Source organism: Gracilinanus agilis, chromosome 1 (genome assembly GCF_016433145.1).
Source record: "Gracilinanus agilis isolate LMUSP501 chromosome 1, AgileGrace, whole genome shotgun sequence".
Lineage (NCBI taxonomy): Eukaryota > Metazoa > Chordata > Mammalia > Didelphimorphia > Didelphidae > Gracilinanus > Gracilinanus agilis.
This window is the reverse complement of record NC_058130.1, coordinates 779840726-779901966: the sequence shown is the minus strand read 5'-3', so window position 1 is coordinate 779901966 and position 61241 is coordinate 779840726. Positions and strand designations below refer to the sequence as shown.

The 61241-nt window shown below is 43.0% G+C and overlaps 1 protein-coding gene across 2 annotated transcripts; it reads right to left on the bottom strand.

Moving 5' to 3' along the window:
* Nucleotides 1-17648: 17648 nt before the first annotated feature.
* LOC123232449 (solute carrier family 5 member 4-like) lies at nt 17649-57858 on the bottom strand. Of its 2 annotated transcripts, XM_044658898.1 has the most exons (16): nt 57808-57858; nt 57207-57368; nt 49694-49765; nt 48870-48974; nt 46209-46268; nt 45421-45525; nt 38965-39070; nt 36791-36871; nt 31365-31585; nt 27538-27673; nt 23706-23813; nt 21463-21613; nt 19759-19927; nt 19110-19325; nt 18574-18676; nt 17649-17866 (listed from the first exon to the last, which is right to left on the bottom strand). In XM_044658898.1, the coding sequence occupies exons 2-16, from the start codon at nt 57339-57341 to the stop codon at nt 17649-17651; spliced, it is 1986 nt and encodes a 661-aa protein (XP_044514833.1). In that variant the 5' UTR covers nt 57342-57368; nt 57808-57858. The 2 variants fall into 2 exon arrangements, with proteins under 2 accessions (XP_044514833.1, XP_044514832.1); XM_044658897.1 differs by lacking the exon at nt 57808-57858 and having other exon boundaries at nt 18562-18676; nt 57207-57341.
* Between the last annotated feature and the right edge of the window lie 3383 nt (nt 57859-61241).

The window sequence follows — 61241 nt, the reverse complement described above, 5'->3', positions numbered from 1 at the left end:
TTTTCTGGAAGACCAATTATTCTCAAATTGTCTCTTCTAGACCGGTTTTCTTGGTCTGTCACTCTCTCATTGAGATATTTCATGTTTCCTTCTATTTTTTCAGTCTTTTGGCTTTGTTTTATTTGTTCTTGTTGTCTTGAGAGATCATTAGTTTCTACTTGCTCAATTCTAGCCTTTAGGGATTGATTTTCGGCTATAATCTTTTGGTTGTCGGCCATAATCTTCTGGTAATCGGCCAAAATCTTTTGGTTTTCGGCCATAATCTTCTTGTTTTCGGCCATAATCTTCTGGTATTCCTTTTCAATCTGGTCATTTCTTGTGTTCAATTTGCTTATCAGTTCATTTGGTTTCTGAGCCTCGCTTTCCAGTTGCAAGATTCTACCTTTTAAGCTGTTATTTTCTTGCCAGATCTCTTCCATTTTCCTCAAAATCTCAGATTTGAACTCTTCCATAGCTTGTGAGGAGTTTTCCTTATTTGGGGAGGGTCTGGATGGTTGTTTGTTCTCCTCCTCTGTTTGCTCGGTTGTCTGGATTTTCTCTGTGTAGAAGCTGTCGAGTGTTAAAGACTTCTTTTTTTTGTTATTATTCTTTCTCTTCTGAATTTCCTGTAACTGATTAGCCATCATTAGCCCAGCAGCTTCTCAGGTTTATCCTCGCGCTCAGTCCTGAGGTCTGAGTTCTAGTTTTTTCCAAGGTCAAGCCCCCTGGTGGATTCCCTTGCTTGATCCTTTGCAGGAGGTTTCTTTACAAGTCTCAGGGCGCTGCTTCCACAGTCGTATACCCGTCTGCACTGGTTCCCCACTTAGGCTTTAGTTCCTGGCTGTGTCTGCCTCCACCCACGCCCACGCCTCTGCTCAGCAGGCACCCACGCCTCTGCTCAGCCTGCTCTCTGCTCCCAGCGTCCACTCTCTGAGCCCGTGCTCAGATTTCGCGTGCGTTCTTGACTTAATGGGGTCCTAAGTCTTGCTGCTCTCAGGAACAGGTCCCGGAGCTGCCGATGACTCGATGGGTGCCCCAAACTTGCTCTATTTCTTTTTAGCTGGGTTCGGAGCTATAGGTGAGTGTGGAGGGGGTGGGGGTGGGGCGGTTGCTCAGCCTGCGATTTAGTGAGAGCCCTTTATAGCCTGGAAATGTCTCGATTCCACGTACCTTCCACGCTGTGCCCTGTTGTGGGGTTCCTCCGTTCGTCTGGACTTGTTTTTATGTCCCCTTGAGGAGTTTTGTGTGTTTCGGTCAGGAGAGGTTAAGAGCTGCTTCTTACTCTGCCGCCATCTTAACCCGGAAGCCCCAGTTTGTGTTCCTTTCTGACCATTCTGCTCTCTTTTTTGTATTTCAGAAACATTTGATACTCCTTTCCCCCCTTCCCTTTAAAGTATTGATATCGCTTCATTCTCAGCTACCCTCAGTCTAAAAAACAAATGCCATCCCTTGTAACATAATTAAAGCAGACCAAATCAATACATCGACTGTATCTGAAAACTCATCTCATTCTGCACCATCAATTCTCTCCCCAAAGGTGGGCAGCATGCATCATTGTCTAATGGAGTCATAATTGGTCATTACATTGATCTTAGTTGTTCAGTTCTTTCCACTTGTTTTCCATTTTCCCCAGAATGGTTGGACCAATTCAGAGCTCCAGCAACAGCACATTAGTACATCTGTCATCTTAAGCACCTCCAAAAATTCTCATTTTCCTTTTTTGCTCATCTTTGTCAATGGGATGGGTATGAGGTAGAGCCTCAGAACTGTTTCATTTATTTTATTTTATTTTATTTCATTTCTCTAATTTTTAGTTTCATAGATTTTTAAAAAACCCCTTGATTTCCATCTTAGAATCAATACTGAGTATTAGTTGCAAGGAAGAAGAGTGGTAAGGGCTAGACAATGGGGGTTACATGACTTGCCTGGAGTTTCACTACTAGGAAGTGTCTGAGGTCAGATTTGAACCCAGGACCTGCCATCTCCAGGCCTGGCTCTCTTTCCACTGAGCCACCTAGCTATCCCTAGTTTAAGCAATTTAAAAAATATACTTACTGAAAAAAATTATCTATTGACTTCTTTTTTGAGAACTGCTTATTCATATCTTTTGACCATTTGTTGGGAGAATGCCTCATTTTCCTATATTTGAATCAATACTCTATGTTTCTTAGGTATTAGATCTTATTTTTATCATAGCAATTTGCTGCAGGTTTTCCCCCAGTTAACTATTTCCTTTCTGGTTTGAACTACATTGATTTTGTTTATATAAACACTTATTGTTTTTATATTGTTGAAGTTTTTTACCCTGTCTTCAGTGATCCTTTCTATCCCTAGTTTGGTAGACATATTCTTTCTTGCAAAGATATTTTCTTCCTGGCTTTATAAACTTGTTTATGATATGATCTAGGAATCTGGGTCATCCATCCATTTGGATATAGTTGAAGCCTTGTTGTGGTATATGGAGTGAGAAGTTGTTCTGGAGCTAATTTCTACCAGATCACTTAGCTTTCCCAGCAGTTTTTGTCAAATAATGAATTCTTAACTTAGTAATTACAGTACTTGGGTTTCTAAAGTGCTTCTAGTAGCAGGATACTACATTCATTTCTTTTGGATCTCATGTATCTAATCTATTCTTCTATTTAAAAAAAAACACTCAGTACCAAGTGGTTTTTATGATTATTGCTTTGTAGTATGCTTTGAGATCTGGTACGGCTAGCCTCATTTTCTTCCCATTTATTTCATTATTTCTTTGAGATTCTCGACCTTTAATATCCTCAGATGAATTTTTTGTAGCTATATGATGCAATCATTCAGTGATTTGACTAGTATGTCCCTAAATAAATAAATTCACTTAGGTAGTACTGTCATTTTTATAATATTGATCTAGTCCTTTCATGAACAATTAATATATCTGATTATACAGATCTGTATTTCCACGTTGAGTATATTCATAAGTTCTTGTATGGTAGATAGATTCCCAAGTATTTTAAACATTCTGCAGTTGTTTTGAATGAAATTTCTAGATCTCTTTTGGGTGTATTTTGTGGAAAACAACCAACAGAAAAGTTGATGATTTTTGTGGACTTATTTATATATCCTGAAACCTTACTGAAATTCCAAATGCTTTTGATTAATTTTAGTAGACTCTATAAGGTTTTCTAAGTAGAAAGCATATCATCTGCTAAAAGTAAAAATTTTGTTTCCTTTGTGGCTGTACATATTCCTTCAATTTATTTATTTTTCATCTTATTCCTATAGCTGGTACTTCTAGTACAACATTAAATAATAGTGTTTACAGCAGGCACCTTTACTTCATCCTTGATCATACTGGAAAAACAGTGAGTGTGTCCCCTTTATATATAATATGGGCTCTTGGGTTTTAGAATGAAACTATTTACAATATTAGGAAAGGTCCACTTATTCCCATACATTTTAGTGTTGTTCTTATTCTTGTTGTTGATTTAAACAGAAATGAGTGTTGGGTTTTATCACATATTTTCTGGCCCACCATTTGACAAAGGAGGCTGTAGTTTTCATCTTGAGAGGGTCAGGAGAAGGACCATGGCTAGGTGCTTGTTCCTTTCCTCACCTGTCTTCAAGAGAGAGATCTTGGGTTTGAATAATATCAATCTGCTCCCTTAAACATTGCTAGTCTAGGGTTACAATAATTCCAGAATGATGGCCGCTTCACAGGTCATGAGCCCTTGGGGGAAGAATTGCCCCAAGTTGCTAGTTACACAGAATATTATCACAAATAATGAAAAGGAAGTAAACCCATTTAACCAAGTAAAACAATTTAGGATATGCCAGAAAATACACAAGAGCCTGAACTCTTTAAATGAGAGAGATACGCTATCAGCTCAACCAGGAGAGAAATTTCATCCAAGGGGAAATACTCTCTTTAAAGGCTCTAGGAAGGCAAGTTAGAGAGCAAGGACATGTTGTGAAATCAGCTTCCAGTCTTTCTCTCCATGCCATCTCACCTGGACCATGCCTGTCTCTATCAAAAATCTTTTATACTAATTATGCCCTTCACATAGGTATACAGCATCATGTTAGTATTCAGCCCACCAATTAGGAGTCATGTAAATGGCACACAAAATGCCCCAGGCTGGGTTAGAAGCCATGCTACATAAGAATTGATATGTTTGCTTATTTTTTTGTGGTATGTGAAAACATGCCTTTAAACCTTGGTTTATCTCTTTTAATTGTCTGCTTTTTACTGTTGCCCTTTCTGAAATCATGCTTTTTACCCTTAGTCTTTTGAATGTACCTGATATGCAACACAGTTAGCTAGAGCTCCTTGTTTTTAACATTATGCAAATATTTTTATTTCACATATTTTTCTTGAAACATATTGTTGAATTGTGCTCTCTGTTCCATTTTGCCCTCTTCTGTTTTATGAGTGAGTTCATTCCTTTTACTTTCATAGTTATGATTATTTACTGTGTATTTCTCTCTAGCCTTTCCTTTTAAATGTTTTCCTTTCTTTGCTCCCATTCCACTCTTTACAAAGAAGAAGATGGTAAGAGAGGAGAATGCTCAGCACTCATGATCTATACTTAATGCCATTGGCTTTTTTCTACCTCTTTCCCTCTTCTCTTCACCTTGTCTAGCTCCAGATAATACATTTTTACCCTTTTTTTCTCTTTTATTTTAATACTTTCCTCATGATTCACTTTATGAGGTTGTTTATGAGAAATACCTCACTACACCTATTTTCCCTCTTATTCTTCCCCCTTCCATTTATCAGTTACCCCTTTTTTCTAAACACATCTGTAGGTACTAAACTCTTCCTGTGTGTTTTCTACTCTCTTTTGCCCAGTTCATATGAAAGTGAGGTCCATAGCACAAGACTCCGGGGGAGAATAAATGGGAGGAAGAAGATTGAAATCCTAGGCTTGGAGATCCAACTTTGGATTCCAAGGTGGGGCTCAGGCAAAGAAACCACAGAAGAAGAAACCATCAGCCATGATTAGGATGACTAGGGATTGGCATTCACCACATTTCTCCACAAGGTATTTTCAGTTATGTCCATCAGCCTCTTCTGAGGGCAACCTACATTTCCTTGGTCAGCTTGGGGCCTACCTTTGTCTCCAGCTCACAGAATGCATTTCAGGCCCTCTTGAAACAGTTCCCTGGCAATTCCTCGGGGCCATCTGGAAGAAAGGGGAGATAGGCAAGCAGTCAGGAAACATGCTCATGATGGACATTTCTACAGGGCATGTAAAGTTGGCAAAGGGATTAAACAGTCATGAAAGGGAACCTCAAGTGCTCCTCAGGACAGATCTGTCTCATTGGATTCCAAATATCCCAGCTGTTTTGTCAAAAAGTCAACTCAGTGCTAGACTGAGAGCCAAAAGGAGCTAGACTTTTTTTCTTTAATTAATGAGCAATTAGCCAGAGATCACCTCCTTCTATCTAATCACTAGCACCTCCTTGTTGGCACCATTAAGGATTGAGGTTAACATGCTTCTCTTGACTGTCACGGAGAGCCCTGTATAGGTGGTATAGCTATCCAGAAAATAGAGGCAACAGTTAGCCATTTGACTATACCAATATGCCCTTGGAGTGTTAAAATCACAGTGAGCTCTAGACCAAGTGCCTTCTCCAGGAAGCCTGCCCTGAATTCTCTTAGGTCTGCCATACTATATCTTAAATCCCTTCCAACTGTTGATTGTGTCCCAAGTCTCCTCTTGGCTTTGCTGTTTTCCATTCAAAGAACCCTCTCAGCTCTGACATTCTGGGTTCTGTATTCTATGTTCTAAGATTTTCTCTGGCTTTGACATTTTAACAATTGTTTGGCAGACAAACAGGAGGGGTTATGCTGAAGACCTCACAGGAAGAGGTTGTTAAGACTTCAGCTAACACATTCAGAGGAAGAACTGTGGGAGCGGAAATGCAGAAGAAAAACAACTGCTTGAACACATGCGTTGAAGGGGATATTATTGGGGATGAAGACACTAAACGATAACTCTAGTCCAACTATTAATAATATGGAATTAGGCCTTGATCAATGATACATATAAAACCCAATGGAATTGTGTGTCAGCTAAGGGGAGTTAGGGGGGGTGTTGGGGAGAGGGAAAGAACATGAAATATGTAACTAGGGGAAATATTCAAAATGAAAATTTAAAAAAAGGCTTCAGCTAAGCAGGCAGTATTTGGGGCTCCTTTGCCTACCCAAGAAGTCCCATGTAGTAAAGGGGAGAGAGGATGGTGGTGGTTGGGGTGAATCTTGGCTCTGAGTTGCAATGGCTGAGGAGATGGCATTGTGGGCTGCTTTGGCCCCCTCAGATGCCAGAGGAGGCTGGAAACAGTTAAGGGGAGTGGGGCAGGGATGCAATTTCTAGTCCTAGGTCACCAGGAAAGGAAAGCAAACCAAGGGAGGCAGCTAGAGAGGCTTAGAGTGCTCTGATGGTGCTGAATGAAACTGAACTATCTTTTTTTCACTACCTCCCTTGGCTTGGGTGGGGCTGGCTCTGCTTTCTAAGCATGCTCCTTTATCTTGGTGTAAAGGTTGTTTTACTGAACTCTTTTCACTTTTCATAGACCTCCATGACCAACCCAGATCATCCATCCAATTGCTTAGGAACTCCCCTGATCAACTTGCCCTCCTATATGATTCTAAGTAAAAAGGCTTCCCTTCTCTAAGGCTACCATTTCTTTTTCTCCCTTGCCCCGCTCTATTAAACAACATTGTTGATTCAGAAGTTAGGGCTGAGGGGGAGGGAGAAAAAAACAAGGCATAAAGATGCTCAGCTCAGTGTTGGTGAATGCTGATCACTCATCTTGAAATTCTTGGAATCACAGGATTCATAGAGGGAAAGCTGGAAGGAAGCTTAGAGATCAAGACCAATCCCCTCTTTGTACTAAGTCGGAAACTCAGGACCAGCAAGGGAAGGTGACTTTCCCAAGGTCATATAGGCTATACATGGAGGAATTGGGATTCGAATCCAGGTTTCCTGATTCCAAATTTCCACTCTTCGCTTTCCACTATGCCAACAATTCCAAGGCATCTAGCTAGTGGCTTTCTTTGCACTCTAATAATTAGGACCACTACCTTCAAAAACTTTGGAGCAGAAAAGAAATCTGGATTCAAAGGCAGGGAAGGGAAATGAAGAAATAAATTTATAGGGACCCAAAGGGATTTAGCTGAAGATATAAATAGGTTAGAGAAGATTTTAGATGAATTAACATGTGGTTGATGCATACTCTGTCACTGAAACAAGCTGTGAGTGCTTGAGGGCATGATCTTAATCTCATTAGAATAACATCCTGAAGGATAACCACAAAAACCTGCCAAACCAGCGCTTGCTGCCCCTAATCAGAGACAGATTCCCAGGCTGAATGGATCTGATATAGTGGGGAATTAGAGCGAGGCTGCTGTGATGGTTTTGTTGTTGTCGTTGTTTGTTCATTGTTGTGTGACTTTGGGCAAGTCCTTTTCCCTCTGGATCTCAATTTCTTCCTTTTTTAAAATGAAAGAACCTGATCAAAGTATTTCAGATTTCCGATTCTATGAAATCTAAACTATGTCTGAAAATGCAAGTGGAGAAATGAGTTTGTGTGTGGGGGGAAGAGGGAGAGAAAAGAAAAGAAAGAAGAGGAAGGTTAGGAGGAGAAAGGAAAAGGGAAAGTGAAAGGAAAGGAAGGAGAGGGAGGAAGGAAAGAGACAGATACGGAGAGAGAAGAACCAAGGAAAGCAGAGAAATCGATGATGGAAAACTGGAATTCTGTGGCTGTTGATGAGTGGTCTAATTGTTTCCAAGAAATTAGAGCTTTTCCAAAAAAGGAGCAGGCTATTGAAAAGTAGGGGAGTTCCTGTGACTCACTGTAGGTCTTGAAGGAAAGGCTAGAGGATGCTCTACAAGTAATTGAACCTCATTGGGTCCAAGTTCCCTCTCCTGTCCAATGGAGCTATTCCTGTTTGCTCTGTTTCCCTTATAAGATCCTGGGGACATTTGAAAGAGAATGCATGAGAGACACAGTTCCTCTCTACATGCTATATGACAGTTTCCTGAACAAGGAACTTGCCTTTCCACCTGTACCTCCCAAGCTTTTATTTAAGAAGGGGACTCCACACAGAGATCTCATTTGCCCACTGACTGCCCTATTTTGGAACTTTGGGGAGATATTTATTTCTCCACCAAGTCGGGTCAGGTAGTTCCCTACTCCTTCAGTTTCTTTATGTGCATCTATCCTCCATTAGATCGTAAGCTCCTTGTGCAGGGACTGTCTTTGTATCATCAGTGCCCGGTACAGTGGTGGGCACACAGTAGGCACTTAATAGATGCTTCTCAATTGATCTCTGAGTCTCTGTGGACCCAAAGTTCATTACCCTGTGGTCCATTTGGCTTGGCTCAGCCGGTGAGTAGACCATCTTTCCATTGGACTCATACGTGAAGCCTTTCCAGCTAGGCAAGAGTTTGTTTGCTCCTGGAGAGCCTTCAGGAACCCAGGTCCAACCTCCACGTAGTCATGAAGCATCAGAAGAGGAACCTCACATGCTAGAGCTGCAGAGGTGGGATCTTACAGGTATTAGAGTCTTTCTACATTGCACCACAAAAGCAGTCTTGGCTCATAGCTAATAATGCACTGGATAAAGCCAGTAAAATGAGACCATGTAAGTGGCTATGATAACCAGAGACATATGGCAGCCATCTGCCAGCTCTTCTAATCCCTGCCCTGAGACTGAACTTGAATGGGCAGCCATTCTTTCCTGAGCTGGAGCCATGGTGCCAACGGCTTTAACTTCAGGGCATTTGTGGGCATTATATGCCACCTCCTGGTTAGTTTCTGCTCTATTCCCTCCAGGCAGCTGCAAGAGGGAGGGCAATCATGTCTTGTAGGGTGTGCACGTGGCGCTGTTGACCATTCTCGCTTCACTATGGCAGGGAAGTGTCTGATCAACTAGGGAATGGTTTCCACTGAAATGGTTGAAATAAAAATTTCAAAGATGGCAAAAAGGGTACATTTTGGTTGCCTGGGAAAAATTTTCCAATTTGCCTCATCCCTCAACAATGGTAGAGAAACGAGGTGCTTCTGTATATTGAAATGATTGAAAAACTTCCATCCAAATGCCCCTAGTTTTGGTCCAAAATCAGTCTGGAAGTTGATCTATATCTCTGGTGGCTGATGCAGGGAGATTGGCATCATCAACTTAAGGAAAGAAGGATTTCACAGGTCATCTAGCCCAACTCCCTCATTTTTGAGAGGAAGAAACAGATCCAGAAAAATGAAGTGACTTGGCCAAGGCCACCCAAGCAGTAAGGAGCAGATTTGAACTTAAGTTCCATGACTCAAAATCCAGCCAGTCCATCTTCCACTCCATCTTGGTGGCAAGCTGGATAATAAGTCCAGAGTGGGAAGAGAAGGGCAGGAGGTCTCCCTAAATGGCCTCAGAGTGTCATTTATAACATTTAGTGCTCATTTCCATAGGTCTTTCCTCATAAAACTCTTGAGACACAAGGGGTGTAAAAATTAACATACCCATAATGCAGATGAGGAAATTGAGGCTCTGAGGTAATGGGATCATAAATCCAGAGCTGGAAGGAACGTTAGAAGTCAGCTGGTCCAAGCCCTTCATTTTATAGAGAAGGTTGAGGCAAAGGGAGTGGAAGTGACTTGGCCAAGAACAAAGAGTTAACAGCCAAAGCTGGGCGTAGAATCCAGGTCATCTTGAATGCACACTGTGTCCCATGATGAAGTGGCCTCTTCCTCTGCTTCCAAGGATCCTTCATAGCTAAAATCACCGCTTTCTAGAAACCCCAGAAGAAATGGACAGACAAACAGATCCAGGAATAATCTCCCTGGCTCCTGGATCTCATCCCACCCTTCTCACCATCTCAGGCCCACCCTCCATCCCCCAGGGAGGTCTCTGGCTTGGCCTGTCTATACCTACCATAGCCAGTGAGGATGAAGGAGCTGACCAGCATAATGACCATCTGTAGGTTGTCAGGGTAAGTCACAGAGGCCAGGCCACCTGCCAAGGACAAGGAGGGAAATGAGGATGTTTGGATTCCAGGAGAAGGAGTACAGCACAGTGATGCTAGAAACTATTGCTGCTTGATGCTTTATCTGCCTCTGTCCTCCCTGGGGATCCTTGGACTCCTGGCTCCTTGCCATGGTTTTGGGCCCCACACCTGGAGAGTCCTTTGGTCCTTGTGCCTCCCTGGTTTTTCTCTGTTAACCCATCCACCTCCTCACCCAATACTCTGCTATAGTGGCCTGTAATCATGTATGATCTGGTATAGTAGATGTATCAGTGACCCTGGCATCTAGTAAGATCTGAATTCAAATCCTACCTCTGGCTTTCATCAACTATGATCCTACACAATTCCCTTATCATCTGCCTCAGTTTCCTCAGCTATAAAGTGGGCATGATAATAGCATCTACCTCTTAGGGTTGTGAAAATTAAATGAGACACATGTAAAGCTCAGTAGAATTATGTGTCAGCAATGGGAGAGGGGGAGAGGGAGGGGAGGAGAAGAACGGGAATCTTGTAACCATGGGAAAATGCTCTAAATTAATTAATTAAATAAAAATCAAATTACTGAAAAAAAAATGAGACAATATTTGTAAAGTGTGAAACCCTGTGTGATGGTCAGTTATTGTTTTCCATGGAATTTAGAGCTTTAAGGGACCATCTGGTCCAACCCTCTAATTTTACATAGAAAGAAACTGAGGTCTAGAAGAGGGCAATGACCCACCCAAGACCACCCAGGCATCAGAGTTAGGTTTCAGCGCTTTTTTTTCAGAGCCTTTTAAGTCTAATCACATGCTCTTTGCCTGCTTCATTTGCTGAGTTGGGTTGACCCTGGTATTCAGTATGTGTCTGTAGGAGGAGGTTTTTGAGTTCCCTTGCTCATTATTCACTTGCTGCCTTGGACTACCTTCTCTTTTCCAGGCTAAATAGGTTCAGTGCTTTCAACAAAGCCTCCAATGACATGGCCTCAAGACCCTTCCCCATCTTGGCTGCCCTGTCTCTACCCTCTCTAGCTTATCAATGCCCTTCAGGCAGGTCATCCTTCCAAGAGCACTTTGCTCCACTGTAACATATTTATCAGGCAATATGGAATATTATTCTTATCTGTGGACTCATGTATTTCCCCTCTACTAGATGATGAGTTTCATTAAAGAAAAGATAACATGAAGGCCTTTGCAAACTGAGCAGCATTACAGAAATGTTGACTTAATAATACTTAAAACAAATATTTATAATTATAATGGGCAACACACATAGAAACCTGGATCTGGCATGAGAAAGACAAGGGTTCACGTTCCACCTCTGACAAATTGGCTGGGTGACCCTGGACAAATCACTTATTGCCTTCAATACTACTCCAACACTCTCCTTCATCCATTTTAGCTCAAAACTCCTCCTTTCTCTCCTTCCTCTCAACTGTGGCATCTCCCTGGGCATAACCTGGAGCCTCCTGGGGCTGGATTCTCTACCAGGCTACCTTCCCCACATTTTAATCTTGTACAATTGACCAAGGACCCCTGACCACAACACCTCAAGTGACCCATTCAGACTTTGCTTGAAGACCCCTGCAATGAGGGATAGCTCGCTGACTCCCTTGGGGTTGGCCATTCTACTTTGAGATGGCACTAATGGTTAGGATGGTTATCTTGACATCAGGCACCATTGCTTCTTGTTCTGCCCCCCAAGGCTTGGCAGAATAATAATATTTGGATGTAAAGTACTTTGCAAAGTTATCCTCCTCCTCCTCCTCATCATCATCATCCTCATCATCATCATCATGGTTATCCTGACATCAGGCACCATTGCTTCTCGTTCTGCCCCCTAAGGCTTGGCAGAACAATAATATTTGGATGTAAAGTACTTTGCAAAGCTATACTTTTCTTCTTCTTCCTCCTCCTCCTCCTCCAAACAGTGTGGCTAAGGAGCAAGAGAAACCTGGGTTCAAGTTCTGCTTTTGACTTTGGCCAAGTCTTGGCCATGCGACCCTGGATGAGCTAGTTAATATTTTGGTACCCAAGGGCAGAGGTCTTCAAAGTGCTCGATGTGACCCAACCCCCTGATTATTTAAGCAATTAGAGGATGGAAAGATCAGGCACATCCCATCTCCCCATGAGAATCAAATGTGAGTTTATTTTCAATACAATTACAACAGCCCCTTCACTCATTAAAGCTCAAACACACTGTCTCTCTCTGCTCCCTCCCAGATAGAGCCTCCCCCAACTGGGTCCCCAAGAACTTAATAAACGTAACTGAATCCAGACATCTGCAGAAGATGTTTAGACAAAATGTTCTTCCTGCCCCCATCCCATAATCTCTCAATCTGCTCATCCAGGTCACCTGGTATCTCCTCAGATCTTCCTTAGGACCAGAGCTCTGCTCTCTGGTACAGTAGCTACTGTCACCCCCTACTCAGTAAGCTCCAATCATATCCTGTTATCTCCCAGACTGAGTACAAAGAGTTGCTTATTAAAGCTCTTAATAACCTTTGCCCTTCCTAAATATTGTCTTCTTACAGATAATATTTTATTATAGATAATATCTATAAAGTGCTATAAACCTTAAAATGCAATATAAATGCTAGTTATTATGATTAATATTAATAGTATTATTTCACACATGCTACACTGCCTTATTTGGCTTTTCTCACAAAATACATTCCATGTCCCATCTCCATGTGTTTGAAAAAACTGTTCCCCATATAGGTAACCCTTTGCTCCATCATCTCAACTTTTTAGTTAAGATTCAGCTCAACTTCCACCTTCACGAAACCTTTCCTGGTCCTTCCTGTAAAACCTTCCTTCAAAGATTACTTTCCTTTCTATAAACATATATATAAAATGAACACATCCAGTTTTGTTATGATTATTTCTTCCACTAGGATGGAAGTTTCTTGAGGCCAAGGACTATTTTTGCCTTCCTTTGTAGCCATCAGCACTTAGTACAGTGCCTGGCACCTTACTGGCTCATCACCCTAAGACAGGCATAAAAGATAAACTCTTATAGGCCAGCAAGAAAGAAGAAGACTGATAGTTTGCACAGAGCATAAAAGGAGCAAGTAAAAAATTTTCCAATAAGCAGGCATCATCTCAGCAAACAATAGGGAATACATGCTGCTGACAGGTAGATGCACTGGGATTGGTGAATGTTAACAGAAATGGATGTCTTCCATATGGAAACTATTAAAGGACAAATACCTGAGAATGGAATCCAAAGGTGCTCCAAGGCCAAAACTGGCATGAACTTGATCAATAAGGAATCTACAAAAGGCTATCTTACATACTGATATAGTGTAATAATTTAATTTTTAAAAATTCTGAACATGACAAATAGCCTCAAAATAAACATGTCCATATACAAAGGGTTATGAAACCATGAATCTCTTCTATGTAAATTATTTTTTAAAAAGCACACAAGGAATTCCACAAATGACCCAAAAGAGAAAATAAAAGCTATTGGAGGAACTGTGGTACACTAATGCATTATTGGTATAGGTGGGAGTTAGGACTTCAGAGTTGTTTTAATTTGCCTAATTACTAGCAACTTAGAACTTTTTTCAAATGAGTTGTTAATTACCTGGGTTTCTTCCTTTGATATTTGTTGCTTACATTATATTCTTTGATCATTTAACTTTTGGGGAATTCTGTTATTCTTTCTTATGGTTTTGGATATCATGTCTTTATAAAAAGAAAAAAAATACTTATTGCAGAAATTCCCTCCACCCCATTTAGCTGTTTCCTTTTCTCATTTTAATTGCATTAATTTTGTCTGTGCAAAACTTTTCCAATTATGTGACTAGAATTGCCCATTTAACTTCTATGATCATCTTTTATCATTTATTAACTCTTTCTTGATCCATAGCAACAAAAGTAATTTTCTCTCTTGTCATTCTAATTACTGTATGATGCGACTTTTTATATTTAGGTCATATATCCATTTGGAACTTACTCTAGTATATGGTATAAGATGTTGCTCTAAACTTAATTTCTGCCAGTCTGCTTTCCAATTTTCCTAGATTTTTTTCAAATAAAGAGTTCTTACACTAGCGATTGTGGTTTTTAGGTTTATCAAACAGTATGCCATTGTACTTGTTTGCTCCTGTATGTTGTAGAATTAATCTGTTCCATTGACTGACCTTTCTGTTTTTTAACCAGTAAAAATAATTTTGAAAACTATTGTTTGAGAGTATATTTTGAGATCTGGTACTGCTAGCCTCCTTTTGCCCTCACTTTTATTTATTTTTTCTTTGAGAATCCTGCCCCCTTATTATTCTAGAAGAATTTTTCGTTATTGTTTTCCCTAGCTCTTTAAAGTAATCTTTTGGTAGTTTACTTGGCCTGACTCTAAACAAGTGAATAATGTCATTTTCCCCGTGTTTATTATATTGTTATGGCCTATCCTTGAGCAATTATCTCTACTTATTTAGTTGTCCTTACTTCTATAAAGAATGTTTCATAGTTGTAGTCATATGATTTTTGAACATGTCTTGGTAGTTAGACTCTTACAAGTTTGATGAATTCTATCATTATTTTGAATCAAATTTCTCTTCCAAACATTTTCAAAGCCTGGTTTTCTTTAAGACTTAGTTCATGGAAGGCCTTCCCTGGTTTCTTCACCTTCCCAGCCCCAGTTTGCTACCCCTAAGTTACTTTCCATCTAGTCTGTATTTATTGTGTATGTTGTACAAAGTTGCTGATGAGCCAAAGGACAACAGAAGGACACACTATGGGTGTGAGATTACAGCTTGAAATTCAAGATTAATTATGTTAAAAAGAAATGAGTGGTTGATAGAATATCTGTATCTCTATCTCTGTATGTCTCCTGGATCTTCTTGAGGATAGGTTGTATATATGGATCTCAGACATAGTATGAATGGAGGAGGGATTATGTGCCCAGCCCTAGGCGGGCTATAGATGGTGAGGGAGAAACACACGCTTCTCTTACAATTGCTATTGATGTAATTTATGCCTCTCCTCCCTGACAGGCTTGATTGACTTAGCCTGTCAGTTGATCCCTTCTAACTGTTTGCCCAGGCAGGGAACCCCCGAGAGTTTGGGTGGATGGCTAAGAGGTCCCAACCTGAGGTTGAATTAGTTGTTGATAAGGCTATTGATTGGCTATTGGAAATGTTGTTATCTGATCTCCCCTTCCCAAGGGGTTTTGGTATAATAACCACTCATGAAAGGTACTTGTTGGTAAAACACTATATTGAATCTATTGATGGGGTAAGGAAAACAAAGTAACAGGATTGAGGATCTAGGAAACCTATTGCTAATTGATTAGCTATTAATCTAATTGTTGATCAAGTCTGGAGATTATTAGGCTTGTAGAAACTGGAGGTTCTTCACCCTCTCACTAACTGTGACCTGACTTGGCCACAGCCAAGCCAGAGATTGGGGAAGGCTATTGATGATGTTGATAAATGAATCAGTAAACTCTCTCAGCTCTAACAATAATGTTGATTGATCACTAGCTCTCTCAGTAGGATAACAGGTCACAGGTTTCAGGCCTACCCTTCACCCATTCACCTCCCACTTTCCCAAGTTCCTGCTCCAAAATGAACCCACTTGACTTGTCACTTGGGGGTATTTATAGGCCTGGGGTCAACTGCTTTTTGCCCTTGGTTTATGGAACCTGGGAATATTCCAAGATTCTCAACTGCCAGCCCTGTCATTCAAAGTGGCATCCATCTTGTCCCAGATAATGATTTTAACAATTATGTGCAGAATGTCATCAATGATATGAATGACTGGAAAAGGATAAGGGTGGGTTATGTATACAGGTCAAGGCATGATGCCAAGGGCTCCTGTGGAATGGTAAAAGTTCCCATAGGAGGGAAGCTATCTAGCATGCTGGATTGCTAGATCTGCCATGGAGGATTTACAGGAAAATATGGACAAGAACTGCACGACCATTAGATGTTCAATAAATATTTATTCCTTAATGGATAAGGAGACCTGAATAAGCTGTGATCAACTTCAGTGGAGAGAGGGTATGCACTTGCAGAAAGTCTACCTAAGTATCAAAAAGTATCCTAGGATTTGCTGGATGTTCAATTTATTTGAGACAGTTCTTATAATATCACAGATCTTGTATTTCCAATATGGGGTGAGAGTTCTCCCACCTTAACATGAAGAGCAATTTTTCATAGAACTTCATAATTGGATGTTTCTTTTTCTTTCTTTTTTTTTTGATGGATGTTTCTTATTGGTTCTGAAACATTCTTTCTGAGTCTCAGAGGACAGAACTTGGTTCAATAGGTGGGAGTTTTCCCAAGAAGTAGATTTAGACTTGATGTGAGATAAAAAAAAAATTTTCGTCACTGTTAGAGTAATCTCAAAGGTTGCTCTGGTCAGTAGTGAGTTTCTCATCATTGGAATCTCATGAAGTAGAGGCTGGATGAGCACTTGTCAGGGAAGGTATAAAAGGGATTCTGGATCAGGTATGAGCTGGGCCAGATGTCTCGGGGATCTTCTCTAACCCTGAGATTCCATGAAACCTTTTTTATACTCACTCTCTGTCTCTGACTCTGTGTCTCCCTCTCCCTCCCTGCTTCCCTTCCTTTATTTCCTTCATTTCCTCCTTCCTTTCTCCCTCCCTGCTTTCCTTCTTTTATTTCCTCCCTCCCTCCCTCCCTCCTTCCTTATTTCCTTCCTCTTTTCCTTCCTTCCTTCCTTCCTTCCTTCTCGCCTTCTCTCCTTCCTTCCTCCCTCCCTCTCTTTCTCTCTTCCTCCCCCATACATACACACACATACATATGTATATACATACACACACATCCACATACCTATATGAGATTAGGAAGAGATAGAGCATTTAGGAATAGGCATGACTGTTAGAACTACAGGTGTTTGATAAGAGTGATTGGAACAGACAAGCATAGGAAATGTTCGAGAAAACAAGATGGAATTTCTAGTTTAGGACTGGCCAGAATATTGAACCCAGTGGAGCTGGTGACCAGTGAGATGAGTCTTGAGTGTAGTTCTGGTCTTGTGATCTCTTGTCCCCTAGATTACCATGATAAGGGGGATGAATGCCAAGGAAGTGATTGTTGTTACAGTGTGAGATGTTGAGACTCATCAATTATAAAGACACTCTTGTAGGAGAGAGACTGTCGGACCCCACAGTTTGGTGGCCGGCTCTTCCTTTCCTCATATGGAGATCTGTGAGGGTCCATTCTTGTCTCTGGCCCGAGGGTGGCAGGTCTCCTCTTCCTTTGTGCCCAGGAAAGCAAGATTCCCTCTCAAAGCTCTGATGGCCTGTGTGTACTAGGCTGGGCTGGAGTTCATGCAGATTTGCATCTTAGACTATAAGACACTGGAAAGTGGCCTGGGATGATTTCATGTTCAGTTCAGTCTCTCCCTAAAACATCCCACAGTCCCACTTTTACCCACAAATAGAGGTAGCAGAAGAAAGAAACCAGCCACTGCCCAGCTATAAATGATTATCTAAGGATTTAAGAACAATGGGTCCTTCTCAAGAATTCGGGACCCCAGGTTGGCACATATGCCCATCTGTCTCACCAGCTTTCAATTTTACCTATTATGAGAATTACAGCCTCCAGAGAATTTTAATCCTAACACTATTTACTGCCCTTCCAAAGCCCAGAAAGGGGCTAAGAGGGAAGAGTTTAAACTGGTGTTCCAGGCTTGGTTGATCCTACTCTAGAGCCCCAGGCAGGATTCAGGCAAAATAGCCGTGGTAGAAGACGCCCACCGTCATGACCAGGATGGCGTTGACATTGACCACGTTCCTCCAGAAGGGTTTTTCGGATGTGTCTGTCAGCTTCTTCTGCAGGGCAGCTTCCTCTTCCTTGGTCAGCTTGGGGCCTTTCTTCGACTCCAGCCCACAGAATGCATTCCAGGCCCTCTTGAAACATCCTGGTGATTCCGCAGGGATATCTGGAGGAAAGAGGAAAGACAAGCAGTCAGGAAATGTACTCATAATGGGCATTTCTACAGAACAGCTAAAGTTTCCAGAGTGTTTTACCAGGACCTCAGTTGAACCTCACAAAAATGCTAGGAGGCGAGAAATATAGCTCTTATCATGCCCATTTTGCAGATGAGGAGTCTGAGACTCAGAGAAATAAAGTGACTCATCTGTGGGCACACAGTAGCAGGATTCAAACCCAGTTCTTTCTGATTCCAAGAATAACATGGTAGCCAATGTATCATGCTGTTGTGAGCCCTAAGGGTGACTGAGAGGGAGCTGCTTTTCTGGGGAACTGATCATACCTCAGTAAAAATGAGGACTGTTTACTGACATTCTTAAAGGCAGTCACTGGAGGAAATGAGACTGAAGGGAAAGAGACCTTGAGAGCAATGGTGTAGAGCTCAGGAAGCACAGAGTCCTGGTTGAAGTTTGTGCCACTAGAGAAGAGGTTTCCACCTTAATGCCAGAAGTAAAAAGGAGCTTCCATGTTCAAGATGGCCTTGAACAGAGGCCAAGAGGGGCCCTGAGTTTTTCTATGAACAGATTTCTCTTTGTAAATGGGAGCTGTCTTGACCAATTTGTTAAAAAGAACCTCTTGCTGGAAGACTGGGCTACTGAGAGCCCAGGGGAGCTGGGCACACAAAGGATCACAAAGACATTGAGCCAGATATATCACCTTCTTCCACCTTGTCTTCAGCTTCCTCTTGTCCATACTGAACAGGATTCAGGTCGATGCGCTCTTCCTTGCTATTACGGAGAGCCCAGCAAAGGCGATGCAGCTGTCCAGAGAGCACAGCAAGAGTTAGCCATGTTTTGAAATGCCCCTTCTCTCTGTGGGTCTGGGGTTCTATGACTCAGCCTTGCTTTCTTAACCAGGATTTATAGCTGAGGTAAAAGTAAGGAAAAGGACATGATTCCATGATGACTCAAGGCAAATTTGAGGGCAACTATGGGACATAATGGAAAGAGTGCTGGGCCTGGAGCCAAAATGACCAGATTTCAAATTTGGCCTCAGACACTTATTAGCTGTGTGATCCTGGGCAAGTCACTTAACCCTGTTTGCCTCAGTTTCTTCATGTGTAAAAAATGAGCTGGAAAAAGAGATGGCAAGGCACTCCAGGATCTTTTCCAAGAAAGCCCCCAATGGGGTTACAAAGAGTTGGACACAAGTAAAAATAACTCAGAGTTTGATTCAAATGTACTTATACTTACATGTACATCAGGAATCGGCTTTGTCACCAGAGAGATGCCAAGTACAACCAAGGCTGTCAGGGCGAAAAGGACGATGGCAAAATAGGAGAAATGCCATCCACAGATGATGTTGGGACACTTGCTGGGCTCCATGCAGGTGCCTGTCCCATAGACAAACTCAGCAATCATGCGAGTCATGCCGACCACAAGTCCAAACATCAGTCCCCAGAAGGCCCCCTGCCAAAGAGAGCCACAGAGGGTGTCTTTAGAGTGCTTTCAGGGTAAGGGAGCACAAAATACACAAAATGCAGCTTGGGGAGTGGAAGAAGACCAGAATGACAATGCCAACAAAAAACAATGCAAAGCTTTCATATGCAAGTCTAAATGGCAAAAGTAGAAGGGAAACTGAGTCCCATCCTTCTTTATTTTTCACATGAGAATATCAAATCCCAAATAACTTAAATGATTGCCCCAAGAAGCCTAACTCCTAATTCAGAGATCTTTCTACTATGCGTTTTTAATTGACAATTAGTATGTCTAATTGCTGCTGAAAACCTGGGTTTTGGGGACATGCATGGGCATGGAAGGAAGTGACATTTTGGGACCTCCATGCAATTAGTCAGAGTCCTTCCCACCTCTCCATGCTGAACTCTTCCCCATTCTGACTCACCTGTTCATTAACTCTCTTGCAGAAGATGGCAAGAAGGAACACGGCTGCAATGGGGGACCCAAGGTAGCTTGATATTGATTCTACATACTGGACAAGTTCACCGTTTTGACCTTCCTGGACTAATGGGACCCAAGCAATGCTGAGGGCAATCATGATGATGATGAACAACCTAGAAGCATATTTATATCAATAGGCCAGAGAATTAGAACCAGGATGGACAAACTGGGGCTCTTCCCATGGTGTGTGTGGTGTGTGAAGGATCCCCAAGAGGACTCTTCTTCTTTCCCATGAGATCACAAGCCTCGAGTTGCAAAGTACTGGAACAGCCTCTGACACCATTAGGAATGGAGAAGGGAAAGGAAGCTCCAGGAGAGTGTAAGGTGGTGGAGATTAAAGGAAGAAGGGGAAGGGATAAAGCTATGTTTCATCTTCTCCACACAGTCAGATTATTTTTCCAGGTCTTCCTCCCAGGTCCCTAAGAGGACTCAGCCTGGATTCTGTGGATAATGTCAATAAAGACACCCTCATCATCATAGTACAGCAAAGTCATTCTTGAGTCTCTCCTCATTTCCTGCATTTAATCCATTACCAAGTCCCAACAATTCTATTTCCCTATAGTTCTTGCATCTGACTCATCATGGGCTTAGACAGTATAGAGCTAGAAGAGATCTTGGAAGCCATCTCTACTCAACAATATGTCTTCGTATTAGTGGTTGGCCAAATACACTCACTTTTCACCCTTCATTTTATAGAATCTCTAGGTTCCTTCAAAGCCCAGCTCTGATGCCACTTCCTACATGAAGGGTTGGTTGATTCTCTATCACCCAAGGCATTAGGATATTCTTCCTCTCTTCATTGAAATTACCTTTTTTATATTTTGTATTTAATTATCTTGGTACAGAGTGTATATCACTCTAGAAGAGTGGAAGATCCAGGAGGGCAAGGACTCTTTTTTTCTGCTTCTGTTTCCTATCTGTTAGAGCAGTGGCTCCCAAACTTTTTTGGCCTACTGCCCCCTTTCCAGAAAAAAATATTACTTAGCCCCCTGAAAATTAAATTTTTAAAAATTTTAATCGCAATTAATAGGAAAGATAAATGCACCTGTGGCCATCACCGCTCCCTGGATCATTGCAGCACCCACCAGGGGGCGGTAGCACCCACTTTGGGAATCACTGTGTTAGAATCTAGAAGAGTATTTTAAATATACTAGTAAGTATGCATTAAATTGACTCAAATCTATAACTCCTTGAGTTCATGGAGCTAATAAATCTTATGCTAATTCTCTGTAATTCAGTACATCATAAACATGGCTTCCTAGGTCTTGCTAGCCTACTTCTACCCAGAAAGCCATCTAATCCCATTTACTTCCATACCTTTTGTAAGCTACATAAGAGTTTAGGGAAGAGAATCCCAGCACGCCCTGGCCAAGTGTCCACAGGGCAGCTAGTTGGGACATAACTACAGTGCTAGACTTAGATTCAGGAAGACATCAGTTCAAATCCTTCCTCAGACACTCCCTGGTTATGTGACCCTTGGCAAATCACATATCCTTTCTCAGCCTCCATTTCCTACTCTATAAAAATGAGAATATTAATGGCACCTACTTCACTGGGTTGTTATGAATATCAAATGAGATAACATGTATAGTACCATTTACAAACTTTAAAATGCTATATAAATGCCAGCTACTATTAGCTCTATTACCTTCCTGCTATCAGGAGCTCTCTCTCCGATGCTTGCTTTCGGATTTTGGTATAGATGTCAATGGTGAACAACGTGCTGGAACTATTGAAGATGGAGGTGAGGGAGCTCATGAGTGATGCCAACATGGCAGACATCATCAGTCCTCGAAGTCCTTGAATGACAACAAAAAGAGGAAATAATTTCTTTTGGAGTTTAGGATCCAGAGCCCAAGGCTTTAAGCTGTCTTTCTACAGTTCCTAAACCTTTGAAAATAATACAAACTATGCCCAAAGGGCTTTAAAAAATTGCCTACCTTGGGGGCAGCTGGGTAGCTCAGTGGATTGAGAGCCAGGCCTAGAGAAAGGAGGTCCTGGGTTCAAATCTGGCCTTAGACATTTCCCAGCTGTGTGGCCCTGGGCAAGTCACTTGACCTCCATTGCCAACCCTTACCACTCTTCTGCCTTGGGGCCAATACACAGTATTGGCTCCAAGACAGAAGGTAAGGGTTTAAAAAAAAAGTCTGCCTGCCTTTTGATCTAGCCATACCATTGCTGGGTTTGTACCCCAAAAAGATCAGGAAAAAGACTTGTACAAAAATATTTAGAGCCACCCTCTTTGTGGTGACAAAACATTGGAAAATGAGGGGATGCCCTTCAATTGGGGAATGGCTGAACAAATTGTGGTATCTGTTGGTGATGGAATACTATTGTGCTCAAAGGAATAATGAACTCAAGGAATTTCATGTGAACTGGAAAGACCTCCAGGAACTGATGCAGAGTGAAAAGAGCAGAACCAGGAGAACATTGTATACAGAGACTGATACACTGTGGTACAATCAAATGTAATGGACCTCTCTACCAGCAGTAATGCAATGATTCAGGACAATTCTGAGGGACTTATGAGAAAGAATCTATCCCTATCCAGAGAAAGAACTGTGGGAGTGGAAACACAGAAGAAAAACAACTGCTTGAGCAGATGGGTTGATGGGGATATTGATCGGGGATGTAGACTCTAAGCAATCACCCTAGTGCAAATATTAATAATATGGAAATAAGTCTGGATCAATGACACATGTAAAACCCAGTAGAATTGCTCATTGGCTATGGGAGGGGGATGGAAGGAGGGGAGGGAAAGAACATGAATCATGTAACCATGGAAAAATATTCTGAATTATTAATTAAAGATTTTCAAATTAAAAAAAGAAAATAATCCAAACAGAATGTTAGAGCTCATTGGATCTTAGAACAGAGAGTGATCATGCTAAGACAGACCTTAGAAAAAGAATGTCAGAACTGGAACAGACCCTAGAATATAAAATATAATCACTGGAGGGAATCATAGTAAATAGAATGTCACAATGTTAGAACTGGCAAAATAAGGAATGAGTCTAGAGCAGGGGTCGGCAACATTGGCTCTCCAGCCATATCTGGCTCCACCTCCCGATGGGCCAGTCCAGGCAGAGCCCCAGGATGTGCCCCAGAAGGCCCTTCAGCCCTCGCCCCATATTCCAGCACCTTCTGCCTCCATTCTCCTCCTTCCGCATGCGTTTATGGCTCTCACGGCCAAAAAGGTTGCCGACCGTTGGTCTAGAGGATACCAAGAAGGCTAGTGAGTGGTAGTGGTGAGGTGGGGTGGAAAGGACATACATGATAGCTCTGCTAAGATACTAGAAGGCCTATCAAGAGAGAGAGAGAGAGAGAGAGAGAGAGAGAGAGAGAGAGAGAGAAAGAGAGAGAGAGAGAGACAGAGACAGAGACAGAGAGACAGAGACAGAGAGACAGAGAGACAGAGACAGAGAGACAGAGAGAAAGAGAGAGACAGAGAGAGACAGAGACAGAGAGAGAGAGAGAGAGAGACAGAGAGAAAGAGAGAGGCAGAAAGAAAGAGAGAGACAGAGAGAGAGAGAGAGAGAGAGAGAGAGAGAGAGATTAGTCTTGTTCAGCTTGGCCCCATAGTGCAGAACCAGGAGCCATTGGTAGAAGTTACAAGAAACCAGAAGTAGACCTGATGTCAGGGGAAAAAAATGTCCTAAAAATTGGTGTTATCCCAAAGTCAAATGGGCTACCATTGGAGATCTTTAAGTGGAGACTGGGTGATGTAGAGAGATTATTAGTCAAGGTCAGATTGGAATAGGTAGCCACTGAGGTCCCTCTTAACTCTGAGACTCAGTAGGAAAGGGCTCCAGTTCTTGCCAGAGACCACCCAAATCACTGCTCAATGACACTCCATGATGAGTGATATGAAAACTTCAGAGGGATACCAACCATTTGGCATGAGGTCTAACACAAGCTTCGGGTAGGCCATGTTGGTGCAGCCCACCCTGGTTCCACAGTGTTTCTCACATTCTGAAGGCACTGCACAGGCCACCTCATCTGTGGAGAGAATCAGAGAGAGCCCATCAACCTGGGTCCGAGCAGTGTGGACAGCCAAGACCATTGGCGTGGTAACTAGAGAGGGAGATTTTGAGCATCTGTCTTGGTAAGGGCTGATGGAGCCAGGACATTCTGCCTGACAGCTCCCACCACAGAACCGACTCCTTTGAGAAGATGCCATTTTTAAGAGCTGGATCTAATAGCCAGTAGGGCACAAAAGCCTGTCCTTCTGCTTCTCAGTTTTTCAACTTTTCCAGGATCAGGATGTCTTGACTCTTAAAAACATATTTTAAAAAAATACCTTTTGTGGTCCTTTGTTGCCTTTAAAGGCAGTGCTCTTTATTTTTGTTTTTGTATTCCCAGAACCACCACAGTTCCTGGGACACAGTAGGAACTTAACAAATGTTTGTCATTTAATCGACTACATCACAATCCTTTCTGGAGGGAAAAAAGCCTTCTGTCCCTGCCTTAAGATTTGACCCTAGCCACTTCCCAGCTGTGTGACCCTGGGCAAGTCATTTGACCCCCATTGCCCACCCTTACCAATCTTCCACCTATGAGACAATACACCGAAATTAAGGGTTTATAAAAAAATAAATAAATAAGAAACTGCAGCGAGATTTGGCCATAAATTAAAAAAAAAATTAAAAAAAAAAAAGATTTGACCCTCTCCTGTAACAAAGAACAATACACCCAATTGACTTGATCCATTAATTTATACAATATTCTTTGATAAGACCAGGATTTTTCATCTTTTGTGGAGTGTCCTGACCCCCTTTGACAGTTTGACTGAACCTGTAGACTCCTTTCTTAACATATTGTTTTTAAGTATATAAAATAAAATTTATCGGATTAAAAAGAAAACCAATTTCACTATCTGGAGTTACCAAAAGAGGCTTTTTTTGAAGTTCATGGATCCCAAATTAAGAACCTCTGATTTAGAGGATATTTTTTTTCATAGTTTTTGCGCATTTATTTTTTTAAACATTTATTAATAATCATTTTTAACATGGTTACCTGATTCATGCTCCTACTTTCCCCTTCACCCCCTGCATTCCTATAATTAAGCAGTTGGTTAACTGACATTTATTAAGTCCCTACTATGTGCCCTCAGGCTCTATGCTAAGCACGGAAGGTACAAAAAGAGACAAAAGACGTCCCTGCTCTCAAGGAGCTTATAAGCAAAGTGGAGGAAGAAAAGTGTCCCAGACATTTCCAGAGAAAATGCTCAGAGCGGAGAAATAGAATATCTTGTTCATGGAATCGTGAGGAGACCAGTGTCATTGGATCCAGGACTCTGTGTTGGGTGTATTGGGAGTCCAATTTAAATGACTGGAAACGTAGGAGGGGGCCAGGTTATGAAGGGCTTTAAATGCTAACCAGGATTTTGCATCTACCTCTGGAGGTGATGGGGGACCACTGGAGTTTATTCAGTACGAGATTATATGATCAGACCTGAGTTTTAGGAAAATGACTTTAATGGCTGAATGAAGGATGGATTGGGTTGGGGCAGGGGAGCCTTGAGGCATAAAGACCCTCCAGTAGCTGTTGCAATAATCCAAGCATGAAGTGATGAGGGTCTGCACTGGGGTGGGGCAGTGTCAGAGATGTTGGAGATAAATTTTAAATCCCTAATTCTTAGGCTACGTAGGTAGATATGTCTTATTATCTATTTTCTGGTACCATGATTTTTTTTTCAGTTTTGTCACTCGGCATCCAACTTCCTTTTAGGGATATTTGAATGAATTCTCAAAATGGGGAGGCAGTATGATTCAACAGAATAAACATCTGGAGTCAGAGGATATGGAATCAATCTGACCTCAGATATTACTAGTGTGATCAACCTCTTTCTGCCTTGATTTCCTCAACTGTAAAATGAGGATGATAATAGTACCTACTACTCTGGTTTCTTGTGAGACTCCAAGGAGATATGTGTGAAGTGTTTAGCATGTAGTCACTGCTTAACAAATGCTTCCCCCTTCTTACTGTGTCCATTCTGACCATACATCTATGATCCTATCTTTTATTTACATATAACAAGTGTGGATATTATTCTCTTACTTTTGCTGATTTTATTCTGCATCAGTTTTTACAAATCCTCCCATGTTTTTCTAAATTTCTCATATTTTTCATTGCTAATAGTATAGCATATATTCCAGTATATGCTTAAGTCTTAGGTCTTTTAGCCATTCTTCAGTCACTGGGTACTCAATTTGTTTTCAGTTCTTTACTACTACAAAAGTGCCACTACTAATATTTTGTCGGGTTGTGAACCTTCATTTCTGTCATTGGCTTTTTTGGGAATGTGCTTCGAGATGGGACTGCAGAGTCAAAGAATATGGACAGGTAAGTCATTTTTCTTGCATAATACTAAATTGATACCCAGAAGGGTCGGACCAGTTCACAGCTCTATCAAGAGAATGTCTGTTTCCCCATAGCCCTCTAGCATTGCTTGTTCCCATTTCTGCAATCTTTGCCAATTTTCATGGTTTGAAATAAAAATCTAGAGTTGTAATTTACATTTGTCTTATTCTTAGTTATTTAGAGCGTGTTTTCAAATGACCATTTGTAGCTTGAAATAAGAATTTCTCTTGGAAAACTGTTATTCATATATTTTTTACCATTTCTCCATTAGAGAATGGCTCTTGTGTTATACATCTTGGATATGAAACTTTTGTCAGTGATATTTAATATTCACTCAATCTCTAGAAGTTCATATCCCACATTCGAGCACCTGCGTTCAAACCCAAGACCACAACAAAAAGGTTCATGCCCTGAATTGAGTAAAATTCCCAATTTACATCTATGTGCTGGTTTCAGCCTTATCCTTTGTTATGACTGCCTTTACACCTACATCTCCACTCTTCCACTCCTCCTGGAACCTTGAACTCTGGGCTCTGATAGACAAGCTTTTGCCTTCTTGAGTCAAGTCTCCATGCCACTTCCTAGGCTTCTCTATTCCATGGGATTGCCAGCACTCTGGGCATCATCCTTATCCCCCTTCCCAACCCTTTAATTTTGATCTGTCCCTCCATTCTCTGGAATGAGCTTATGACAAATGTCTTGGGACCCTTGCAGTCAGAGTTCATGGGACCCCTACCACATGATTGTCAATTAGCTTTGGAAAACTCAATTATGTTCCTGAAGTTTTTCCTTACTAAAGCAGGAAAGTAGCAAATTTAGAGACGTGAGAGCAGACTTTAACAGGAGTTTTCTGGTCAACTCATCATGAAATAGGAAATTAAAATTAAATGGACCCAAGTGTCCCATTCCACAGGTGTTTCCAGTAATCAAGGTTCCATCACTACCAGAGAGTAGCATACAAATCATAGAATGGACCCTGGAAGGCCACCTGGTCTTTATGCCTTCCTTTCATTGTTGAGGAAGCTCAGGCCAGAGATGAGAGTGACTTTACTAGGTAGAAAGTGACAGTAACATGGTAGTAGTGTCAAACTTAGACCCAAGCTCAAGGCTCGTTGGCTCTGGATTTAATGTTCTTTTCCTGTGCTCTATCCCTTTCAAAATGCAAGTTTCACTGAAGGTAGTCCATACTCCAAAATGAGATCTTGAAGGGAAAAGGATTTACAGAGAAACACAGACCTCTCACATTCCTTACTGACCACACTGAAGTTTTCTACAAGATAGACAAGATATGTCGCCACCACTTGGACCATCACGGTGGTTCCCAGAGCCTGAGGGTGAGCAGGGGTTAGGGAGGACTTACCTGGGTACAGAATGCGGCTGATCATGCCAGGCATCACCATGAGGAAGAGGGTGAGCAGCTTCAGGTAGCCACACATGATGCAGCCAGCCTTCACATGGGACAGGTTCTTCCCTGAGAGGCAGCGCTGCACAATCACCTGCCAGGAAAGCAGAAAGGGTGGACCGTGTCAGGCCCTGGGGCTCCCTTACTCAAGCTAGAAGGTTCCCTTTCCCTTGGGTGGGGAGTGTGGCCTGATTCTTTTTTCAAGCAATGGATGGAAGTTCTAGGTAGGTGACCTTCAGCTCAGGGTAAGGAAGAATGTTCTAGAGTTAGAGCTGTCCAACCCTGGAATGGACACCCTAGTAGGGAGGTTCCCAACTACAGGAGATATTCAAAGCTGTTGATAATGTTACAGGCAGATGTTTGGATATGTGGCTCCTCAGACTATGAGTATTTCTGCTCTCCATGGGAAGACGTTGAAGCAAATGGGAGACAGAATCACAGCAGGGAAAGTATGATTTTTCTGATTGTGCCCTGCTAGACCTAAGCCTTGGATCACTCCCACTGTTACTCCTACTTATATGCTGTTGGGGAAAGTGAAGAAAATCCTGAAAGCATTCTGACTAGTTCCACTAAACATTTCTGTTACATAAACTCAACTGGGCCCTCACCGCTGCCTAGCAATTCTGCTATACCTCCCTTCATTAACTCACTCTCCCACTTTCCATAGCAGCTCTTACAGCCTTTTTTGTCCCTCCTTAAATCTCCTACATCTCCCTCTGCCCCCACCCTCTCACTGAGGACCTTCAGAACCTCATATTTTATTCTCTGCCCCCCCCCAATTGAATCCATTCATCATGAGCTAACTCTTCCTCATCTATCATTCAGGTACCTTCTGCCACTGTCTCCTCTTTCACACCCGTCTCAAAGAATGAAATAGTCTTACTCTACCAAGGCTAACCTCTACCCGCTCAAGTGACCCAACTTCATCCCATCTCCTTCATCTCCTTCAACCTACTGCTCCCTCTTTTTGTCTTCTCTACTCTTTCATTTATCTTCAATCTATTCTTTCTCTACTGACTCATTCCCTACTTCTTACAAACATGCCCAGGTCTCTACTATCCTGAAACACTCTCCATCCCCACTCTATCTTATCCTGTTAAGGACAACACTCTCCTCTCTGTCCCTCAGGGTCACAACCTAGGAGTCTTCTTGGCTCCTCACTATCTCTCATATCCCTCATATCCAAGATGGTGCCAAGATCTGTCATTTCACCTTTGAAACATTTCTTGAATATGTCCCATTTTGCCTCTGACACTGCCCCCACTCTGAAGCAGACCTTCATCATCTTCCATCTGGATTATTGAAATATTCTACTGGGAAGGGGTCCTGCCTGCCTCAAGTCTCTCCCCACTCCAGATAATCCTTCAGTCACCAAAGTGATTTTTTCTAAAGCTTAACTCCAATCATGTCACACCCTTACTTAATAAACTCTAGTGGCTTCCTATCACTTCCAGAAGCAAGTATGAAGTGCTCTGGTTGTCATCCAAAGTCCTTCACAACCCTGTCCTCCCCTTTCCAGTCTCCTTACACCTTATTCCTTTATATCTTCAGTCAATGATACTGGCCTCTTGGCTATTCCATGAACATGATCTCTTTGCTCCGGGCATTTTTCCTGGTTGTCCTCCATTCCTGGAATACTCTTCCTTCTCCTACTGACTCACCTAACTTCCTTCTGTGTAGATGGGATTTGCTCCCCAGAACTATCTTGCCCAGCATCTCATTTGCATCCTTATGTTACGTGTGTACTCTACGTGCTAACATAGGGAGGATATAGTTTTTTTTTTAAAACCCTTGTACTTCGGTGTATTGTCTCATAGGTGGAAGATTGGTAAGGGTGGGCAATGAGGGTCAAGTGACTTGCCCAGGGTCACACAGCTGGGAAGTGGCTGAGGCCGGGTTTGAACCCAGGACCTCCTGTCTCTAGGCCTGACTCTCCATCCACTGAGCTACCCAGCTGCCCCGGGAGGATATAGTTTTGATGTAACTCCACACTTCTCTCTCATCTTCTTGGAACTTGACTGTGGAGGCTGGGGGGAGAGTTTGGCAGGAAAGTTTTCTCATGTGGTCATACTTAAGCTTTGTACCTCTATTTTTTATTTCTTCTACTTCAAGTGATTACTAATAAATCTTATAAAATATAATACTTGGAGTTATTGATATTAATTTAAATCTTATACTTCATATCTTAACTAAAATCTCACTTTCTACAGGAAGTCTTTTCCAACCTCTCTTAATTCTAATGACTTCCTTCTGTTGAATATTTCCTATTTATCCTGCATAGAGCTTGTTTATGCATTTTTATCTGCTTGTCGTCTCCTCCATTAGACTGTAAGTTCCTTGAAGAAGGTTTTTTTTGCCTCTCTATGTATAGTTCCTGGCACATAGTAGGTGCTTAATAAAGGTTTATTGACTAATTGCTTGAAGAGTCAGAGAATATGGATTCAAATCTTACTTCTGACAATTATTCCATATGTGACCTCACCTCAGTTTCCTCATCTATAAAATGAAGGGTTCTATGACCTACGTAATCCTCTAAGCTTTGCAGCTGTTAGGTAGATATAATAAAGGACAGCATCTGGACCCAAATGATGGGGAAAGGGGAGGGGAGGGAGAATAATGATCTTGTCTTTCAAGAGCTTTTGTGTAAGAAAAAAAGCCTGATTCAAGGCAGGGAAGGGAAATTAGACAATACATTTGGGGAACACAAAGAGTATTGGCAAAATATAAATAGGTTAGAGAAGATTTTAGATGAATTAATGTACAACTAACACATACAGGCTGATTGAAGCAAGCTAGGAATGCTTGGGACATATTCCTAATCTCATTAGGTTCACATCATGAAGGATAACCACGAAATCCTCACAAACCAACCTTTTCTTGTTTTTAATCAGGGAGAGACTTTAGTGCTGAATGGTTCTGACTCTCTAGGTAATTATAGCCAGGAGTCTGTGGCAATGTTTTGTTAAGAAGCCTTAATTTTTGTGACCTTGGGCAAGTCCTTTCCCCAGAATCTAGACCTATTTTTCCCTCTGCAATATGAAGAGGATCTCAGAGGTTTCATTTTTCTCTAAATACATGATGCTATGAGATCTGAGCTGTAATTGAATACACAAATGAATAAATGAGTATGTATGTGTTTGGGGAGAGTTCGGAAAAAGAGAAAGAAGGGATGTGTATGTGTAGATGGTAAGATGAGGAGGAAGAAAAAGCAAAGGGAGAAAAAAGGACAGAGGAGAGTGGGAGGGAAAGGAGGAAGAAGGGAAGAGGAAAGAGAAAGAAAAAGAGGAAAGGAGAGAGAAGGAGAGAATGAAGGAGAGAGGAAGGCGAAAGTGAGGAAGGATCAAAGAGAGGAGGAAAGAGAAAAAGGAGAGAGGAAGAGGACAGGCTGAGGAAGTGAGTAGTAGATGCTGGAAAATTGGAATTTGATGGAGATTGGTTTGTTTCCTAGAAATTGTTGTCTTTTGATTTCAAAGAGGACCAATGAGGTGATGTTTTGACTTGTGTGTGAGGGGATTTAAATGTGGCAGAGTTGCACAAAAGTATTTACAAAGGAATTTCACCTTTTAGAGAGCAGCTAACAAGAGGAGGGCCAGGAAAGATTCTGAACAGAGCTTGGACAAGTCACTTAACCATTTCAGATCTTGGTTTCCCTATCTGTAGGAGGAAATTGGACTAGATGAACTTTAAGGCTCCTTCTAGCTCTAGATTTAGGATATCATTTCTTTCTATTGAATAGAGAAAAGTTAAGTGGTCCTTGGGCCTCTCCTCTCTTATGGACGTCTCACCTGGTCTGTGCACCAGTACCAAACAGAAACAAGGTTCATTCCAATGACAATTCCTGGCCATGGGAGTTCGCCAGTGATGGGATCCTGGAAGAGGTGGAAGGAGTCTTCTTTGGGCATGTAGCATTCTGGTTTCAGAGTTACATTTCCGTCTGTGATGACAGATGGGATGGCTTTCATGTACTTCTCAGTGAAGGACTCGTACCCTCCCACTTCTGCAAAAGCTAAAAAACATCAGGAAAAAAGTTAGCTCTGACATTCCAACAGGAGCCAGAAGTCACATCAGGTGAGCCTATCCTCAGTCCATGATAAATACGTCCACGTGCTTCCATAGTGTCCCAAATAGATTGTCCTTCCCACTCCTCCCCCTGGCAAATGGCTTTCTTGTTCCCCTCCACATCATCTTCTTTCCCACCTCTAATTCTTTTGTATCATACTCATCTGTGGATATGTTATGTTATAGGAGAACATAAGTTTTCCAAGGGCAGAGATGATTTCCTTTCTTTCTTTGTATCCCTAGTACCTATTATGGTCCCTAACATGGGATCACAACAGTCTTTCCCTGTATTCTTCCTCTAATATCTCCTTGTGAAGTGGAGGTCATCCAAGACCCTCAAGATGATAACAGCTGAGTGCAAGGTCAGGAAGGTTCTGATCAATTAGGAAGTCTTTGAGTGTTGGCTCAGTGGCAGACAATGTGTGTTTGCCTTGAAAGGACTGTGATGTTGGAAATTTGGGGGTCTTAATATTGAGGTCTCTGGTATAAACTTCCTGTGGATATTTAGGGGACTTGAAAACTACATTTCCCATGATTCCTGGTGGCAGGAAGTGTGATTACGTAGACAGAGGTATAAAGTCTCAGAACTTGATTGGGACATGCTCTTTCCGAGGAAGCAGCCAGAGGGTAAGCATGGCAGGAATTTGAATTAGATCTTAGCAGGCACATGGTTTTCTTAATTATCAATATGGATTACATTAAACCCTTAATATTTTAAAATATACCCTTCTATATCAATTTTATCTGTAACAGGATGGAGTTTAGAGAGACTCATTTCTAATTCTGCTGGATGGTCATTTTTGTTTTGTTTTGTCTTTGCTCTAAGAACTCTTCCTAAGAAGGGGTTATGGTCTGTACAGGTGTAGGGAGAGGGGGAAAGTAGACTCCACCAATGAAATTCCATATCTTTGAAGTACTGGCTAGTCCTGCCATTGCATTCCTGTTTGTTCTTGAGTTAATTGGACTCACACTATCCCAGTGCTTAGTACCCAGCACATATTAGGTGCTTAAAAATTTTATTGACTGATTGAGTGATAAAGGTTCAAGAAGAAAGTTTCCTCATAGGTCACTGCCCTGCTATTGACTTTGTTATCACAAGATCCTCAGGACCACCAAGCCCCAACAACATGATGAAGTCCCACAGTAGGGTTCTTACTCACCCAGAAAGCATGGAAAATGTAAGAATTAAATTTAAGAGATTGGTCCTTAAAATAATAATTTTATTAAATCAAAAGTAGGAGGAGGAAAAGAGGGGAAAATAGGAGAGAGAAATAAAAGGTACTTATCTGGCTAATCTGTGACCGCCATTTTGGGCCTTCCTGCTACACTCACCAAGGGTCCAGTCAGCATCATCAACAGGCACACCAAGACCCCACTTCCTCCTCACCTCCCCTTTATAAAGCCTTTTCTCCACCCACTAACTCTCACACGTCACATCTCAGGAACCAACCATAGTTTTCTAATTTGCCTGGACCACCCAGGAGCCAGTGCCTGGGAAATTGCTTTGCTGTCTCATAATATTCTTGGCTTCCTTGCTCCATTTTTCTGGCTGGGGGGTTTTGCCCTCATGACTAAATTTATCCAACGATTTTCCTTACACAGTCTTCGCTTCCAGCCCAAGTTGAAACTAATGCCAGGTACCCATAGTTGAAAAGGGGGAAAAGATAAATTCCCTTTTCACAGTATTAGACAATGTCCTAAACAATTTTCTGAATTATTTGACCCCGTGCAGAGCACATGTAACTCACAATTAGACTTTCGTGGAAGTACTCCAATTACCCATCAAGATAGCAACCACTCTACACTGAAATGAAGGCTACTTCCTCAAGGCCTGGGCTGCTTCATTTTTGTTTCTGAATTTCCAGTGACTAGAATAGTGTCAGGCACATGGTAGGTACACATATTTTCCCAGGACTCACACGTGAATCCTTTCCAGCTCAGTGGCATTGGAAAGAGTCTGCTTCTGTGGCAGAACCTTTAGGGATTCAGAACCACCTCCATGTAATGATAAGCCCTCATTGGAGGAAACTCACATGCCAGGGGAATCAAAGTTGGGTTCTCCAGAGCTGCAGAAGGGGGAATCCTTTTTCTGCATCATATGACCAAAAAGATAGAGGGTTTTGATATTTTCTCCAATTGTCACAACCACTCATATCTCTCCAAAATGTGAATTATGTGCAAAAGATAAAGTAACTTCCACTGTCTCCACTTTCAAGGTATCAGAAACCCATACAAGGGAAAAACCCAAAGATCTGACACTAGAGAAGGTTAATATCTACTCTACCATGTTCACCCAGTACTCTGTCCTTCACCACCCCCCAGGCAACAAGGCTGCACAAGCCCATGCATAGGCTTGCAACAGAACTCAACTCTATACTCTAACATCTTTCTTCTTGCAATGCCAAGGAGAGTCAAACTGAAGAAATTTAGGGGGCAGCTGGGTAGCTCAGTGGATTGAGAGCCAGGCCCAGAGATGGGAGGTCCTGGGTTCAAATCTGACCTCAGCCACTTCCCAGCTGTGTGACCCTGGGCAAGTCACTTGACCCCCATTGCCCACCCTTACCACTCTTCTGCCTTGGAGCCAATACACAGTATTGACTCCAAGACGGAAGGTGAGGGTTTTAAAAAACAACAACAAAAAAAACTGAAGAAATTTACTCAGCATGTAATGACAGCAAGGGGGATCAAGGCAGTATCCAGAAAAGGTGCTACAACAGAGCTTTACCAGAGAACAGGGTACCAAACGTGTGTGTGTGTGTGTGTGTGTGTGTGTGTGTGTGTTTTGGGTTAGGGAGGATGTGTAGTGGTCCACTAAACTTGAGGGAAAGTGCAAAGTATACAGAAGGGGAAAATTTTGTCTTCCCAGAAGACCCTTGAGGCAAAGATTAGTGAACCATGAAATACCCAGTGTGAGAAGAGACTGAGATATCTTTGAGGGCCAGAGAAACTGCCATTGAAGGGAAGGGAAGTGATAGGGGAAAATAAAGAAAAATAGAAATAACTGAAGATCTCAGGAAGAAGAAAACTCCAGGGAAGACCTTGAGTAGAAGCAGATCAATCAACAGGGCAAGTATTAATAATAAAAGGGAAAGTTCTTTCTAAATCATGAAAAGAAGTTCAAGCATCTATGAATACATATAAGGGAAAATGACTCAACATCTGATTAGTCGGAGGACTCTAAAGATTCCAGAGAAAGCATGGAATCACAGCAGGTTGTTCCTGAATAGTTAAAAAGAGAAATTGTAAGAGGAGTCTCCTTCAAGTGCTATAATCTTTCTAAATTGCACTGCAAAAATAACCAAGACTCACTGTTGAAATACACTGGGTAAACTCAGTGAAATGAGGACAGATGAGAATGGATATGATAACCAACCACACATGGAACCCATCTGCTAGTTCTTCTAAGTACCTGCCCTGAGACTGCTGGGTTGGCATCCCTCCCCTAAGTGGAACCACTCTGCTGACTGCCTTGACTCCAGAACACTTATGAACACCATTTGCTGCCATTTCTGTCTCTTTTCTAGCTGGTTGCACCTATAGGAGGAAAGGCAAACGTCCTGAGCATGGTGTGCAACTGGTGGTGCTAACCATTCTCTCTTTAATAAGGCAGAGAAGTGTGTGACAAACCATAGGATGATTTTCTTCAAAATGTTAGAGTTAAAACTGTCATGGCTGTTGAATAGTGCTGCTGTGCCACATATTAAAATATGGTGCTTTCTACTGCCATCTATAGCCTGAGAAAGGAGAAACTTCTCTGAATTGCCTGGGTATGCTGTCTTCTTTCCTCTCTGGTTCAAGAAGGGGAAAGACAAGTTTTGCCTTTGTTTCATTGTGAACTAGTCTTTGCCTTGAGATAAAGCTTGGAGCCAATTGTTTGAAGCTGCATCTCCTGCTATTTAAAGATCTGAAGAGTTTGGCAGTTCGGAGGCTTAGTTTAAATGTGTAACACTTTTTTCTCAGAGCCTTAGTAAGGGAGGCTGTGAGTGAAAAGAGCTTGTTATTGCTTCACCAGCTTGGGAGCAGGAGATGAATAGCTTTCCCTCTCAAGAGAGTGATGAGAATAAAAAAGGGAAGCTAGAAATTCTGGTGTGTATTTTTCCCCAAGGAACCAAAAACATCAAAATCTGCTGTCTAGAATGATGATTTGCTCCCAGCACACACACTTGTGGATATATACACTAAGTTTCTTTAAGTGTGTGCCCATTCTTCTATGTGGAGAATGGTATGTATTGGTAAGAAAGTAGGAGTCAGGTTCATGAATGGATGTTTGCTATCCATGATTCATCTTCTCTTGATTAGAAGTTATGATTATTTCTACTTTTGCCTTCTGTTGAGTAAATGTTATGATTATTATTGCACATGCCTTATTTAGTAACTGTTTATGTTTAAAAATTAATGGCATAATGGTAATTAATTTTGTATTAATAAGAAGTGTACCAGTTGGTGCTTAGGAGCTACCTAGTATATAGTAGGAGTGTGTACACACACACACACACATACACACGCACACCTATTATCCCTAGGGTAGAAATAGAGAGAGAGAGAGAGAAGGAGGGAGAGACAGATGGACAGACAGAGACCAGAAACACAAAGAGAGACAGACAGAATGAGAGACAGGCTTACCATAACTCTCGGGACACTACCCTGACCTACTGAAGTGGACGCAGGTGGAGTAAGCAATCTAGCACAGGGAGAAGAGGAAGCCTGGGACAGTTAGGAACTAAGATCACATATGGACCACAGCTTTATCATAGATGCAGAGCTAAAGGGAATCTCAGAGGTTATCTAGTTCACTTCTCTCATGTTACAGGTAGGGATACTGAGGCAAAGAGAGTAGAAGTGACTTGGTCAGGAGCACAGAGTTAATTGCCAAAGCTGGGACCAGTATCCAGGTCATCTTGAATCCAGGTCCAGTGCCCTCTCTACTAGACCATACTGCTTCCCATAACAAAGTGATCTATTCTTGTCCTCCCTTCATGGCTAAAATCACAGCTTTCCAGAAAGCAAGAATAGAAACTCCAGAGGAAATGGACAGACAGACAGAGCCAGGACCAGTCTCCCTGGCTCCTGGATCTTGTCCAAACACTCCCACTGTCTCAGGCCCGCCCTCTATTCCCCAGGGAGGTCTCTTGCCTGGCCTGGCCGTACCTACCATAGCCGGTGAGGATGAAAGAACCAACCAGCATAATGACCGTCTGCAGGGTGTCAGTGTAAATCACAGAGGCCAGACCACCTGCCAAGGACAAGGAGGGAAATGAGGACATTTGGATTTCAGGAGAAGGAAAACACTACAGAGACAATAGAAACCATCGCTGCTTTGATGTTTCATCTTGCTTTCTCCCAGGGGATCCTTGGACTCCTGGCTCCTTGCCGTGACTTTGGTTCACCTGCTTGGAGAGTTCTTTGTTCCCTGTGACCCTTTGGTTCTCCTCTGCTCACTCACCTATTCCTGACCCAATCCTCTGCCATAATGGCCAGTAATCACGTATGATCTGGTATAGTAGATGTAGCAATGACCATGGAGCCTGGAGAGACTTGTGCTCAAATCCTACCTCTTGCCCTTACCAGCTCTGTGACCCAGGACAAGTCCCTTAAGCTCTCTCATTCTTTATCTCCTTAGGCATAAAAATGGAGACAATAAATAGCACCATTATGCAGGGGAAAGAAGGGGGAAATTGGAGTCAGAGGACCTGGGTTTGAATTGGTGTTCTGCCAGATTAATCAACCAATTCATCAATAGGTATTTATTAAGCACCTGCTCTGTGCTCCCTGTATGATCTTGGACAGATAAATCACCTCTAGGCCTTTGTTTCTTCCCTTGTAAAATGAGGGAGTTAGAACCCAGAACCTCTAAAGGCCTTTCTGGGTGCCCAAATCTCTGGTCCTACCTGTCATGCCCAACATCCCCAGGGTTGTTGGGAGCTCAGGAAAATATTCTAAAGCCCTATGGAACTGGCAGTTCTTGATATCCATAAGATTTAGTATTTTAAGGGGTCATCTGGTCCAAATCACTTATTTTGTAGAGGAAGAAACTAAGGTTCAGAAAGGGGCACTGATCCCTTTAAAGCCACCCAGTAGAGGAGCCATGACTTGGAATCAAGCCTCCTAAGTCCATCCACCTGCTCTTTGCATGATGCTCCATTGACTGCAATGTGTATCCAACAGAGTTGACCCTGATGTTCATAGTGGGGGCTTCTGGGTTCTCTTGAGTGGTCATTCACCGGCTGCCTTGGACTGTACCTACCCGACTTCTCCCACCATTCCTCTACAGATTTGACCCCCTTCTCCTTTAACCCACAGATGCCCAAGTCCAGCAAACTAGATCCTGGGGTTGCATCCTTTTTGTCCGGGCTGTGCCCAGGTGGCAGATGGGGAATAAATGGATGTTGTCCCAGCACAGATGCACAGGACTGAGACTAGATCATCTCAGAAATCCCTTCCAGCTCAATAGCCTTTGCTTTACAAATGAGGAAACTGAGGCCTAGAAAAGGATTACAATTTGACCAACATTTCACAGAATCAGAACCAGGTCTCAAGTCATATTTCACTAAACTAGACATGTTTCTCATCATCTTAGTAATAGAGGCACAAAATCTCAGAACCACAATGGTCCTCATTCATCATTGAATCTGACCCATGCCCCAAAGAAAACCCACTCTAACATCCCTGACAAGTGATTATCCAGTCTGTGGGGTTGTCTCCAGTGATGGGGAACTCATTGCCTCTGGAGGCAGCCTGATCTGCCTTGGGGCTACTGTCACAAGTAGGAAGTTCTGTCTTCTATTCAGCCCAAGTTTGCCTCCTCACAAAGTCTGCTCATTGCTTTGGGTTCCACCTTGTGGGGCAAAATGAAAAAAAATAAATCTAATCCCTATTCTCTGTGTTATTGTTTAGTCATTTCAGTCATTTGTGACTCTTCATGACCCCATTTGGGATTTTTTTGGCAAAGACACTGGAGTGGTTTGCCATTTCCTTCTCCAGTTCATTTTACAGATGAAAAAACTAAGGCAAACAGGGTTAAGTGACTTGCCTAAGGTCACATAGCTAGTAAGTGTCGGAGGCTGGATTTGAACTCAGGAAGATGATGCTTCCTGACTCGAGGACGGAAGCTCTGTCCACTACCCACCTGATTGTCCCATGACACCTTTGGAATGCTTAACGTTTGAGATCACGAGTCTCTAAGTCATCTCTCCTTCCTCTAGGCTAACCACCTCCAGGGCAGCCTCCTATGAAAGATCCTGTCTTATTTTTCCAGATCAGTCTTGGGGAGTCCAGTGGAGCCAGAGGGCAGGGACTCAGATAGAGAACACCCAGCAGAGGACTCACCTGCAACAGTAAAGATCCCCGTGATGACCAGGAGGATGAAGATGGCCACGTAAAGGTCCAGCCCGAGGGCCAGCTTGATGAATATGGCTCCTGAGAACATGTCTGCCTGAGAAGGGGAGAAGATGTCAGCGGCCAATCTTTGGCAGTTGCATCGCCCCACCCCAAATCATAATTTGGTGCTTGTGCCACGTACTGGGCCAGTCTTAGAGAGTCCTGGGTTGCTTCCGTGACGTGATGGGTTGCCAGAAGAAGGACTGAGAGATTTCTTGAATGTTAGCACTAGGAGGGGCCCCACAGGTCACCTGGTCCCAACTCCTCATTTAAGAGAGGAGGAAAGGGAATCCCCCTGAAATGAAGTGGCGTACAAAAGTCATAGAGCTAAGAAAGCTCAAAGAGGCACCATCTGCTTCTCGATCTCCCATTCTTTCCCTGACATCCTAGGAGCCATGGAGACTTGGAATTTTTATTGTTCGACAGTTTTTAGGTGGGCCAACTCTTCATGACTCCATTTGGGATTTTCTTGGCACAATTACTGAGGTGGTTCATCGTTTCCTTCTCCAGCTCATTTTATGGAAGAGAAAACTGAGGCAAACAGGGTTAAGTGACTCGCCCAGGGTCACATAGCTAGTAAGCGTCTGAGATGATTTGAACTCAGGAAGATGAATCTTCCTGACTCCAGGCCTGGTGCTCTGTGTACTGTAGAGATTAAAATTAATAGGCAAAGAACTAAATATTATATTTAATAAAGTTTGATTAATAATTAACAAAAAATGCTAGCTAAAAGGTACTAACTAGCCTGCTCCCAAGAGCAAAAAAAAAGAAAGAGGGAGGAGCTACAGAACTTATAAAACAATAATGTGACCACACAAACGTGGAGGCACAGGAGAGATTAAAGGGAATCTTGGGAAATACTAAGGAACTTATGGGGGATGCAGTCCAAGGCTCTAACTTCATTTATTCAGTACTATGGTGCCCCCCAGATGCCCCAGACTTAAGAATACTCTGTTCTAAATAGGGAGCTGCAAAGGTCAGGAAACCTATGGCAGCCTTCCTTATGGCCTCCCCACATAGGAGATAAAGGGGATCCAATCTCTACCTAGAGACCATGAATATGGAGCTAGGATACACTAAGAAGCAGGGTACCATGGTGGAGAGAGCTGGGAAGCCCTGGATTCGAGTCTTGTCTCTGTCACACATTGGCTGTATGGGTCAACCCACTTAACCTTTTAGTGCTTCTAGGTAACTCTTTAAGATTCCAGGTCACAGAGGAGTTAAATTAATAATGGAAGGAGTTTCCACACAGGTGGATAGATCTCATTCACCCATCCCCCCTCCAAAAAAGAAAGAGATAGGAAATATCTAAGTAGATGTTATTCGAGGACAGCCTGAAGGTCTTATCAGTAAGTGGAAAACACCGCGTGCCACCTGCCATGAGGAAGGCGGGGGCAGAGGTGGCCTGGGCTTCTGACACCCTGCTAGTTCCTAGCTGAGTTCCGGCCAAGTTCTTGTCCAGCTTAGAAAAATCTGGGATATTTAGATTAGAAGTTTATCACTGGTCCCTCCACCCCTAGTTATCACTGCCCTTTGAGAGGGACATTAGCTGCTAGAGCAAGTGTAGGTGTTCTCTCTGTCCTGAGAGATAACGTGCCTCCTTGAGTTTCCCAATTCTAAATGTTGAAACAGAAACGAACACAAAACTCAGAGATTATTGAGACCTCTCTCCCCATTTTACAGAAGAGGAAACTGAGCTCGATAGGATCAAATGACTTGCCCAGGGTCACACAGTTAGCAAATGTTTGAGTCCATATTTGAACCCAGGAAAATGAATCATCCAGACTCCAGTTCAGGTCCTCTGCATATGACGTCCCCACCTAGTGGTCCATCGAAATGACCATCCGCAGCTGAAGTATGTTTAAGAGTTCTCTCTGTCCTGGAAGATAACATTTCCTTCTTCTCTTTCCAAGCTCTGAATATTGGAACAGAAACTAAAACAAAACCCAGAGATTACTGAGTCCTAGTTCCACATTTGACAGAAGAGGAAACTGAGTCTGAGAGAGACACGGTGACTTGCCTAAGGTAGCACAGCTAGTAAGTGACAGGCCAGGATTTCAACCTAAGTCTTGGGGCTCTAAGCTCAGATGCTTCAATTATTATTTTAAAATTTTTTCTTCTGTTCCCTTCACCACCTCCACACACATTCTGGTTGACCAATGGTCTCCCCAAAATGGGACACCCAGAACTGGAAGTCATGCTCCAGATGAGATCTGATCAGGACCAAGGACAGCGGAGCCTCTAACTCCCTCTTCTGAACACACCTCTCCAACACAACCCAAGTTGGCATCAGTACTGGGCTTGTATGTATGTTTGGGTCTGCCATGCCAGAGTTGTAGATTTACAGCTGTAAAGGCCCCAAGGGATCACTTTATCTAGCCTCTTCTTCAACCAGCAGAGAAGGAAACTGAGGATGGAACTGGCAATGCATCTTTTATCTCTTTCCAGTGAACTTTGGACAGATTTCTAGATCCTTAAAGGGCAGATCCTGGGGACAGAGATTCTTGCTGGCATCTCTATAGTGTTAGCCAGGCCACTCTCTAGTCCTTCCCAAGACCATCTTTGCAACTCCAAAGCTGCCTGATGTCCTCATCTTTAGGACTCCTGGATGTTATGTATACAGAAGGTGCTTAATAAATATTTATGGCGTTTGAATGAAAAAACTTAAGGGCATAATTGAGTCCAGTATTCTTTATAAGTCTTTACTAATTTTCCCAAAGGAACTTGTGTGTTTTGGTTTGTTTTAGTTGGGATTAATCCCTCACCCTAACCCACCCCCAAATCCAACAACATCCTCTAGTCAGTATTTACAGCTCTTCAAATGATTTTAGTAGATTTTCAGAGGCATATCTCTGAGTAACTGGGCAACCACAGTCCTGGAGGGCAGGAGGCAGCACTGTGACCAGGGCCAGGGTATGCCTTAGAGAGCAGGAGTCCCCAAACTTTTTTGGCCTACCACCCCCTTTCCAGAAAAAAATATTACTTAGCGCCCCCTGTCACATACTATCACTGCTCCCTTACAGTTATTCACCTCCCCCAATTGCACCTGTGGCCATCACCGCTTCCCTGGATCTCTGCAGCACCCACCAGGGGGCAGTGGTGCCCACTTTGGGAATCACTGCCTCAGAGGCTGGGGACCAGATTGTTCTTTCCATAGAGTAGTGGCTTAACCACTTAATGTACACTTCCAGAGAGGGTCTCATCTTATTCTGCTTGCTGCGTGTGACCTTGGATGAGTAACTTTCCCATTCTGGGCCCTTTCCTTTATCTGAAAAAGGATGAGGTTGGACAAGTGCACTTTTAGGTCCTTGCCAGTCCTAGACTAATGCTGTGAAAAGGGTAAAGTCACATTTGAATTTGTGGCTTAATTAGTAAACCTGATGAGAGTCCTTTATCACACAGGACAGAAAAATGACTGAACAAAAGGTCACATCTTTGAGATTAATTGCCATTAAAACCTCTCACCACAAGCTGTCAGAGTGGACTTCCATATGGGCTGTTGGCACTCCCTCATTATCTGTGGGGAGCTGTAATTCAAGGCCTTCCACAATCAAGCCTCACCCTGCCTGTCCACTCTTATCTCTCCCTCCTCCTCACCACGAACCAAGACACAGCCTTGTACCTCTGGCCTCCACTATTCCCCACCCCAGCTCACTCCCACCTCTCCACAGCTCTGCTCACACTGTTTAGGACCATCTTGTCCAACCCCTTTATTTTCATAGGATAAAAGAGAGGTACAAATGAGGGAAGGGCATGTGCTTCGGCTTTGCTCAGTGTCCTGCTTTGCTCTCCCCTCTCTCCCTACTCACATTCTACCACCTGTGCTGTGTAACCTTGTTTCAAGTCTCATCTCTGCCCAGAATTCCAGAAAGCAAGAATTCACGGGACCTTCCCAGTCCCTGAGTCCAATCAGAGAACTCCAATCCCAATCTTAACCTGGGATCCATGAAGGACAGATAGATAGATATAGATTGGTTACAGATATATAGTAGAGGTGGATATATATATATATATGTATATATATATATACATTTATATGTAAAGGTAGATGGATGAATAGTTAGATAGACAGACAAATGGATAGATAGATGGAGAGCTGGATGGATGGATGGATATATAGGTAAATACAGAGAAAGAGGGATAGAAAGAGAAAGAGAGGGGGAGAGAGAGAGGGAGGGAAGCAGAGGGAAGGAGAAAAGGGAGAGGGAGAGGAAGAGAGAGAGAGAGAGAGAGAGAGAGAGAGAGAGAGAGAGAGAGAGAGAACTCAATTTCAATCTAATTCATTTCCTTTGTAATTGTATGTTTCTCATTTTATGCATCCACCAATGTGGGTCTGAGAAGGGGTTCCTAGGCATCACCAAACTGACTTCCCAAGGGGTACACAGCAAAAGTGTGAGGAGCCCCTGAAATACATGAATGAGAACCCCCATTTCAATATGCCCACCAAGTGCCCACCAAGGCTCTACCTGAAGATACCCCATTTCCCTTTGGGACAGTTCTACCTGCTAAGCAGTTATTTCCTTTATCACATCAGCATTTTCCTCTCTATAACTTCCTTCCATTCTTTCTGCTTCTGGCCATTGGGCTGAGCTGAACAAGGCTAATCCTTCATCTGCCTGTCAAATGAGCAGACTCATTATCTCCTCTAAAATGTCATAAGTTCTGTGAGGACAAGAATTGCTCCATTTTTGTCCCTGTGGCCTAGTCCCCAGCATATGCCCTACACGTGCCTCTGTTCTGTTGAACCATTCATCCCCTAAGAAGCCCTTCAGCTGTTACTGGGGCCTCTGTTTTATGACTGCCCATACACTTGTTTTGGGGCATTTATAAACTCAGATTGTCAGAGCTGAAAGGAACCTTAAAGGCCTTCGAATCTAATCCCCTTATTTAAAGATGGGGAAACTGAGGCCCAGGGAGGTCAGGCGACTTTCTCTGTCCCTCAGCTAGAAAGGGTGAGGGCTAGCATTCAATCTTGAGCCCTTTGACTCTGAAGCTAATAATACATTCTTCACTCTAACCCATCCCAGCTGTATTAAATGTACTGCATTATTAGGCCAATCGTCTCATATTGCTACATGATTACATGATATATGAATCTTCCCCACTAGACTGAAAGTCACCTGAAGGCAGAAGATGTGCCCTCACATTTTTGGAAACTCCTAACACCCCCGACTCTGCCTCCAGTTGTGTCTAGTGTAGTGCTCACAAACACAGGATGGAATGTCACAACTGAAAGCAACCATAGATATAATCTAGACTCACATAATTTCAATATATAATCTCAAACTTTTTGGTCTCAGGACCCCTTTACACTCTTCAAAATTATTGAGAACTTTCCAAAGAACTTTTGTTTATGTGGCTTATATCTATTAATATTTATCATATTAACAACAGAAACATCTGATCATTATAAAGGGAGTAAGCATTAAGAAAGGAATAAGTACCTACTAAGGGTCAAATACTATGCTGAACTCTTTACAGATACTTCCCATTTGATCCTCAGAACTACTTTATGAGGTAGGTGCTATTATGATCTCCATTTTACACCTGAGGAAACTGAGGCAGACAAAGACTAAGTGACTTGCCCAGGGTCACATAGCTAGTAAACATTCGAAGCAGGACTTGAATTCAGGCCTTCCAAAATGGGGCAGCTAGGTGGCACAGTGGATTGAATGCTGGGCCTGGAGTCAGAAAGACTCATCTTCCTGAGTTCAAATCTGGTCTCCAACACTTACAAGCTGTGTGGCCCTGAACAAGTCATTTAGCCTTGTTTGCCTCAATTTCCCCAACTGTATAATGTGTAGACTCGATTACGTCATCTCTAAGATACTTTTCAAGTCTATCCAATTCTATGAACCCATGATTCTTACTACCAAATCAATGGAACCCACTGAACAGTCCCAAAGGTAGACCAGGCTACCAATCCACCAGCAGTATCAACAGCATTTCCTCCTTACAGATGCCAGTTACAACTCAGCATGTGGTTCACCTGCAGCTAGACTCAGTGCTAACAGGGCATTGCAACCTTGGGGGCTGTCAACATCATGAAAGAGAGCACAGAGACAACCAAGAGCCTGTGGAGAGGTATTTTCCAGAAAGGGACCAATTAACCAATCAGTAAAGAAGCCAGATCCTTGGTTCTCAGTTCAGGACCAGAGACAGCGCCACCTTCCTTCCATTTACACTCTTGTATTGCCTTCACAAGACATTTTAAAGAGACTCATTAACTCCTTGCTCTCCAGCACCAGGCTTGCCACATTTTGTATCAATCTCCAAATTCAATTCAACAGACATTTACCGAGCACCTACTGTGCCAGGAGCTGTGCTGGGTAATAGAAATGCAGAGACACCCTCGTCCTCAGAGAACTTACATTTTACCAAAATACAGAGGCAAGAAGGACTCACCGAGATTCTCATTGCCACAGAAGAGAACAGGGAAAGGAGGGAGAAGTAGATCTGAATCCTTTTTCCTCCAAACCTCTTCATCAGGTACTCGGGCATGGTTACCACCTGCACAGGTGGAAAGAAGCAAGAGTCACGCTGTACCACAAAGCATTTATTGTTGTTCAGTTGTTTCAGTCGTGCTGACTCCTCATGACCTTTTGGGGGGTTTTCATGGCAAAGATACTGGAAATGGTTTGCCGTTTCCTTCTCCAGTTCATCTTAAAGATGAGGATACTGAGGCAAACAGGGTTAAGGGACTTAGCCAAGGCAAATGACTAGTTAGTGTCCAAGACCAGATTAGAACTCAGGAAGATAAATCTTCCTGACTCCAACTCTGCACTCTTATCTATTGAACTACCTTGCTGCCCCTCATGGAGACTCTGAGCAATGGGACTGGGAGAATATAGACCTTTCTGTATCACTGGCTCAACAGTCCAGCTAATTCCATTCCAATGATTCTAGAATGGGACTTGGAACCAAGGGCCTAGGTTCATCTTACCCCTCATACCTATCAGCTCTGTGACCTTGGGTAAGTAATTTGGCCTCCCTGGGCCTCAGTTTCTTCATTTGTAAAATGAAGAAAACAAAACATTAACTCACAATACATCTTTCAGCGTTGTTATAGCTGAAGAGATTTGAAAAATCAGAAACATTATGTAAGACAAACAATATCCTTACAAGTGTGTTGTGTAGAGAATGGATAGAGGAATGTTTTGGAGGAGAAAGAGTCCCTGCTCTTAGATACTCACCCCAGCCTTGATGTAAATAGGGACAAACAACCAGCCTAGGACCAATAGCAATGGCAGGCCCTGCGAGAAACCAAGGAGAGATCATTTACACATCAGGGTTATATTTTCATTGGCCCTGCCTAAGCAATGTCTGATTCTCTAAGATTCTGGGTTTTCCTCAGTGTTCACCTGATACCCACGTGATTTATGGTGTAAAGGGGCACTGGGAAATATGACTGCTTGGAAGAGACTCTCTTAACAGATTTAATTGATTGGCCCCAAATGGGTCCCACCATGAGAGAGTCATTCTTTTGAGTGTGACATTTTTATTCTTTAATAGCTCTCTAAGATCCCCCAATTAAAATAAAAACAACTTTTGGAAGGAAGAACATATGAGACCTTGGTCTTGTTGTTTAGTTTTTTCCAGTCATGTCTGACTCCTTGTGATCCACTTTGAGGTTTTCTTGGCAAAGATACTAGAGTGTTTTGCCATTTTCCTCTCTAGCTCATTTTACATATGAGGAAACAGAGGCAAACAGGGTTAAGTGACTTGCCCAGAATCACACAGTTGTTAAGTGTCCGAGGCCAGATTTGAACTCAGGAAAGACCTTGATCTAGTCCTTTACTTTCTCTGGGTCTCAATTTCTTCCTCTTTAAAAGGAGAAGATTACACTAGAAAGTCTTTAAGGTGCCTTACAGCTTGAATAACCCACAGTACAATTTGATGACATAGATAGAATTCTGGATGTAGAATCAGGAGACCTGGGTTCGTGGTCTAACTGATGCTGGCTGTGTGACTCTAGGTAAATCACTTTCCTCTCTCTGCCTCAAGTTCCTTGTCTCCTTGTCTGGCCATAGTAGCGGACCTGCTGCCTCTTTTGTATATCTTCCATGTCCCATCTCTGCTTTTGCACAAGTTACTGTCTGTACCTGGAATGCCCTTCCTCTTCTCCTCTGCCTCTGCAGAATGACTCCTAACATCCTTCAAAACTCAGGTCAAGGCTACCATCTTCCTTGTTCCTCCCACCTCCAGCTGCGTGTGCTCCCTAAAACTACTTTGTATTTGAGCATCTTGTTTGCCCCAGTAGGATGTACCCTCTCTGAGGGGAGAGGCTGTTTGGATCTTCTTTCTACCTGTCTAGCACCCAGCACAGTGCCTGGCACATAGTAGGTGTTTTTAAAATGCCCATTGAATGAATAAGACAAATGGAAACCATAGAGCCTTCCAGCCAGAATAGTGATGTTACTATGAGTTAGTTTATCAAGTCCTTTCCATAGAGGAAGTTCCCTGAGATCAGGGTCCAGAGGGAATGGTCCAGAGCACAGGTGAATTGGGGAGGATAGGCATCTGGAATGTCAGATCTGGCAGAGACCTCTGCCTTAATTTGCACCTGACCAAGAATCTCTGCTCCAACATCCCTAGCAAGACTGTTGCACTTCTTGAAGAATTCTAATCATCAGGAAGTTGTTCCTCACACCCAGCCTAATTCCAATTCTGCAAAACTAGAAGGGCCCCTTGAGGCCATGGAGAAATCCTCCCATTTTACAGATGGGGATACTGAGGCACAGAAAATAGAAAGGACTTGCCCACAGCTCTAACATGGAGGCTCATAGAATTGTGGATTTGAAGCTGGAAGGGATTTCTGAGGCCGTCTAAACCAATCCCCTTATTTTATAGATGAAACTAAGGTCCAGGGGAGTTAAGCCCAGAGTCAGAATTTGAACATCAGAGATAAGGCTTTTGCCACTGAAATGTCCTGCCTCCTTTCCACAGGCTGATGTGGTAATAGACCTGCGGTAGACACTGGCTGCCATGGGTATAAGCAAGGAACTTGGGAGTTACTCACAGAGGTGATGGGGTTAGAGGCCTCAATAAAGGGGAGAGATAAGCCTGGGGGTGATTTTAAGATCACATCAGATCACAGACATACACACACACACACACACACACACACACACACACACACACACACACACACACACACACTACAGGATTCTCTCCTGCTGATCCCCATCAGTTTCCTCAATAGCCAAGCAGATTGCAGCCCCAGCACGGCAGGGAGCAGGTGTGTCCATCTCTGTGGCCCCACAGGTCCTCATGGCCTGAACTCTCAGGAGACCTTGAGCTGTTCTTTGTGCCCTGCCTTGCCTTTATTTGCCTCTTGCCAAGCTCATGCCAGGCCATAGGGCAACTCTATACACGGTGTGAAGGCTGAGTCAGGCTCGGGGCATTCCGATGCCCACAGGGCATGTTATCACAGCTAACCATTTCTTCATTTCTTCCTCCTTCTCAACCAAAAGGGAAGAATGACATTTTATCAAAGCTTTGTCTGTCCCCAAGTGTGCAGCCTAGAACTCCGCCATGTTGGCATCCAATAATGTTTAATGAATAGATGAATAACTGAATGGATGCTTCTCTTGGTTTATGATAAGGTCATGATGCGGTAGCCCTCTGGAAACCTGTCAGAACCCAGCGTAGACAGACCTCTTTGAGAACCAAGTGGAAACTGGACCTTCAAAATGTGGCAGAGCCTACAAGAAGCTTGTTGGGGATAACCATCTCCCATGGTTTCCCTCTTTGGCACCTACATGACTGCATTCCCTCAGGTTTAGAAGGAGATCTCCCTGTGTGTACGGGCAAGGGGAGGATAAAGAGAAAAAGGCCAAGGAAGCATCACCTACATTGGTCTCAAGTACCGTAACAGCAATTCCTGAAGCTGCGCCTGTCCCAGCCAGTCCCACAAAACTGCCACTGCCAATGTTGCTGGCAAAGAGGGAAGCACCAATCTGAAACCAAAGGAAGAACATGTTGCAATCAGCCTGGCGAGCCATTGGACCCTTTCATAGGAATGCAGGATTATCGACTTGGGAAGTGGAAGGGACTTTTGGGAAGAGCTAATCAAATTCCCTCCTTTTACAGAGAAGGAAACTAAAGCCCACAGAGGGGAGGGCTCCCACCCAGCTGGGAAGTAACAGAGGGATTCCAACCCATGTTTTCTTGGGGCTGTTAGTCCAGGTTGGTGGCATGGCCCCTTCCCATGACAATAATAACTGGATGCTTCTCTTTGCCACTCTGGTCAATTTGCTACGTGCCACTCTCTCAGCTACTCCAAGCTGGTATCTAACCCTTCCTTTCTCATTAATCTTTCTGCTAGGCTTCTGATAGGTTGAAAGAACCTGGATCAAGAAATAACACTGTGGAAGGGTAGAATAGGGGGACAGAGCCCATTGGCATCCTCACTGAGCCTCTCTCTCATCTTTATTCCTCTCCTTCACTGGGGAAGAACTCAAGTCTCCTTTCCCCTGTACCTTGCTGCCATTCTAAACAAGTGCACAAAAGAGAAGCGTGTCAAGCTCTGAGAGGTCCAAGGTGAAGCTGAGCTCAGCCTTTCTCCTCTCTCTTTTGTTTCATATCTGAGCTGTTCCTCAACCAAGTTTCGGGCTTCACAAAGTTCCCAAGCCAGTGTTGAAGTGCATATCAAGGGGACGGAGTAGGACATACTCACTGGCCACCACACCATGTTCCGGCTAGCCAAGAAGAAGCCTCCCACTGTCCCTCGATTGGTCTTCAGCATGGCCTGCAGAGAAAGGAGCAAACACAGAACTGGCACCCAGACTAGTGAGAGAGGATGTCTGCCCACCAGAAAAATAAAGGGAGATTCTTCCCACCAATGTCTAGTCCTCTAGTGCTGGAAACATCCCAGCAGGCTTCATTCAAAAACCTACAATCACTGAATCTTGTCTCAGAAGGGGTTATTCACTCCAACGTCCCTCCCCATCTCTGGTCTCTTTTTCTCTTCAAACATGTTTCAATTATTTATATTTTTAAGAGAGCAAAACCTTTTTTAGAAGCACTTTGTCTCTGACAGAAATTCAGATGATCAAATGCAAAGTTAAATTAAGCAAAGATTGATTGCTGCTGAGCTTGTCATGAAGACATATGACTTCTACCTAGGCGACTCAGTCCTTATTAAGCTCCCATTGCCAGAGCTAGTTCGCTCTTTAATGGCTCCCAAGGAAAGTGTGGGAGAGAAGAGGTATTATTAGGCTGCCTACCAAACTGAAGGTCTACTGAGCTGCTCTGCTGACCTCATTGTTGTTTGCCTGTGAAACCTGGGCAGCTTACCAGCGCCACGGCAGGACATCGAATGGCTTCCATTAGAAATGTCTTAGGAAGACTGAAGATCACCTGGACACTGAAGTGCTTTCTTGAGATAAACTGCCAAGAATTCAGGCTCTACTAGAGAGCACAACTCTACTAGGCTAGCCTAGCCTTGTTGTTTGAATGCCAAATGCATATTTGCCTAAAAGACTATTGGCACAAGGCAAGGGCTTACACCAAGGTCAGAAGAAGCAATACGAAAAAGGAAACTCTGAAGGTCTCTTTGAAGTCTTGGGTATTAACAGTAAGACTTGGAAGACTTGGAAGTGACACAGGACCATCCCGCATGGCGGGACCACATCAAAGGGGCACTGTGCTCTGTGCGCAAAGCAGGACTGCAGTAGCTCCAAAAAATATGAGATAAACATATTTAGAGACATCTCCATCCCAGATGTTCACATGGGCTACTTGTGCCCTAACGATGTTAGAGCTTGTATTGGTCTGATCAGCCACAAGTGGGCACACTCTGACCTAGTGATGCTATTTTGGTCTTCTTCAAGTGCAAGAGATGACAACCAACCAATTTCCAGGATCCAATCTAAAATCTTCTTTTTGTACTTTAAAGCTCAACACAGTCTGTCCCTGGCACTTCATTTTTAGACTTTATTCCTCTCACTGCTTCTTTCCAGCTTCCCTGGCCTCCTGGCTGTTCCTCAAACCCAACAATCCAGCTCCCAGTTCTGAACTCTCACTGGCTGTCCCCATACCTGGAATGTTTTCTCTTCTTATTGCCTTCTCTTAGCTTCTCTGATGCTTTTAAGACTCCAAATCCTCCCTCTGTGTTAGGCCCTTCACAAAGCTACAGCCTTCCTTCTCAGATTGTGGGTCTTTGTATGTTGTCTCCTTCATTAGAGTATAAGTTCCTCACTAAGTCAGTTGTACAAAAAAATCAAGCCATTCCCCAATTGATAGATGGTTAAGGGACATGAATAGGCAGTTTTCGGATAAAAATATAAAAACTATCAATAAGCGCATGAAAGTGTTCTAAATATCTCATAATTATGGAAATGCAAATCAAAACAATGCTGAGGTACCCCCTTACACTTAACAGATTGGCCAATATGACAGCAAAGGAAAATAATAAATGTCGGAGGGGATGTGGCAAAATTGGAACACTAATGCATTGCTGGTGGAGTTGTGAATTAATCCTGCCATTCTGGAGGGTAATTTGGAACTATGCCCAAAGGGCGTTAAAGACTGCCTGCCCTTTGATCCAGCCATACCACTGCTGGGTTTGTACCCCAAAAAGATAATAAGGAAAAAGACTTGTATAAAAATATTTATAGCTGTGTTCTTTGTGGTGGCAAAAAACTGGAAAACGAGGGGATGCCCTTCAATTGGGGAATGGCTCAATAAATTGTGGTATATTATGGTAATGGAATACTGTTGTACTGAAAGGAATGGTGAAGTGGAGGATTTCGATGTGGACTGGAACAACCTCCAGGAATTGATGCGGAATGAAAGGAGCAGAACCAGGAGAACATGGTACACAGAGACTGATACATTATGGCATAATTAAATGTAACAGACTTTTCTACTAGCATCAAGGCAATAACCCAGGACAATACCGAGGGATTTATGAGAAAGAACAATGTCCATGTCCAGAGAAAGAACTGTGGGAGCAGAAATGCAGAAGAAAAACATGATCAATCATGTGGTTCGACGTGGATATGATTGAGGCTTTGATGTTAAAAGATCACTCTATTGAAAATATGAATAGCATGAAAATAGGTTTTTGAGCAATGATACATGTATAATCCAGTGGAATTGCTTGTCAGCTCTGGGGGGAGGGGGAAGGTAGAGAGGGGATGATGAATCATGTAATCATGGAAAAATATTCTAAATAAAAAAATAAATAAGTTTTTAAAGAGTGTAAACTTCTTGAAGGCTGGGATGGTCTTTATTCTGGTCTTTGCATCCCTAGCACAGTGCCTGGCACATAATAAGTCTTAATAAATGCTTATTGAGTGGCTGATTGACTTTTAAAACTTGTTTCAAGTTGTATTTTCTCTTAATGTTATTATTTAAAGAGACTCAGTAGTTAAAGCACTGGGCCTGGAGTTAGAAAGTCTGGAAGTCAGGAAGATCTGAGTTCAAATCTAGTCTCAGATACTTCTTAGCTGTGTGACCCTGGGCAAGTCACATAACCCTGTTGGCCTCAGTTTCATCATCTGTAAAATGAGCTGGAGAAGGAAATTGCAAACCACTTTTAATATCTCTGCCAAGAAAACCCCAGAGAGGGTTACAAACACTGAACAACTAAACAACAACAAAGAGGTAATTAATATTTCTCAAGTATTTATACTGTTGATGCAATGTGGGTTTGTATTTTATCCCCAAAGTAATATTGACTGGATAGCTGTTACCTCCCAAGATCCCTCATGACTTTCAGTTATTCACACCTAGAAAGTTAGAGACAATATGATTGATTGTAATTACTTTGTCTTTCTTGGCCTCTGTTTTCTTATCCATAAAAGGAAGCTCAGACTCTGAAGTCTCTTCTGCCTTGAAAGATCTATCCTTAGAAAACCCAATAGCAGGCACATCTTCAGGAGAGACTAGCCAGGTTTTAGAGTTGGGGTTCTTAACCTGAGGTAAATGGACCTGCAAGGTGCTCAAGGATAGATTTCAAAGGATCATGAATTTGCTTGAAGAAAAGTTGCATATTTATTACAATATAATTGTTTTCCTTTTTAGTCTTATGTATTTTATTTTATTCATTTATAATCATTATTCTGAGAGTGAGTCCATAGGCTTCACCAGGGTTGGAGGAGCAGGAGGAGCATCTGGGGTAAAGCTTGAAGGGATCTGAGAGACCATTTAGTCCAAGGCATCACTTTATAGCTGAGGAAACTGAGGCACCTGGAGATGCAATTATTTGCTTAATGTTGCTCAGAGGCACTAGTGAACATTAGAGGCAGGATTTGAACCCAGGTCCTCTAACTTTACACTGCCACCCAGAAAATAGTAGTTTTTCTGACACTGGAGGTCTTCAAGCAAAGGCTAGATGACCAAAGGACATGTTACAGATGGGCTTCTTGCTCAGGTTCAGTTTGGGTCAAGTCGTTTCTGACCTGTGATTTTGAGTGATTCTTATTACAGTCACCTTATGTGGGGAGTGTCCCCCCATTTTAATGGACAGTCAAACTGAGGCTGAGGGAGGGAGAAATGACTGTGGTCATTTCACTCGACCACATCATTGCAAATGGCAGAGATAGGGACATAAACCAGCTTTCCTATCCTCAAGGTCCAACTCTTTCCATTAAATCTTGATAATTTCCCATATCCAAATGAGTTCTGGAGGGTTACAAATAGGAGATTAACATTTCTGAGAAAAGACACTCAGCACTATGTTCCTCTGTGGAATCTAGAGAATTCTAACTCCTGCCGTTGGTTACATTTTTATTCTGTGGGGAAGGAGGGAAGCAAGCTGTGAAATCGGACTCATTGTTGCATTTGGCTCAGCATGTACTGTCCAGGACCAGTTTTGGGTCAGGGTAACTGGCCTAGCCTGACTAGTCCTGGGGAGAGAAGAGCCCTTCCGTGTGTACGATTCTTCTTTGCTTCACATGAACTGTCTCATCTGATCTTGAAACAACATGAAGGCAGGTAAGTAAACAAAAATGCATGCAGAGTAACTTATAAAGAGGAAAGGAGAAACTGGGGGATCAGAATGGGAGTCCAGAGTAGGCATGCAACTTAGGGGGAGTCTTCAAGGAAGGATTCCAAGAGACTGAGGTAATAAGGGAGGGCATTATAGGTTGGGGGAACGGGCAAAGTCACAGAGACAGGAAACAGAATATAATGAATGGAGAAAAGCAAATGAGCCCATTTGACTTAACCTAGAGAGAGTGGGATGAAGAATAATGTGGAATCAGCCCAGAAAGGGAAGCTGGAGTCAGATAGTAAAATGCTTTAAATGCCAATGAAAAGAAATTCTATTCTGTCCTCAGTTCAGTAGGGAGCTATGGGAGCTTCTTGAGTCAGGAGAGTGGCATGATCACATCTGTGTCTGAGCTGTATCAATTGGACAGTCATGGGCTGAGGAATAGATTGGAGAGGGGGGAGACTGAAAGTAGAGAGACCTGGTGAGACACTGTTGTAATAGTAAAGGAGAGAGATAATGAGGGCTCACACTAGGGGGGTTGTGGAACGGGTGAAGAGAAGAGGATGGATGTAAGAGAAGAACCAGTTGAGAAGAAGGAACTCATAGAGCCTCTCTTTCCTCAATAATATATGAGGTGATGAAATTCACTGACTGGGTTGGGGCAGGAAAAAGGGGGATGTGTGGGAGGCTAGAGGAGAGAAGAGAAGGTTTGGAAGAGTTGATGTGGGGAGGGAAATAGAGATTCAATCAGGGAGGAGTAAAGGATTGCTTTGTTGTGTGAGAGCCCTGATGAGATTATAGAGCATCAATTTATGGTGGACTTGTTTTGGCTCAGTTGGGTGACTTTCTTCAGCTCTCTTCAGCAGCTTGGTTATAGGAAGGGTAGAGGAGGTGGGGAGTTGGGCAGGTGTGAACATGGGCAGAACAAAGGAGCAAGGGATTTGGGAGTATCAGGCTAAGCAACCATGACAGCAAGAATTGAAAGGGAGGAAAGGGAAACCAGAGCAGGAGCGATGGCCAAAAGGACTAGCCCAGGGGTTCCCAAGCTTTTTTGGCCCAACACCCCCCTTTCCAGAAAAAATATTACTCAGCCCCCTGGAAAGTAATTTAAAAAATTTTAATAGCAATTAATAGGAAAGATCAATGCACCTGTGGCCATCACTGCTCCCTTGGATCACTGCAGCACCCACCAGGGGGCGGTGGTGCCCACTTTGGGAATCACTGGACTAGATAGAATGGTGAGAGTAAAGCATATACTTGGGAGGAGTGAGGCACAAAGAGAGAGGTGTCCATAGGAAGTGATGGTCTCACACAGAGAAATTTCTGAAAGTGGAACAATGGTAGGCAACCAACTACTGGGTGACTTTAGACAAATCACTTCCCTCAGCCTCAGTTTCCTGAGGCATAAAATGAAGGGAGTGAACTTTATAGGTCTCTAAGCTTTGTTCCAGCCCTGCATCAATGATGCTATGACAATCTTGTTTGGAGTTGAGGAGCAGGTCATGAGAATAGGGAAGGCTGGTGACCAGGCTGTCTAGGCTGCTCATCATGCATGCCCAAGTCCCCAAGGATAATGACAGGGATGGAGTGGAGAGAAAGAATGTGAAACAAGTGCAGACCTCCTAGGGGTCAGTTGGTAAGTGCTGGCCAGGCTCTGGATGGGATAGAAGTGGGGAAATTCTTTCTATAAACCTCCAAAAAGGAGAAATAGTTGAGAGATAGTGGCAGAGGGATGGTCTGGAAGTGCTGATGGTGAGCAAGGAGTCTTTCCACTTCTCTACCTGGATCAGTTTCCTGAAGGCAGGAGAAAAGGTTCATCTAACTCTGGAAAGGATGACCAGGAATGCAGGGTCTTCTGGGATGGGAGGGGAGGGAGGAGGAGCCAGGTCTTGTGCAGGTCAGAATATAGGAGTGCAGCGAAAGAGATTTGGGACCAAGGGGAGTTTGGAAACTATAGAATGGGAGGTGGAAGAGACTAGACAGCAGGATGGCAGGGACTTGAGAAGGAGCTTACCTGAGACCAATGGTGATGGAGAAAGGAAGGGGTTTCATTGGGTGCAGGTGAAGGAGTGTCTATATCATGTGAATTAAAATGGGGGCTTAGGAACTTGAGGCCATAAAATGAGGATGCAGCACCTTTTGCTTTAGGAGTTTACCCTCTAGGTATTTGTCTATGGTAGAAGTGGGTCTGTCCTGCTCTAATATGGAAAGAGCACTAGATTGTTGTTGGAGGCTCTGTGTTCAAATCCTCGCTCTGATTTTTACTATCCATAATTCTGACCACGTCACTTAAACTCTTCGGATCTCAGATTCCTCATCTACAAAATGAGGGACTTGAATGAGATGATCATTGAAGTCTCTTCATCTTCTACATCTATGATCCTAAGCAGTCACTGTACTTTTGCTTGAAGACCTCCAGTGAGACAGAACCTGCCACTTCCTGGGAACAGTCCATCTCACTAGACAGAGCAAGGTTTCTCTTCTTCATTTTATAGATAAGGAAACTGAGACCTGAAGAAGAATCTTACATAACTTCCATTTCTATGAAGTTTGACATTGAAATTTATAGTACCTCTTCCTTAAGACTGAAAGATAGATAGTATAGATGAGATTGCCCCTATTTTGCACATGAGGAAACTGAGGCTCCAACAGGAGAAGAAACTCATTCAAGGTCCCCCAGAGCCAAGATCAGAAAATCAAACTCTTGATTCTTGATTTCAGGTCCTTTCTCTCCCACTCTGCCTAATACTTAGAGACAGGACCCTCTTTTCTTCCTTCCCAGGCATCCTGTCTCTCCTCATTGGTCTGCCATATTGGATGCCTTGCCCTGTCCCTTGCTTGAGGGAAGAGAGAAGGACACAGCTAGCCCACAGCTGTTGGGATAAACTGATGACAGTGTTCCAACTCCCTCACTCCCATCTCCACTTCCTAAAGCTTAGCTGTCAAAGAATAGACTCAAACCCTGGAGCTGGAATGGACATGAGAAGAGAGGATTGGCCAGCCATTATAACCGTATCATGGACTGTTGAAGATATTGGGGGGTGTTAGGACGTGAGAAATCAGAGGCAAAAGTCCATCCCTTTTATTTTACAGTTGGGGAAATTGAGGCCCAGAGGGAGAAAGGGGCTTACCCCAGAGGTAGTAGTGTTGTAGCGAGAGAGCGCCAAACAAGTCCCCTCATCTCCTCGCTGCTGTGCCCCTTTCTGGCCACCATTCCCTGTCTTGCCCTTGCCCCGGGCGCGCCACTTACCCATATCCCCACGGCCATGACCACCACGAAGTAGATGACAATGACAGAGATGTCTGCTGCATTCTTGATACGGTCCGACGGGTGGGGAGGTGCGGGGGTTCCGGTGGAGACACTGGGGCTCACGGTGGCGTCCATGGCGGCAGGGGCCGCTGCTGGCCTCTCCTAGCAGGGACAGGCCGGTCCCCCCCGACAGACAGGCGGTTCGGTGCAGGCTGGGGGCCCGCTTTCTGCCTTCTTATGGTGTCTGTGCCCGGGCTCTGCCCGCCGTCCGTGTTAATGATCAGCCCCGGTGTTCCTAGGGGAGGGCAGAGGAGGAGGGCAGAATCCAGAGGGGGACTGGAAGAAGGGCAGCGCGGAGGAGGAGAGTGCCCCAGCTGGTGTGGGGAGAGGAGGCGAAGGAACGGGGCTCACAGGAGGAAAGCGATCTGGAGGGCTGGGGAGGGGAAAGGGGGAATGCTTCACGGGAACGGGGGATGGGGGAGAGGGCAGACTGGGGAGTCAGAGCGAAGACCGAGGATCCGTCCCTCCAGGCTCCTCCAACCCTATTGCCAGAGGACTGAAGGTAGGGAGCGCCAGTGCCAGAGAATCCAACTAACTTCACTCTCCAGGGCTGAGCGCCAGAACTTTCCTACCCCTGGAGCGGTTTGTGCTGGACCAGAGGATGCCAAATGCAGCCTCGCGGGACTGGTTACTCAGGACACGCCCCGCCCCAGGCCACCGTCCCCCATCTATGAGGTAGACCCAGGATTCCCTCGAAAACCTCCCTAGCAAGCAGTTCTCCAGTCCCTGCTTAAAGATCCCTCCTGAGGTGTTGCCTGCTCCCTCACGTCCCTTGGGGGCACCCCTCCTCTTTGGGATCCAGTCATGGATGCCAGGAAATTCTTCCTGAAATCAAGCCCAAATCAGCCTCTTTGCAACTTTACCCCCTTGGATCCCTGTTGTGCTCCCCCCACCCAACCCCAGCCTGGCACAGCAGAGCTAATCCCCCCTGCACATGACAGCTCTTAGAACCCAGCTCTCAGGCCCTCCCTGAACCTTCTCTTTCCCATGCTAAAGATGCCCATTTCCTTCAATGGATCCTCCAGGGACAGGGGCTCAGCCTTCCTCCATCCCAGCTGCCTCCTCTGGCCACTCTCAGCTTGCCAGTGTCATTCAGGCTGCTCCCTCTCCAATGCGCCTACCAAGTAAGAGTGGGTGTTATCTTTATCCTTGTGTCGCTTTGTGTTTCCTCTTAATTCAATGACAATTCATAGAAAATGCTTTGGAAACCTTACAGAGCTATCTACACTGGCTATGACTACTAATACATATATGCCACGTGACAATAATAATTAAAATAATGAGACAGCATGGCTAGAAAGCTAGAGCCAAGAAAAGAAAAATCTAGGTTCAAGGTCTGCCTCTGATGAACTAACTGTGAGACTCTGGACAAGTCACTTCACTTTTTTAGAGCTATAAGCCTCTGGGGACCATGGCAGAAACACAAGGGAAGGTCAGGAAGATTGGTGACATCTGAAGGCTCCTCATATGAAATTGTGGAACAACTTAGATTTGAGATCTCTGACATTTTCCACTCAGTCCAAATTCCAGTAATTATTACTAATAATGAATCAAGATAAAAAATAGTCCCCAAATCTCTAACTGGGCACTTTACCAGCACACTCTCAGACAGGAATGCATTTCTTTTTTATTGAATTTTACTTTTTTCAATTACATGTAGAAACGATTTTTTGTCATTTTTTTTATTTTCTAAATTTGCAGTTCAGATTCTCTCCCCTTCCCTATCCCCAAGTGGTAAAGAGTCTGATATAAATAATAGCAATGCTTTCATGCAGGACATATTTCCATATTTCCCACACCATGACTGAAGATCCATATCACCTATACAATAAAAAAATTATGAAGGAAATAAAGCGAAAGATGGCATGCTTTGATCTACAATGAGATTATAACTGTTCCTTCTTCAGCTGTGGATAGTGGTTTTAAAAACAATTTTTTTAATCATGAGTCCCTTAGGGTTATCTTGGGACTTTGTTTTGCTGATAAGAGTTTAGTCCTTTATAGTTGATTATCATGCAATATTTCTGTTACTACATACACTTTTCTCCTGGTTCTGCTTCCTTCACATTACATCAGTTCAAATGAGTTTTTCCTAGGTTTTTCTGTTCACTATTTCTTGTGATGTAATAGTATTCCATTACAACCATATACCACAAATTGTTCAGCTATTCCCCAAGTGATGGGCACCCCACCCTTCACTTTCTCATTCTCTTCTACTACAAAGAGTTGCTAAAAATATTTTTGCACAAGTAGGTCCTTTTCTCTTATCTCTGATCACTGGTTTACAAACCCAGGAGTAGTATAGCTGGGTCAAAGAATATGTATAGTTTTATAGCCCTGTGGACATGGTTCCATATTGCTCTCTAGAGTGGTTGTACCAGTTCAAAGTTCCACCAATAGTGCATTAATGTCCCAATTTTGCCACATCCTCTCCAACATTTATCGCTTTTCATTTACCATTTGAGATCGCTGGTATCTCAGTTGTTTTAATTTGCATTTCTCCAACAGCAATTCATCTGAGAACTACCTATTCATACCTTTTGACTGAGTATCAATTGGGGAATGCTTGGTATTCTTATAAATTTGGCTCCATTCTCCCTTTTTGGAAAATGAAGTCTTTATCAGAGACTCTTGCTATGATCCTCCCCACAATTTGTTGTGCCTTTACTAGTCTTGGTTGCCTTTAATGCCTTTCTTTTTCTTTTTCTTTTCTTTTTTTTTAAACCCTTAACTTCTGTGTACTGGTTCCGAGGTGGAAGAGTGGTAAGGGTGGGCAGTGGGGGTCAACTGACTTGTCCAGGGTCACACATCTGGGGAAGTGTCTGAGGCCAATTTAATGCCTTTTTTTTTTTAAACCCTTGTACTTCGGTGTATTGTCTCATAGGTGGAAGATTGGTAAGGGTGGGCAATGGGGGTCAAGTGACTTGCCCAGGGTCACACAGCTGGGAAGTGTCTGAGGCCAGATTTGAACCTAGGACCTCCTGTCTCTAGACCTGACTCTCACTCCATTGAGCTACCCAGCTGCCCCTAATGCCTTTCTTAATGAAGGGCTTTATATTACTAGAGGATGAGTTTTGCTCTATCAGTGACAAATGTAGTCATGTTTAAGTATGTTGCAAAGGATCAGAGCTTGTATTATTAGTGTGTGCATATATAATTACATAACAATATATTTTATATATATCTTTATGTGTGTACATATGTATATATATATTAAAGGAATATAATAAAGAGCAAAAGATGTATACTTAAAACTTCCAGGGTTGTAAAGAACAGCTTATTATTTATCCAGTAATTATTGTACAAGCTCCTCCATTGTATAATAACATACATATTACATTTGTTGATGATTACAAAGCTTTTGCCTCAATTATTTGTCTCAAATATTTGTCTCAATATAATCTGGCTTATTCATGACCCGAGTATTTTATGTCCACGTGGAAAACTGTTTTCCATCGGAAATTTCTATTTAATTATTTTCTATTTACACACAATAATGTCAAAGAGAATTTTATATAAAGCATAATATTTTTTCAAGGAAACAGCTTAAGCTGTTCTATTATGGTCCTGTCTAGCCTTAACTTATCCTCATCTTGCCTAGGAAGAATTAAGAATAAATTTTCAAAGCTGAAATAAAGTGTTATATTAACTACTTAATTTCTGTAAATGACATAGAAGTCTATAGGGCTAACAAGAAGCAAATCAAAGAGCTCCCTCATCTCAGGAAATCTTTCTCCTGCAAAATAAAAATGTCATTTGGAGTCGACAAGTATACATTTCTAACAAGAGATAGAGCAAAAGCCCAAAGCAATCCCCTGCCCTCATGGAACTCACAGTCTAATCTGGGAGACATCACACAAAAACTATTTACAAACGAGGTATATACAGGATAAATTGGGGATAATCGACAGAGGGAGGGCACTATAATTAAGGAAGCCTAGAAAGAATTCTTGCAGAAGGTGCGATTGGAGCTGA

Bases quoted from the DNA above. Each gene is read 5' to 3' on its own strand.
- LOC123232449 (XM_044658897.1), bottom strand. From the start codon at position 57,341: ATGGACGCCACCGTGAGCCCCAGTGTCTCCACCGGAACCCCCGCACCT. The intron at 48,975-49,693 runs GTGAGTATGTCC...CTTTGGTTTCAG, and splicing joins GGAACATGGTGTGGTGGCCA to ATTGGTGCTTCCCTCTTTGC. The intron at 39,071-45,420 runs GTGAGTCCTTCT...TCCCCTTCTCAG, and splicing joins CTGTGGCAATGAGAATCTCG to GCAGACATGTTCTCAGGAGC.